This window comes from Vanellus vanellus (assembly GCF_965231255.1).
Source record: "Vanellus vanellus genome assembly, chromosome: 3".
Lineage (NCBI taxonomy): Eukaryota > Metazoa > Chordata > Aves > Charadriiformes > Charadriidae > Vanellus > Vanellus vanellus.
Genome location: NC_138907.1, coordinates 7915483 through 7987571, shown reverse-complemented (window position 1 = coordinate 7987571; position 72089 = coordinate 7915483). Strand labels below are relative to the sequence as shown.

Here is a 72089-nt window from a genome sequence, read left to right as displayed (position 1 = left end):
TTCCCACTCGTGTCCCAATTTTCTTCTCTGCTACCTGCAGAAGATGGAAATCAGAGCAATGCTCTCAGCCCTGCGTGCCCAGATGCCTCTGGAAGTCTGTCTGGACCAAGCCAGAACTAAAATTCTCCCGATAGCTAGCACAAAAAAGGTACTAAAAGGCATTAAGATTCAGGGAATGGGTTGTTTTCAAGATGTGGCAGCCTGATTCTTTTTTAGCATGAAGCAAAAGTAACTGTGATGCAGCAATTTTCACTGGATTACTCTATAATGCACGCAGCAGGTTTTTTCTCCCATACACCTTGATTTCTTGTTTGGGGATGCTGTTTGTTGCTTAGCTACGGGATGCTGCCACAGCTGAAAAGCGCTGCTTGTGGGGTTGACAAGAAGGAATTGCTTCTTCACGGGGAGGAGAAGGGAAAGGAATTATCTCCTGGAGACACTGCTGGTACAAAGCAGGAAATAATGTGGTAGGAAGAATGGGGTAACATCAAGGAAAGATATTACTGGTACTTCACTGTTCTAGATTTGGTTAGAAAAAATAATAAAAAGCCTTGGACTCTGCGAATGTCACCAGTCCCTAACACAAAAAAAAATCACAACAAAGGAAAAAAGAACAATAAACAGCAGCACAAAATCGCTGCCAGAATCTGAAGGTCCTTCTTCTGAAGTGGGTCCTGTTTGAGCAAGAGGAGTCCCCATCCCTGGTCATAACAGTCCATTACCATTAATGGTGCTGCACCAGCTTTGTACTTGTAAGCAAATTTGCCTCTGTGCAATTTGTACTTCTTTCCATATTAGCGAAGTAATTGGGTTTTGGAATTATTTTTATTGCTGATTACATTAGGAGTTTTATCCACTTCTGGGCTTGTTTCAATAAGCATTTAAGAAGAGAGACTTTTAATAGAACATTAAGTAATATTGAGAATCAAACAAACAGCTTAGAGTAATGGAAAAGGTTTTAGCTTCAGTTTTGAATCAAATTACACCGAGTTGCTGGATGAAATCTCCCTTCTGTGCAAATGAAAGGAGGTCTGTTATCACACATACAGTACCATCACCTGCCAGGAACGCTGACCCTGCAGAATGACATGCAGTCCCATCATAGACAGCCCTTGTGCTCCCCAAGGTATGGTATAAAGAGGGGCTGCAGGAAGCGATGACGGGCAGCCAGAGGCAGGGCTGATTTATGTGCTCACTCCTGTAGCTAGCAAGTGAGTATGCATTTGAAAACCTCTGCTAAAACATGAGCTTCAGCCCCTGTCGTCTTCTACTCTCGCCTGAAGACCAGGCTGCTCGTTCCTGCGTTTCACAGCGTAGACAGAGAGTGGGAAACTAAAGAGATTGAACTTCTTCAGGCTCTTGTTGTTTCTTGAAACCAAAGCCAGAAATGCCATTCCAGTTACTGTCTTGCAATTGCTCTGTATGTGGCAATCGTGCACGCGGGTCTCTCCCAAATAGTAGCTTGCTTTCCCGAGCTCACACAATGCCTTTATCTAACTGGTACAAGGATGTATAAAAATTCATTTGCATAAAACTTATGGTGTACAAAACTCACTGATTTCAAACAGCACCAAAAATTTGGGCTTTATTTCCTGTATTTATTTACTCGGCTGCATATTGGCCGAGTTACCTAATGAGAAACATCCAGTGTATTTTCAATTGTCAATATACATCTGCCCGGACAGAGAAGCACTATCGTTGTCCCCCAGCTCTTTCTGCACACACAGTTTTGCCTCCCTAAGCCGGTTCAAAAAAGGCCAGGGTCTATAACAGACAGAAACCTACCACAGAAACGGCCACACACCTCCACCTTTGGATGCGGACATGCGGTATGAATACTCTAATTCAGAAGTCTCCAGGTCTGTGGACATTTCGCTTTCATTTTTCCCTTCATCCGCCCGCTCCACCCTGAGCTTCAAGCCTGCATTTACTGTCCAGCGCCAGAATTGACATGACAGAAGCTTTCCTCTGGCTCTTGTGGGCATATGTTCACACTTAGTTTAACCCCTACCTAGTCTTATTTCCCCAAGGGAGGAGACCAATCTTCCCAAGGACAGGCAGGATGAACCAAGTACAAGGTCTATGTACATAGACAGAGGTGCAGTTATTTGGTTTCTGGGTACAGATGGCTCCTTGGTACGTGGGCAGCCAGATGCATGAAGACCTTTTGATCGATCTTAGCACATGGGGGGATTTACTGCTGGGTACGCTTCTGCCTCTGTAATCATAAAGCATTTTGCATACAAGACAGCACCAGAGAGCCCAACCAATGTCAATGAACTGAATCCCACTGCCTTCAGTGTGACTGGGACAGTCCTTCAGTGATCCTGAAGGGAAGATGATTGACTGAAATACTATATACCATTGACTGACTGATAACTGCAGGGGAGAGTCAATGACAGGTTTTATTAATGCTTAATTAAGACAGACAGAAGATGACTTCCCTTGGCTAATTTGCTCCCCTGAACTTGCTCACACTCCCTCTATTTCAAAGGGAGCAAAACTTAGAAAGGCAAAGCTAGTGTGCTGAGCGTTGCAACTAGCTCCGTTTGCCTGGCGAACTTAGCAGAAACCTAGCTGGGTCTGGAGACTGCCTCTCCAAGGGATTCTGTCCTTACAAGACGATAAGGCAGTTGGTGTGCTGCCAGAGCACATTTATTACAGCGAATAAAGTTGAGAACAGCAGCTCTGCCTGGCCGGCTGCCCAAACTGCTCCAGAGCAGGCGGGTCAAACTGGCAGGCTGCGTCTGAATAGCACCAAAACTTGAGCTGCTGTTCACGGCTGCTTTGCCCTCTTGCTCCCAGCGAGGTTTGGGGAAGGCAGCTGCTTTCTGAGCCTATGCTATGATGCAAAGCAAGACCGAGCATCTTTAAACGGTCAGGGAAAGCAAAAAGGTCTCCTGTCACCTCCAAAACTGTGCATCCTTCTTGCCACTGCCTACACCGTTCCCTGTGCAGCTGGTACTTTTGTGATGGGACGTTTACTTGATGTTATAGACTGTCTCGATCACTATGTCCATTATTAGCTCTGAGAATTGAAGAAGTGAAAAAATAAAAAAAAAGGAAAAAAGGGAGGTAGTTTAGTATCTCTTGGGCTGGCTGACATGCCAATGTTTGCTGAGTGATGTTAGGCATTGACCTTCAAAACTTGAAGATTTTCTTCTGCTCTGGCTCCTGTCTGGCACCAGCTTTGGCTTAATGTGGACTGGCGGAGTCTAAAACCTGGCAGAAACCTTTAGGCAACGCTGTAATGAATTTTATAGAACCAAGAGTGGAGATTTCTATATATTGTGTATGCACTCAATTTAAAAGAGAAAAGATAAACCAGAGATATTTCAGGGGAAAATCAAGCAGTGGCACGGAGCCTGTGTACACCCACACCGCAAGCAGCATCAGTCACGCCAACAAGCCCACCCTAGAACAAAGGCAGTCGCACTCAGGGAGGCGAGCCCTTCTTCCAGGAACATCAGGCAGTGCAGGATATCAAGTCCTAAGAAAACACTGTGTTCCCCCAAATCAGTTCCACGTGTAGGGAATGAAGCAGTGGGAAGATTATTTGCCACAGCTTCTTTCCAAAGGATTATGTAAGAGAGAAACAGTAATAAAGATGTCTAAGAGGGAACATTCGTTCCCACGCTGCAAACAAAAACAACAACATCCAAATTCAGAAGGCCAGGTGGGGCCACGCCACCTGATGAATCAGACACAAAAGTATAGAGAGAAAGCCACTAGCCACATTAAGGAATGCATTTCACCTTCCTTGCGAGTAATAGTAATGATTTTTTTTTTTTCTTAAAGGGAAAACATGCAAATGAAAACCAAACTGAAAAATATCATCGAAATTACTGCTGAATCTGAAGATACTGCTGTAGATCTTCCTAATCCCTCACCTAGTGCTTGATTTGCCTATGTAAGCAAAGCACCATGCAGATGTGTCAGGGAGAAGTGAGCTGTTAGGTGGGTGATTATAAACAGTCAGTGTATCTGCATCAACACAAACTCTGTTCTGATTACTACCTGGTCACTACCCTGTGTGTCAAGAGGTTCAACCAAGGTCAAGATACCAGATTAGTTCCGGCATCTGGTTAATTTGTCTATGTGCTATTGCTGACATGGTTGTATCAAGCGTGACCGGCAAGAAGTAGACTGCTGGGGAAGAGTAAGCAACAAAGCAAAAAGCTTAGTAGTCCACGTGGGCCAAGGGGAATTTCAGGGCACACCAGTCTGGCCAGCCAGGATCTCCAGGGAGAAGCTGAACTAATTCTGTCCCAGGAGAAATCCTTGCCAGGGAGAAACTAACTTCTTATCTTTCTTTGGCCCTGCTTTGAAACTTAGTCCAACACTTCTACATAAAGCAAAGTAAGTACCTACTAATTGCCCTCATGGAAGGCAAGACCCACCCTACCCTTGATCTGCTGCAACCAGCAAGAGATCAACTGAAACAGGGTCCAACGAAACCTATCATAACACCTGTGTGAACCACATAGGAGAAGAACGAACATGGAGGACATGGACCTGCTGGAGCGTGTCCAGAGGAGAGCCACGAGGAGGATCCGAGGTCTGGAGCACCTCTCCTATGAGGAGAGGCTGAAAGAGTTGGGGCTGTTCAGCCTGGAGAACAGAAGGCTCTGGGGACATCTTATTGCGGCCTTCCAGTACCTAAAGGGGGCCTACAGGAGAGCTGGGGAAGGACTTTTTACTAGGGCATGTACTGATAGGATGAGGGGGAATGGCTTTAAACTGGAAGAGGGCAGATTCAGATTAAACATTAGGAGGAAGTTTTTCACTTTGAGGGTGATAAGGCACTGGAACAGGTTGCCCAGAGAGGCTGTTGAGGTCCCATCCCCTGGAGGTGTTCAAGGCCAGGCTGGATGTGGCCTTGGGCAACCTGGTCTATTGGGAGGTGTCCCTGCCTATGGCAGGGGGGTTGGAACTCGATGATCTTCAAGGTTCTTTCCAACCTAAACCATTCTATGATTCTATGAACAGAGGTTATCGGCTGGTCTAGGGCAGGACGTACTTCTACTTGTATCTGTTCCTCCGATCCCAAGACAGACTTAGTCTCGGCAATAAGACCATCAGCTCATCAGCTGAGACACTTCTGATGGCATATTGCCAAGGCACAATCTTCTCAATATTCTTTCACTGACAATATCCCATGCTTTCAGCTTAAAACTGCACAGCATTTTATGAACACAAGTTAGATTTCAAAACACCCCTAAATACAATCAAGTATTATTAACTCAGTTTCCAAAGCCCTTATTCCTGTCAGTTGAGCACTTTTTCATATATTTGTTCACATCAGTTGTGCTTCATTAATGAGTCTCTAAACATCCACCACAAAACCAGTAGAGAAAATGCATTCGATTCCGTTACCGTCTTTGAAGAGTCTGTGTCATCCATTACTGTTATGGGTAAAAGGCTTTCTCTAACATGACTCCTGTGTAATTTGGAGCCAGCAGTTTTATTTTCATTCTGAATCATCAATCTCATGAGACTTTTTTCTGTTGGTTTGCAGCTAAGGATTATACTAAACTAGAGTTAAAGTGAAACATTTCTCCTGCCTGAAATAAGGTACATTATACTCACGCACACACGCAGAAGGGGTTGAAACAACTGTGAGTCATGGAGAGCTGGGAGCTCCCACCACCAAGAGCAGGGCAGAAAGCATCAGTCCATATGCCTCGTCTAGGCTCCAGAAGGTCTTCATAGCATAGCTGAAACAACAAATTGGGATATATGAAATTCACAATTCCAAAGACATTCACCTGGAGACCAAACTAGGTCTCCTGCATGAAGCAAAACTATATAAATTGTCTTGAAGCTTCCTGAATGAAGCAAATAACCTGAAATAAAATATTTCAAATCAGCTCCAAATAAAGGCAAGAAGAGTGGGGATGGAGGGCAAAGGAAGACAGGGGGGGTTAGCAAAACAAAAGTAGAAAAGATTGTTTGAACAAAATGGCTTGTTTGATCCCAAAGTAAGCAGCTTCACTGTAGCTTTTTAAAATAAATTCGATCTAGGCCCATCTCTAAAGAAAATACTGCTTCAACACGAAAAGTTTTAAACGCTCTACCTTAAAAACGTCAGAATAGTTTTTTTCAAATTTTCCAAGAGTTTTTTTCCTCCCTTTAAAATGCCTTAAAGACTTTGATGTGAATTTCTGACTGGTATCGGTCTACTCCAAAAGGCTTTTGTATAAAAAGGTAAAAACAATTAGTCCAGTTTGATCTTTTTTCCCCTGCTCTGCTCCAAAATGTCCTAATCAGCAGTAGAAGTTTTCCCACTACATCCTAACAAAAGGAATTGTATCATATCCATTTCCCACACTCACTGTCTGCCTTACACATCCGGGCAGGGTCTGTACAGCACCTACCAGCAGGACACCTTATTCTTCTTTTCCCTTAGGCATTATAATACTTAGCAAGATTTACATTTTTTAGAATTATTAGCATGCTAAAAAAGGAGGGCAGCAGTTACTGTAGCATTCATAAGGGTACAAACACATCCATCTATTGAGTAGATCCAAACACAGCCACCGGAAAACAAACCCTTTTCAGATAGTCTTCTTTCTTTTTCTGTACCTGTTTACTGAGAGGCGCTCAAACACAACAAAACACAAACACCGATCCTTTTGCTTCCCTCCTACACTTTCAGTTATCGTTCTCCTACAGGTGCCTAATTAACAGCTTCTAGTTATGCACAAAACCTCACGTCATCACTGTTAATGATGGACATTGTATTGCCAGGATAAAACAAGAATTGTGAAGAATTCAACAAAAAAAAGAAAAAGTTAAAGACCAGCCCTACTTACTTCAGTCATCTCAATGCTGTGCAAGTATGCTGGTTTATACCCAAAAGTACTAGATTTTGTCAACGCTCCTGAAAGGAATCAGACAGAAAGTAGTCTGCAAGCTGCAAGTTCACATAACGGCATTCACCCTTAGAGGTTGAAGCAGTGTTCAGCAATAAAAGGCGAATACAGTCACAGAGGACCAGCTCAGCTGTGTCGCTGCGCAAGCCAAGCCCTTCAGCCAGGGAGCTGCAGTCCAGGACTTAAACAAGGGCATAATTTTACAGACAGAGTCATTACATGACAGTTTTGAGGGATGCCCCAAGCCCAGACACTGGTTGTGGAGACAACAGACCTAGAAATACCTTCTAAGGCTGACCCCGGCGCAGGAGCTCATGCATGCGAGCACGCAGCAGCGGGCTCAGCTCCCCCCTACCACACGTGCCCGCAGTTTGGGCGCTGTGGACACTCTCTGGGGGTATTTTTGCAGCTCACAGAACGGGTCGGGCACTCGCCGCTCTGAGTATCGTTCATGAGGAACAGAGGCGAGTCAGCCAAAGCGGGCCACTTCGGGCAGTGCTTAGGACTCAGCCCTTAGACCAACGAGTCGACCCTTTCCCCCACCTCCATGCCACACTTTCCTCCGACCAATTTGCAAACCCAGTTGCTCCAAACTGTGTGAAACCCGGCAGCAAAGCACGCATCTGCTCTCTGCTTTCTCCCGATCTAATTCTCAAACCAGGAGGCGCTACTCCCATTTTTCTTCCCTGCTATCAGCAAATAGTGTTTTAGAAGAATAACAATCCACCCGCCACCCCTAAGTCAGAAGAATAATGTCTCCTTGAATCACTGTGATTAAAATGTAAACATCTGTACATTGCAGCTCCACTGTGTATCTCGCCCAAGTAGCCCTCACTGGTGAGTTCCACATAAACATGCCAGGATCTTTGGAAAACATTGTCAGTCATGCTTGAAGTTGCCAAATATTTCTTGACGCATTTCTCTCTTGATAATATTACCGCGCACATGACAGCCACAACCAGGTAATTATTATTTTGTGATGGTGTGAAGTTTACTGCTTACTGGGGTGGAATGAACAGCAGTTTGCTTGGTTCATTCTCAGTATAGAGCATATTTAAATCTGAGTTTTATACGTTCTGCACCATTATGTCCTCCCAGGGCCAGCAACATCTGGAATCCAATGAAATGCTGAACCAGCATTACATTGCCCAGGACTCCCAGCTGGCTGATAGTATCAGCACTCCTCAGAGGGTCTTTAAAATAGGACTATTTGCTGCTGCAGAATTTTCAAAGTAGCAACTCCCCTCCAAAACCACAGTCTGGGATGCCCAATTCTTCAGCTCACCTCTAAGCAATGTGTTAAAACACTTCTGCAATATTTTTTTTTTTTTAATTGGAGTTCAAACTGAACATTCTGGTTTGGAGAGAGGGGAGCTAAATTAAAGCAGAGGTAAATTTTAAAATATATTTCACTTCAATAGCAATGGGAAACTCCATTTTGAAAGTGTTAAAATGAAATGCTACTTTGGTTTTGTTATTTCCCCAAGCAAAGCAATACGCAGAAATCCACAGAAAAGCTTAGGTGTCTCCATTGCCCTGAAATTATGGTTGAGAGCCGAGACAAGAGAAAACAAATTCCAGGTATTCCTTGGCAATAATATAGCAAGAGACACCAGGGAGAGCAGTATGAGCCCAGGAATCACTCAGGGCACCATTTCAAAGTGAGCGGGACAAATGGTGACCATTGAATTTCACCTTTCTGGTCTTCTCTCAGGGCAGCAGCCAGGAGCGGGCAGTCAGAGAGGACAGCAGATTTCCAAGCCCAAACTCCAGGTCTACATCTTCCAGTAACCAGAGACTTCTGAACCTGTGATACCCATGTTCAGTCGACTGCATGGCTGCCCACTTCTGGGAGGTCATTTGCTGCTGGCTGGTATTATTGCAGCTAGTTAAGAGATTATCCTATCTGAACACGGGTGTTCACAGTTCCAGACATCAGTAGTTTGGGATTATTTTCTACAAATAGTTGTGGTTTGGAGTCCTATATGCTGTCGTCATTTGGGTTATGACTTTGGTTAGCACACAGTCATTACTCTGCTCTGATAAAACTATATAAGAAAAAGATCATCTCAGTAAAGCTGATAAGAAATTAGACCCAAAGACAGCTGACATCCTGTTCCAGGCATAGATGAATAGGGCTGACGGTGGAATAAAAAGTTATTTGCCTTAACCAAACTCTCTTTATAGGGAGATAGAATAATTCACAAAGAAGAATATGTAGCAGATTGCTCCAAGTCACCATAAAACTAGATGGCTGGCAAAGGCTTATCTGAACAGCTTATCCTCACACTGTTTCCATTACTCTCACTGGTTAGGCAAGAAATACCACAAGACAACATGTTCTCTGGGAAAACGTGAATATCCTAACCAGTATGTCAGTAGCAATCATATAGATGTAGGGCTGGCTGCCATTTTGTAAACATTGATGCTTTTTCAAAGTTGCTGATTTGGGTGCCGTTTTGCTTTTTGAAAAAAAAAAAAATAAATTAAGAAACCCTCACTCCAATAACGAGGCAATCACAGCAAAAGCTGAGACGCTTAAAGATGTTAAATTTTGGCAAAATTTGCATGAATTTTATTTGCTGAAGAAAACCATAAAGTATATTTTTTTTCCTGTAATTCATTGTCACTTCTTACTGCTGTTTCGGTCTGGCAGAAGGAGAAGCAGTGCAGGAATGCAGAGTCACACCCACACTGTTATTGTTCATTTTTGTGTTCTCGTATGTATAAGGTAGAATATAACCCAACTTACTTGAACCTCAGTAAAGAGGTTCACATCACATCCTTTTCTTTTCATATTGCATTTTGAAAAGCAAACAATGGATTATAAATTCAGACCAGGGTTACTGAGCTATTCCGTGGTGCGTAGGGAGGGTCTGTGAATTCATTTCACACCTCTTCCAACAGCACATTCTCTGTTGTCACTAACGAAACGAGCACTGGACTGCAGTTCACCTTCACTGTGGTCAGAACAAACTGCGATGCATCGCTGCCATACTGCTTGGGTGACAGTGGGGCCCAATGCCTTTAGGTACAGCGTATCCTTGTGCTACTTGTCAGTATGTGTGTCATATCAAGCACTGGCACCTAATTTTTTTATCAATTAAAGTAGGCTGAAAAGTTTAGAAAAGAAAGTATTCTTTTTAAAGGCTTTTTGAATTTGTGAAAAAACACTATTTAACTGCTTGTGGATTTCTCCCCCCGCTTTGTATTCGTCTGCACCTATGCTTACCTGGAAAAAGGTGGTTGAGACAGATGTGTGTGTGTGGGGGGGGGGAAGAGTAAAGAGGTTCAAAGTCTACTCTTTCAGTGATTTACAAGCAGATATTTTTCATAAGATTGAAAACCAATAAATATTCTGGAACAAATCCATTTCCAAAAGTTTGGCTGGCAAAACCCAGTAAGCCAATTTGCACCTAAAAATCTTTCACTCGCTCACTTTCATTCCACTTTGAAAACTGCAGTAGAAATTCAAGGTTGCCTGATGTATGAGTCTTTTTTTGACATCGCTTGTTGTTACAGAATATAAAGTGTAGAAGAGCCAGGACTGAGGCTTCCTTTTTTCCCTTAATAATTTGTATTATGTTGTCATTTAGTTTCACAGCAGGGATGCAAAACTCTCCTTTGAATTACTGGCACGTCAGTAACTCACTTACCACATGCTGCTTTCTGAAGGAAAAATACCCTCCAAAACCCATCAAAGTGTACCTTTCCTTTGATGTGGACAACGTTCTCAGACCCTTTTTTCAGTGAAAGATTAAGTCATTTGTGCAATGAACTCTGACACAAGTATTAATACCTTGGTCCCTGTTTTCTATATGCTTGTTCACTCACTTTGCCACTGATGTTGATGACAGTATCCAAATGTCTTGATGCATTAGAGAGCATCTGAGCCACGTAGGACTGCTTCTTCAACTGCTCCCTCCAACTTGTTCCTTTCAAAACATCTTTCCATATGCTACCAGTTAAGCCTGGCCAGGTTTTTCCTCCAACTGTGAAGCAGCTTGTATTGGGGACAGCTGGGAGATGGGGAGCCACAGTACAAAGGGCACTCGGAGTGTATTCGCCCATCGCAGGGTAGAAACCATGTCTGTAAGTCACAGTCACTTTTAATAAGCTTTTGAAAAATTAAATCCCAGGCATTCAGCCTCCTGGAGGGAGCTGCGCCTCCCACAGCAAAACAGCAATATGCCGTGTTTCCCTCTGCCAAGGTAGAAGGAAACAGGATGACTCTCCTGAACATACTACACAGCACAAGGAAAACTGTACATCTTTTCAGACAGAGCAACCACAGCGCAATTCACACAGACTGGAAGAACAGCTCCGCTGTTTCTTCTCTCATTTATTCTCCAGGGAGTTGTGAAAAATATTTTGCTTTTGATGTATCTGCATAGATTATACACAGACAAGCTGCTGACCACAAGGGTATACACACAGAGTTTGCCTGTTAACCACTCACCCTGCGTTTGTTCCAAATCCACAAAGACTTGCAGCTCCAGAGCTGAACTTGGGGTGAGAGGTTCAAACAAATCCCAAATCTCCAAGCTGAACTCAGTCAAACTGCTCGGTTTCACCTTCAATATCAAAAGCGTACATAATTATGGAGATAAAGGCATAGAGGAGCCCTGATGTACTCAGAAGGCTGGTGAACTCTAGCCTACACCTGGAGATGATTCTCCTTTGCTTAGATCTGCTTAGGAATTACATGTTTGACTTTTTATTTTTTTAAATGAACATTAAAAATGCAGTGACTGCATAGAGTTGGTTTTGCAAAGAGATTCACACATCAGCATTTCCTGAAGAACTATTTATTGCTTTTCTGCCATTCAGTACTATAGTTTGAAAAGTGAAAGGTGTGCCATTCAAAAAAATAAAATCTTCTTGGCCATGCGCCATGTAACACCACTCACCTACTAAAATTAGCAGTAGCTTCTTCCTAAGAAAATTTTTTAAAGGTAAACAAAAATACTTAGAAGCGTTTTCCTATGAAACCTGTTGTGCAGCCACAGACCTGAGCTAATTTGTTGCAGACCTCAAACCACATTGGGGTCCAAACTATTATCTCAAATGCTGCCACAAACGCTTCTTGCAACCTGATGTTGAACACAATTTCTCTGTCAAAAGACGTAGTACAGCCTTGTGTCCTTTAACTAGAAGATAGCCTTCCCTCCTACAAAAGGCACCTGAACAGAGCAGAAGCAGTCTCAGACCCCACTGAAGCCACAGGGACGGAGATGACCTTGGTGTGGCCATTGAGAGGGCTTTGGGGCAAGCTGCTTGGCCTCTCCACTTTTCCTGCTGTTAAAACAAGGTGAGCAAGCCTGAAGCCCTTCAGTCAAGCACTGCATTGCATCTGTAGCTTCAAAATTAAGGACAAAAGAAAGTAACTTCACTAGACTTGGTGTATACTTCAACTTATGAAATAAATATTTTGCTAATAAGGCTGAAGTAATTTTCCTTACATCAAATATATATTTCTTTTGAAGGAAGTAGTTTGTGAAACATTCTGGCTGCAGGGAAGGAGAAAGATACGCAGCTGCTTTACTGCTGCCCTGGTACCTCTGCAGCACTTGGCAGCCTTCGGTAGGGCAAGCACTCTTTGACTGGGTTTAGTCCAGTCTCCTGTTTGCAATAGGAATTCTGCTCAGAAGTGAAATGACACAAGAGGTTCAGTGTAATTAAGGGTTCCCTGGGTGAGTATTTGTTTAACATGTAAGGATATAGCCAATAAATATTTTCACTATAGTTGTCACGTCACTAAAAGCGGGGTGTCAGAGTGTTCCTCAGAATAAAAACACTCTCAATTCATCTGTGCGACTTGGAGAGAGCTACCCTAGCCCCTTGTTAGGAAAGACATGGAAGTCTCTGAACACAGCACCCGGCCCAGAGTCAAGCCCAATCCTGTACCAACGCAGCCTACGGAACACACACCTTCAGGCACCGGACTGCAACATATGGCAAACACTGAGCTGCGACAGCAGTGAGGTGTTTGGGAGAAGACACACCACAAACCTTACAGCCAGAAACTACGACGAAGCTGCGCAGGTATTGGTCAATGCAAATTCCGCATGCTTCAGCTGTTAAACAAGCAGAGCTGTGCTACCCCACGGTGCTGAGCACAGCCAGCACCCGGCTTGCAGCGCTCCCCAGCAAATCCACTGAGAAAAGCAGAGGAGCAGCCTTTGCTAACTGCCCACATGCATTAACGGAGGAAGTGGTATTATGTTAGTTTTTGTTCTTTTTTTAATAAGCATAAGAAATCAGATTTTCTCATCGAAAGGCTAAGGATCACACAGAACATCGTAAGCAGCAAAATAACAATTTTTGCCTTTCATTTACTGCCTGGAAAACAGCAGAGCCCCCCAAAAAAGACCTGTCAGCAAAATCTCGGCAGCCGCTGCTTGCTGGCACGCTGCAGCTCTGTGCAGGGGGCACTGACCTCAGCCAGCTACAAGCCCACCAAGCCAGGTGCCCGGCCAACTGGGACCAGAGCTGCTGCAGAGCTTTTCACACCAGGCCTTCTTATTAAAAGTAAAAGAAGACTAATTCAGCAAATGCAGAATATCACAGATGAAACGCTTATCACATACAAGAGATGCTAAGCACATACTTTTGCCGCTGGCTCCGCACATCTGAGCTTGCCATGCTGCTGGAGGCCTGTTTCAGCTTGCAGGGCTGACGTTGCGATAAAACCTCCTCTGATGATTTGGCTATTAGGTTAACCTCCGTGCCTCAGTTTCCCCACCTGTGAAAAAGAGGTAACATATCTCCCATAAGGTCTGTGAAGAACCAAGCAGGAAAGGAGAAAAGCTGCTCAGCTGCAATAACACAGTCCACCCAGAAAGGCTCAGGTAAAATTATTAGTATGGGATTATTAGTATGGGATTGACACAAAGAGTGAGTAAATATGAAGAGCGGGTGAAGGAGCTGGGACTGTTTAGTTTGAGGAGGAGGAGGCTGAGAGGAGACCTCATCACTCTCTACAACTATTTGAAAGGACACTGTAGAGAGGTTGGTGCTGGTCTCTTCTCACAGGTAATTAATGACAGAACAAGAAGGAATGGCTTCAAGCTCCAACTGGGTAGATTTAGACCGAACATTAGGAAAGAATTTTTCACAGAAAGAGTGGTCGGGCATTGGAATAGACTGCCCAGGGAGGTGGTTGAGTCACCATCCCTGGATGTGTTTAAGAGACGTTTAGATGTGGTGTTGGGGGATATGGTGTAGGGGAGAATTTTGTAGAGTAGGGTAGATGGTTGGACTCGATGATCCCAAGGGTCTCTTCCAACCTAGACAATTCTATGATTCTAAATCCCTGCTGCGCCTGTCCTGTAACCTGGACCAGGCTGGGCTCATTTGCTACTACAAACAATGGGAGCTTAATGAAGTCAGGCAGCTGCTGCTCCTGCAACCCCCTCTGAAAAGCCTGAGGTCCTGCCTGACTAGCAGGGACAGCCAAGCATCACTCAGATTAGTGACCCCGTTCCCACTGCGCTCCTTGCGGAGTCCTGAGCTGCTTGTGAATTGGCTGCTGAAGCGCCCCACTGGCAACGGCAGCTATTTAAAGGCCAAGGGTGTGCTGTAAAACGCTGCCTGATGGGTCTGCTATAGCTGTGCCACCTCCCGCACCGGGCTGCATGGGGCTCTCCCCATATTTATAAAATCCCGGTGTTCTCCACAGTCCTTTCCAAAGCTTGTTTGGCTGTATGGAGCGTGCATCTCTTCTGAAGGGCGCTCAGGGCGAATATGAAAGCATCGAGCGGGTCTGGGAGAAGAAAAGCAAACTGCCAGCACATAGGGATCATAAGTAATGTGGGGATTTCAACAGAGAGCAATTCAGCCTGCCCTTAATATACACGCTCGTCAAGGGACAGAAAGTATTGGCAATCGTACGTCAGCCATGACTGTAAACCGGGGCCCTGCTGACATCTCTGGGATGGCAGCAGATCTGCCCTGATCAGGCCGCCCAACATCCCTCCATCCATCCCTCCCTCCATGCCCGCCCCAGCTTCTGAAGCACAAACTCCAGCCCCATCCAGATGGGTTTTAACAGGGTGCTGCCACGATCTGCTGAAATGCTAAATTACAGCTGCATAAAGCCTGGGGTCTGCTGAGCCAGGCCCTGCAAACTCACATTTTTCTCTTTTAATGCATGAAAGAGAATGGCTTAGGCAATGCCTTTGCTAAATGGACTGGACACATTAATGCATTTGGTATATAGTGAACAAAAGTGGATAAAATTGAAGGTCTGTCAGTTTTTTTCATTACAGACTGTATAGTTAGAGCTTTATTTCTCGGCTGCAAATAGCTGTAGGCTGGAACGTGGCGACATGATCTCTGACAAAAAGTGCATTTTTATTTTCTGAACCTTTTTTTTGGGTGCCCATTTTTGTATTACACGTACATAAAGAAACAGCAGTCTGCTGTTAGAGATGCTTTTACTATCCGTATGTAATGGAGAGGAGCCGACAGCCTGTATTTAAAGGTGAACTGTCTTAGTAGTGCAGGCTTGTGGCTGACCCCTTCATGATTTTAACATAGCTTTAGGAGTGTGAAAATAGAGCTATGGGCTAAACCTATACTGTCAAAGGAAAAGAGCAATGAATTCCTCCTCGATGTGATATACACACACTGTGGCTAGATATGACATTTTTTCCTCTGATTTTACAGTGCTGTCTTTGTTAAACTGACAAGCTGTTATGTGGAAATAAACACACCCAGCACAGCCGTCTGTCTGTCCGGGGCGCTGAACTTCCCAGCAGGATTCTCAGCTGTGTTAGTACCTGCAAAAATCTAACATGTGAAATTGCGGGTGGGAGATAAGTGGGGGAAAAAAAGTTTATGGCAGAAAGCACCAAGGCAAATCACGTTACTGCTTTGTTGTTACTCTTACCCTAGACTATCTCTGTCCTCTAGTGGAAAATCTCTCCCTCAAAAATGGATTTTGGCCTGTGAATAGCTCCTCACTTTTCTGTACACACCCCCCCCACACACACTTACTGGCAGAGGGGATTCTTTGATGCTTTTTCTCCTATGGAGTCTGTTTTCCAGTTGCTATGGCCATGAACAACCAGAGAAGCAGGGTTCCCAGGAACCGGAGAACAACACAGGCAGTGATAGCTTAGCACGGTGTTTCAAAGGAAAAAAATCAATTGTTCTGACGAACAGATCACACAGGCTCTGACAAAGTTCAGATGTCAGACTTCAAGCCTGGCTGCAAATAGTTGGAATTTGGTAAAAGGACAGTTTTTCCTCCAGGATTACCTCAGTCTGTCCAGGCTAGTGAGAAATCTGCAGTCAATTTAAGAAGTTCATCATGCTCAAACCTAAAAAGCAAAACAAAACATCACAGAAGATAGAGATTTTAGCAGATCTTTGCTTTTTCCTGACAATTTATTTGATGTTCTTCCAGGAGGTGTGGTGGACCATTCTGCCCAAAAGTACATGTGCCAGGAACTTAATCACCTTCATGAGCCCTGTTTGAGATCTGGAGGCTGTTCCCTGGCAGCAGATTCAGGGCTGGGATGGATTTTCTCAGGGAAGTTCATTTGAATGTTAAGCACCTGAATTGAACCTGGGGATGATCTTGAGAGCTGTGACCAAAAGCTGTCAAAAGAAGAGATAAAATAGAGGGACCCAGGAGGTGCCTTGTTAACAGTTCTTGAGGGCTACAGCACAGCCTTAGGGGACATGGGAATTGGTGGTCAGGAATGGACATGAAGATATTTTACATCCAATTCCTTTTTACTGAAGGTAGCCAACTTCAGAGGATGATGACAGACATTTTCCTAAGGTAGAGCAAACACATCCCTGTAACAGTTTTAACTTAACTCCCAACTGTAAAGGCCTGGGGCAATCCAACTGCCCTTGCTATTTTGTATTTTTCCTTTTAATGTGATAAAGCCGTACTGAAGACAAATGGAACTTTTCAGTCCAATATTGCATTCACTGGAAAATGTTGATTTACAGTTGAACCAATACACAAGCTCACATCAAATTCCTTGGTTAGAAGAAAACCACACAACAATCAAATGGGAGACACCCTACATTCTAGAAATGAAACACTGACTTGCTGTTCTGAAGCCATTTCGCCTTGAAGTTCACCTAGGTTAAATTTTAAAAGATAAAGAGACCTTTACCGTCTCCTGCCTGAATTCCATAGGCTTTGAGTTTAAAACAAAGCCAGCAAATGAAAAGCAAACATTCATGCACTGTTGCGTTGGATGCACTACTCATCTGTAAGCTTCTCCACTTCTCTACGTCTCATTATATTTTTGGTCTTAATGCTGTCCTGCAGCGATGAGTTCCAAAGTTGAATTCCACACATGTTAAGAAAGGATTCCCCTCCCTCCCTCCCTCCCACCTAAGAGCTTGCCTTGAACTTCAAAGCTGGTTTCCTCAGTGTATTTAAATATACTGCAAGCTTACAAAGGAATATAAGCGCTGATCATTTAACTCAAGGTACTTAATAAGGATGTAACAGCTCAAACTTACTTAGTTCTGTGGGTCTGTGCTTTACATAGCTGGCAAAACTCCTGATTACTCTTCGTTTGCATAAATTGAAATTTAAATCTGAGCTCAAAGAGAAAACAAATCTCAGAGCCTCAGTATGATGCAGGGAATGCATTCATCTGACCCACAAAAACCCCTTCTTGGGACACTGCGTTGTGCTCAAAAAGTGAAATATTTTCCAGTGAACAGCTCAGACAAAATTTTATAATATTACCCGCTCTACTTGCGTGCATTTTCTGCTTTCCTTCTACTGTGTCAATGCCTCTGATTCGCCGTGGTCTGGTTACTACTTAGGGAGCAGCAAGCATCTTGCACAGCTATGTGTGCAGAGCTGAATTTGGATGTCAGCAATTTGTTATTGTTACCTCCTGCTGCGTGATAGGGATGTTTTCTGCAGAGTGACAGCTGAGTAATCTGTCGCTGCACGTACCTCAGTTTAAAAAAAAGAAAAAAAGAAAGAAAGTCTCCTGTCTCTAAAGGCTGCAACTGTCAGGCAAGCAAGCGTAAGGAGACAACGATCCATTTGAACTCTAGAGACAAACAAAATAATTACCTGATGGTTATTAGTAGCTTATTAACACAAATCTGATTTTATCATTGCAGGTAGAATTTTGTATGAAAGCGTTTGATGAGCAGGTTTCACTCCCTGCCATGGTAGCCTGCAGCACCCTTGAGAGAACATAGCAGTAAAATCACAAAAATTCCTGGCATGTGAAGTGGTAAAAGATAATCATGGGAAGCACATGAAAAGAAGGGAATTGGTCCTAAATTGGTCCTATACAGGCACAGACATTTTCTTCCAGAAGGCCAAAGCTAAGCATGCACTCTAGGAAGCCAGAGCTAACACAATATACCCAAGACATTCTTTTGCATTAAAGGAAATATATATGTACACACACACACACGTGTATACATATTTTTTTTTCTTTTTAAGTTAAAAAAATGATTTCCCATTTTCAGTCATTTAAGGAGAAATCGGCCCTGTGACTCAGGACAGAAGGGCTGCCTGCTTTTTAATCATGTCAGCTTTTGGGTTTCCCATGACAGCAGCCAGAGCTGAGCCTGACCCAGGCCAGCCCCTTCCTCGTGTCCCCATGGCTTTCAGGCAGACAAATGCAAAGCACTGTCTTTTTTTTTTTTTTTTTTAGTGCAAATAGGTAAAATATTTAAGCTTTGAAATAACTATTTCCCTCCCCTTTGAGCTATCCCAAGCACTGTTTCAAAGAAAGTGAGAGAGGATTGCTGATAACTCCATGTATTTTTAGAGAACAAGGAGGAAGGCTTTGAAGAGGGTGCCTGTGGCAGGCTGAGGAGCAGCCTGCCAGAAAGTGTCACGTCCCTGCCACCTTGTGACAAGGTGCTACAACTGCAAAACCCCAAAGCCTGCAAGCCCCGGAGCTTTTGCATGGACCTGGCTCTCCTCCAGGATGCCCGGAGGGAAACACAAGGGCGGGTGTTCACGCAGAGCCCAAGGCAGGGATGAAGTCCCTGCCATGATGTGTGGGGACTGGAGCCTCTCTGCAGGTGACTGTGGCTTGCTCTCTCCCTGCACCCGAAGTCTGTCGCAAGCCCTGTTTTGCCAACATCCAGGCGCTGTGCTAGAAGCTGGCAGGTGTTTTTTTGTGTTTTTTTTTTTTTTTTTTTTTTTTTTTTACAAGATCTCTGGGCTGCCTGGACAGGAGGAGAAATACTCCCACCACAGGGAAGGGGACCTCGGGACTTCCCACACCAAGGCAACAAGAGCAGTGGTCCTTACCAGATCACAGATATCATTTTTGGGTGGTTGGCTCTGCTTTTCCTCCTAGACAGAGCTCTGCAGAGTGCTCCAAACTTGGCTGTTTAAGACAGGGGAAAAATAGGTTAGCCAAGTTTTTTATCCAGACTTATCTGATGTTTTTGCCTGTTTTGCCTCTTCCTGACTTCCTTGTCCTAAGAAAACAGCTGCCTTTGGTCTTTTAAGGGGAACTTTTATGTAATGCTTGAAAAAATAACAAAAAAGCAAATGTCTTATTTTTAAAGCCTTAGCCAAGGAGACACGTTATCACAGCTTCTCCATCCCCACTGCATGCCGAGCTGTGGCACTGAGCCAGCACCGCTCCTCCTCCATTTCGTTCCCAAATCTGCTGGGAGAACTGAAGGTTACTTTGGTTTTCCATTGTTCTGGTTTTCCTGCAAAAGATCTTTCAGTGCCATTAGCCCTCGAGGGAAAGGGCCTTCCTGCGTCACACGCTATGTGACAGGTTACACAAAGCTGCAGCAGCCTTCGCTCCAGCTGGGGAGGGGTTTCTTCTTCCAGCAGTGCCCTGTTGCCCCAAAAGAAACTCAGCTGAACCCGACAGAGCTGAGCAGATTTTTGCCTCTGATGCTGTAAAGAATGAGAGGTCACCTCTGGGGGAAAGGTGCATCATCTTCTTTAATGCTTGCTTCACAGAGATGCAAATACCCAAAGGAAGAATATTTCATTCCAAGAATTTTCCAATAGTAATTACATGCTATGATATTTCAGTGCAGGGAAACAGAGTCATCAAAAGCATGCAGATAAAAATTATGATGACCATAGCCAACTGTTGACGCAATTTAGGTAAAGTGGGTGCCCACTACCTTGGCAAGATCACTGGTGACTCCACAGGACATCAAGAAAGCTACTGGGAATATAGCCAAAGAAGGGGCCCAGCAAATTTCAGCAACAAATGCTAAAATGCAGTTGAAAGAATTTGCTCTGCTCAACACTATGATGCTCAGCTTTCCACAGATGGTTTCACCATCAGCGGTTTCACCATCAATGAGAAGACAAAATATGCGATTATATAGTCCTGAAAGCAACCAGCTGAGTAAAGGAAGAAAGAGGAAAGCCAAGATGTTCACCATAATTGCTAATGTAAGAACAAGGGGCAGCAAGTCAGGGTATCAGAGTTCAAATGAACAAAAGGAGGCAGTTATTCATGAAATGGCTTGGAGGCCTATGGAAGTCATTGCTGGAGGATGGTGTGGACACAAACAGCTTATATACGGTCAAGGGGAGGCTCAAAAGCATGTGGAGAATCCTCTGAGGGCCGCTACACACATAAAACTGCATCCCCATGAGGAAATTCTTGATTGAAAAATAATTATACAAAGAGGGAGCAGTATCGTATATGCTTGCCCTTTTCATTCTTTCAGGCATGATTTTAGATACGTTTTAAAAATAGTCTTTTAAAATAATATTTAGTAGTATTAAAAGTAGTATTTTTAAACTATTGCAGAAGTAAGAATTGCCAACAATGGGGCCATGTCAGTCTTTATAGAGCAGAGCCACAGAAACCCACAACAGAAATTTGATAGGATAAGTCACTCCACAGTCAGTGCAAACTTCCGTATGAGTTGGCAATTCAACTCCTCTACATCAGAAGTCCAACTAGGACAAGCCAACCTCAGGCACCACGAATGGCAAGATAATAAGAGACACATTGAGGACATGCCTTGAAGAATATCACCAGTACAATTTCCACATCAAGTAATAGTATGGATGTCACCTTAAAAAGCACTACACAAAACAGCAGATGAGTTGTCCAGATCTTATATAACGGTAATCAAAAGCTTAAACAGAATAGGACACATCTAAACCAACTAGCAGACATTGCCGAATACCCTATATATTTGAGACTGAGAAAGGACAAAGGGGAAGAGAAGGTGACTGGTCCCCACACTTTTCAGCGGGGCAGGTTCCATAGAGAATTATAATCCTACAGTCCAGTGCATGTTTCTTACTCGACCTGCATTCAAGTACATGCTAGGATTCACCAGATGCTGGGTGGATTTTTTTGATACATAGTCCGGACAATTACAGATGCAAAGTCTGGAATAAAAGCATGTTAGATGTTTTATTTAGCTGTATTACTTATGTCACTTGAATCATGGTCCCCTTGAACAACTGCCTTGTTCCAGGTAGGTCAGTGGGGTTTGGATCAAATCTTAGTAACAAACGCTAAATTGCAACAGTTTACTGACCCATTGCAAATTATTTTACCTCTGCACACCTCAATCACCAAAACTTCTGGTTCAAGAATCTCTAGGAAACAAGAGCCTGAAGAAACATCACAACTGCAGCTCTTTCATCTAGCCGGGCCAGCACTGCCAGGCCGGAAGGTACGATTTGGTTGGGGTGGGGACATTGCATTTTTTGGAGGTACAAAACTCTGATTATTTACCCTTTTCCATCCTCATCTTTTAGATGTCTTCTGTAGAGAATCAAATTCTTACATCTAGGTAGAAAGACTGTATCTTTTCAAAGGCCATCTTGAGACAGCCAGAACAATTAGTCAGTGGCAGGAGCAGAAATAGGCAGATTTGGTGGAAATAGTGCATGCAGAGCTCTTGTCAATCATAACAGGAATTAAAGGATGTCAGGCAATGAGAACAGCATGCTTAAAGTGCAGACCAATGGATATATCTTATGAAATTTTTTATTTAGCTACGTGGTCTCTCTCTGAGCAGCAGGCTTGATGAAACAGCTAAATCTTTGAAAGTGGAAGTGATATTTGATTGTACACATAGACTCTCGCTTACGGATTTATTGCTTATCCACAAGAACATTTAGATTTGCTATAAGGAGATCGAGATGCCAGACATAACTTATATTTTTTTTTTTAATATATATTTTGTCATACATATTACAAAAATCTAGTTGGATAAATCAGTGCAGACAACAGTGCTGGGGAAAGAACCATTCTTTCTAAAGTCTATCCAGTGATAACATGCCCTTGTAGATTTGTACCAGCTGACATCTTTGCAGTAATAGTCTGGTGTATCAAAGCAGGCACACAATTAGCTGTAAGGTCATTTTTAGACTGTCTGTTCATATTCAGCAAATGTGGCAGCACCAAGATTTAAGCAGCAACCTCTTAACAGTGGTACAATGAACTCCTGAGGGACTTTCCACTCACAGAAGCTGGCAGGCCACTTTCAACCTAAACAGTTAAGTAACTCCACGCTAGGAGTACTTTCGAAAGCCTCCTTTAACCTTTAACCAGAAGAAACAGACCTGCTTGGAGAGATGATGTTTGAAAGCCTGTCAAAATCCATTTGAACACATTGTTATCCCAGCACAAAGTAGGAGCTTGAAAACAGCAGACAGGTTGATACTTCTAAGCCTTCCCTATGCACGTTAGCTACGTCAAGATAGGCATCTGAGAAATACTTATGCCCTGAAGATGTAGTTCAAGAGCTTTTGGATGGATAATTAACTAAAATAGTCCTCACATAGAGGGTAAAAGCGGGTCACAGGCACTTCTGAACTGAGCAGCAAGTATCCATTCATGAGCTTTCTTGGTAGGATCAACTGAAACTGTTGATGCAGTGTTTGGTATCTACAGGAAAAGCTGCAGTAAAAGAGAAAGAAGGAATGGGAATCGGGAGGGCATGACACAGAGAGGTTGCAGAGTCTTTGTTATTTCATATGAGGAGTCCTACAAGCCACAGCAGATGTTTGGGCTCTGTGTATGTTGGTTTGAAAGCAGTGGATCAGCATAATTGAAGATGCTTAGCTCTGCCAGTGAAGGTTAACAAAGGTTCTTTAAATAATAGGCTTGTAAAGGTACAAGTTGTCTCTGTCCCCAGGCTGAGCCAGCTAGAGGCCAGTGAACATAGCCGAGACCCAAGGTAGTATTGGCTAACTTGCCTTGCCTTTAAACCTTCTCTACCTGGTAAGTGGCTGTGACAATTCCCTGTGCTACCCGAAAAAGTCCATAGCACCTCTGGACAGGGTTTAAGCCTTAAATATCCCTTGCTCCAGAATTCAAAGGCACATTACAGGACAGTTTATGTGTAGCATAAGTGGAGCTTAGAGACAGAGCAGTCATGGTTCCTGTTATTCTCAGCTTTGGTGCGGATGGATTCACACCCCATTGACTTCTACTTTGAGTACAAGACTTTAAAACCCTGTCAACAGCAGAGATGCTTTCTAAAACCTTCCTGCTTTTGTTAGCACTGGCTCAGATTCATGAATCCTGCAACCAGCAACGGATTTAACGCCATGGCAATTACACCTTGTAGATTAGATTGGGGCCTGATGACATGGTCTTAAGAATGCCTGTGGCAATTAGCAACCTGTCTTAAGGCTGCCTGCAAGCAAGAAGAGATTTTGCCTGTCCCACAATATTATCGCTCTTACATTTTACAGAATGATTAGCCACAGAATCTTTAAGAAAAGGAAAGGATTTTTGCAGACTCCTATTGCAAGTAAAAGCTATCCAAGGGAGAAGAAAACTATATCCAGGGCCCCTGAAAGTCCCATAGGAGCGGACTGCAGAAATATTTCTCTGGGTACGTGTTAAGAAATAAATGAAAATATAGTGTAGAAAGAGAAATAAATTCTAGATTTAATGTGCTGGGATGGACAGAATCCTTAGGCCTCCTCCTTGTGTAAAAGTTTACGTGGTCCCTATGTGACCATGAGCAGAATGGGCATTGCAGAGCTCAGGTAACAGGCCTGTGGGCTTAGTACAGCAGTGAGGGGAATGGAAGAGTTGTAAGAGAGAAGGAAAGTTTCCTTTGGAAGGATAATTTTTTGGTTCTCTAGTAGCAGGCATTTCAGGAAGGAATGGTTTTGCTCTTACCTTGGTCTTGGTTGAAGGTGTTTCACTGTGCAGAGTGCAGTAAGAGTATGCAAGAAATCAAACTCGCCCCAGAGCTGTGCAGAGCTGCCCAGACACCATGTGTGCAGTGTGCATATGTACATATGTCTGGTGCATACATAGTTCTTTGGCACATCATACAGGACCTACAGGGAAAAAGCCGGTCTTAAAAAGCACAAAAGAACAAGTATTTCTGTAACGAGAACAGATAGGCTCCTCCTAACTGTATTTGACTACACGAGGATTTTTCCAGCAGATGGCAACAGCAGACCAGTTTGTAGCACGAGGCCAGCGTTTGCAGGCTGTAAAAAAGGCTCTGTGCTGTGCCCAACGCACCTTCCTCAGACCTGCTTCTTCCACTCATAACATGCCCGCTTAGTACCCCGGGGCATAGTTAACATAAAGCGCAGAAGAAGTCAGTGCTGCAGATAACTTCAGCACAAACTCTTGGTTTCTGACCTCTTTGTGTTTACAGACTTTAAAACATACCCTCCGCATTTTAAACAGCCTAAACATATGGCTCTCCCTGAATAAGCATAATTTATCTCCTACGTATACTTTTGCAAAATAATAGTGCAAGCGGCGATTAGGTTGGGAACAAAGAAAAACACAAATCAAAAAAAATACAAAGTGTCCGGCTGGTGTTTTGTCAAAAGGTGTCTATTCCCTGCCATGTGCAGCAGCCAGGTTCACAGACCAAACTTTTAACCACATTCTTGTCATTGCTTCCTGGCCATCTTAAACAGCTGCTTTTTGGAAGCGCTCGTTATTGCCTCAGAAAGGTGATTACCCTGCTTGAAACTGTAGACTCAGCTCCTGGCCTCTGGAGGAAAGAGTTCTGACATGGACCCCGGGTGCCGCAGAGGCCGATATCCATGGAATGATCAGGGACACTCTGCCGCCGAGCTCCACCTCGCTCTGCCCAGGCCCTGGGGAAGACGTGGGAGTTATATTTAGTAATCATCACCCCTGCGCCATTGTTTTTCCATCAAAATGAGAGCACTATTGTTTTTAATAAATAGCAACGTTGTTTTGTCATTTGCAAAGCATAATATCAATGAACCTCAAAGACATACAACACAAGAAAAATTCACAGCTAAACTCTCCAGTCTTTCTCCAAAACTCAAGTAATGTGTAGTTTTTCCCTTGAGCTGAAGTACAGGCCAGATTCAGGCAGTGCAAATGACCGCTGAGGTGTAATACAAAGCTTGGGGAGCAACGGAGAGACTGTGAATGGTTGTGAATGTCAATTGACAGTCCTTGGAAATAAAAAAGTAGAAAGAATTAATTTGTAATGAATCCCCTGCAGAAATTATACCAGGGATAGGCAGGGGAGAAATACCTGAGAGCCAAAGCCATGCTGTGGTGGGATCTAAGTTAGTGATTTTGCAGTGTGGCTGTAAACAATTTAGTTTTCACTGAAATCAGTGAGTGGTGGCCATCCCAGGGCAGGCATCACATCAGCTGTGGCTCAGGAGGAGACCTGGCTGTAAGACATTTCAAGCTGCTGCAGGTTATTGTCCCCAACCCTATCTCAGTTCTCAGGAAAAGGGTGACAGTGGTTGTCATTATTACCATGTTTGCTAAATGGAAGAACTGCTGCAATGCTCCATCTGTTTCACTTGACTGATGCTCTCAGTTGCATTACAGGTCAGCTATATTTCACTTTCCTGTGTATTTTCTGTGCAGGGGACTGCAATGCTATTTTTTAACTCTTTTCTGCTCTCACATACGTCTTCGAGAATATACCTTTCAAGAAAAAATAGTATATTGAAGAGCAAACTGCCTTCTAACTGCCTTAAGATCTTTTATCACTCATGGTAACTCATGACACACTCACTGCACGTGTTATCTTTATGTTAACACTGTTTACAAATGATGGGAATAAATCCAAGTCCAATGGAGAAGGTTTCCTTTTGTTCACATTTCGATACAGGGGCAGAATTATCACCATGGAAGGAACTTCCCTTTACCATTGGTAGATAAAAAAAAAAAAAAGAAATAAAATAAAATCCAACATATAAATGCCTGCCACACCACAGCATACAAAGCCACTGCTTTTAATTAGTTAGGCTGAGGGCTTTTCAGTTGCTCTCTTGCTCTTCTAATGAGGACTGTGCCATTGAACTAGATAGAGACTTGAAAGATTTGGTAAACAAGGATTCTTTATACCATTTCTGGTAAGAGCTTGTCCTGACAGATGTCTTCTTCCTTCTGAGGTTTAGACCACAGTTTGATTTTTTTTTTTTCTTTAACCTCTGAAGCATTTCATAACATGATGGGCAAAGGTCCAGCAGTAATTAGACTGATTGAGTGTTGGATGTATAGACAGAAGAAATAGTTGGAAATCATTGCTGTTCTCAAAGCTGACACTGACAGGTCCTTAGGTCTCAATCGTTACACTCACATTTTTGAGAGGCCCTGTCCTGCAGTCCTGGTGAACACGGACCACAACCCCCTGGGACAAATCAGCTCCTCCCTACTGCTGCTCCAGTGTTGTGCCTGCAGAAGTAGGGAGGGACGGAGAGGAGCACAGGTTAACACGATGGCAGTGTACAAATTGCCAGGTGTCACTCATGTGTACTGAAGAGGAAGTCTGTTTTTCAAAAGTTTCCATCGTGATACACAAAACACTGAATACTTCCAAATCTGGCTGTGGTAGCCTGGCATAGTGCCCTGGGTCATGTCTTACATAAAGAGTTATTTGTCTCCTGTACAATGCTCTTTATCCTACTTTCACAGTTAATCACCCAAGCTACCTTAAGGCATAACAGCCAGGCCTCTGTATGACTGTGCTTGCTCTTCCTTAGCTCAGGGACCCTTTCTATTCCTCAAGCTTTGGAAAGTGCCTGATGCCTACCTACTTGCAGCCCTATTCACATTGACTGGATTACCAGGTTTTCTAATCATAGAATGGTTTAGGTTGGAAGGAACCTTAAAGATCATAGAGTTCCAAGCCCCCTGCCATGGGCTAGACCAGATTGCTCAAAGCCCAATCCAACCTGGCCTTGAACATCTCCAGGGATGGGGCATCCACAACTTCTCTGGGCAGCCTGTGCCAGTGCCTCACCACGCTCAGAGCAAAAAATTTCTTCCTAATATCTAATCTAAACCTATCCTCTTCCAGTTTAAAGCTGTTCCCCATCACCCTATCACTACATGCCCTTGTAAAAAGTCCTTCCCCAGCTTTCCTGTAGGCCCCCTTTAGGTACTGGTAGGCTGCTATAAGGCCTCCCTAGAGCATTCTCTTCTCCAGGCTGAACAACCCCAATTCTCTCAGCCTGTCCTCATAGGAGAGGTGCTCCAGCCCTCTGATCATCTTTTTGGCCCTCCTCTGGACCTGCTCAAACAGGTCCATGTCTTTCCTATGTTGGGGTCCCAGAGCTGGATGCAGTACTCCAGGTGGTGTCTCACCAGAGCTTAGTAGAGGGGCAGAATCACCTCCCTTGACCTGCTAGCCACATTTCTAATGCACGTGGCATGGGGATCGGGGACCTCCAAGAGTATATCATCTGTTTAAGAGACTATTATATGCCTGAGAAAAATGTTGTGCAATGATGTAACTCTGAAGGTGCAACATCATTAGTTTTGGAAGCTTTCTGATTAGATCGAGCACACACTCATTAGACTCCAGACAATTTACCTGGCTGTTCAGTTGTAGAGGACTGTTTCCATATGTCAGGGTTGGTTCAGCCTCCACCCATGCTGTGAGGTGTTCATCTGGCCCTGGGTCCACTGTCCTGGTCAACAGAGGCTTACGCACATCCACCCCTCAGCACAGGCAGTCTTTGACACTGTATCAGCCTGCAAGAGATTTGAGTGAGCCATTTAGACTGCATTAGCATTGCCATTGAAGCCTACTCTTGAATCCCAAATTTTGAAAAAGCAGTTCTACCCAAATTTTCTGCTGACAGCTATACAGTCCAGCTTCTCTGCTGTTTCCCAAAGAAGGTGGCTGCAGATGTGTGTCCATCCATAGAGACCCAAGGTAGGGGATCTAGAGGAACCCTCTGTGCTGACCTGAAGGGCCTAAAGAGTCTGATCCTGAATTTAAGGGCTGCTGTACCCAGGAGACCAGTCAGGGCCAGGATTCAAGCCAGTTGTTGAATGTAACATCCCCTCAGAGGAAGGATGCTTTGAATCCCTTCAGTTACCTAGTTCCCCGAGGTTTATCATAAAGAAACTGAGTTATAGTTGTCCCTGCTCAAAGCTTGGAGTAGGTTCAGACGGCCAGTTGCTGCAAGCTTTCCCTGGTGCAGGCAAGCAGTTTGCCAGGAAGCTTTACAAGACAAAACGTATATCCCAAAAGTAATTTTAAGTCATTCTGAACTTTAGAGAAGTTAAATTGCAAGAGTTAAAGGAGAATTAAAATGTACAGACTGATGCACAACCGCAAGGGACAGGGAAGGTGGACACTAATATTGAAATACTGTTTCTCAGTAATGTTATATTTCTAATGGGAGAAGGAAATAAAGAAGCATACTTAGTCCAAATGAAAGCTATAGAGAGTAATTAAACTTGCATTTATCAACACAGATAGCCAGCACAAAAATATCAGCATCTCTTTTTTCTCATATCTATCTGATAAAGGCGTTTTGGCTGCAATATTGGCATTTTTGTGACTATTACCTCATTGAAGACTCGCTTACACTATAATAAAATATTACTGCTTTAAAACACCAAATCCTCTTTACTGCAGCCAGTGTTTTACTGCTATATATTGGGGCACACTGGGCAGCTTATTTTCATTCAGAAAAATCAAATAAGCTTTACCAGTGCAGGAGCCCTCCCCAGCAGCAGAACTGCAGCAGCCGTAACGCTAGCACTAGTGTAGTTAGAGAGGTCAGGAATCAGGTAACACCATCAACACACACAAAAAAAATATTAAGTGCTAGATAAAGCAAAGTACATGCCTTTAAAAAGTTAAATCTGCTGAGGCTAATGCATTGGGGTTTTGGGTGCTGTGCTCTTGCACCCTGTGCCAGGTACTGCATGAACACAGAAAACCATGATTTTCACCTGGAATTAATGAAGATTCAGTTATGGGCAGCTTTAAGCACTGAACTGAATTGGGACACAGTACACGGCAGTACAATTTGTTGGAATAAACTGGTCTACTGGAGGACAATATTTTGAAAGATGTTAAATGTTTGGGGAAAGAGTTGGCAAACTTTGCAATGCAATCCATTCCACTCTTTCCATCGTGAGGTAACCTATCAAACACTGGCTTCTCAATCAAAATTTGGCAGATTTGAAGTTTACCACATTATGTCTCCCAATCTGCTTTCTTAGTCTTTCTCTTCCTCAAATGTTGAAGCTGCATTGCATTTTCCCTACTATTCTGAGAAAAGAGAACACTTTGCCAATAGGCTCCTTACTTTTGGTTATTTTTAAATCCCTGCAAAAGCTCACACTTTCTTCTGTAGCCAATGCCTGTTGTTTATGGAAGCAGTTCCAACTTACTTTCTATAAGAAAAAGAAATCTAAAAATTAATCTACTGCCTCGAAAGCACTGCAAGTATTCACATTGTTCTCCCGCATTGTTTTCCTTACAAAAAGGAATTCTTTGGAACCAGAGGCATTGAGTCTCCTTCACTCACTCTTTTTTCACCACCACCCCCCCGCTCTCAAATAGTGGCTTTCAAGCCGTGACCTTTCTTCAGCAGAGGCCACCTTGTTATTTTGGGTTGGATTTCCCTGCCGATTGTTCTGCGTTTCCTCCCGCGCTGCCCTGCGGCGAGGCCGCTGCCGCCGTTCCCGGCGGGGTGACCACCCTGTGCTCACAACCCAACCAAGCACAAAGCCCCGGCACTCTCAGCTTGCTGTGTGTAACCATGGGAAGAGGCAGACCACTGGCAGCCTGTCCCATCTTCATACGGATGGCCAAAAAAAGGTCAGTTGCTCATAATAGCCAAAAACTATAAAAATCTGACAAAAGCAGTCATTAGCCACCTTGTACACGCAGTATATAACCATCATTCAGATGCTAAGAAATGCAAAAGCAGCTTTCTAGAACTGCTCTCAAAGAGCTTCATCCACATGTGCCATAGTAAGACCCACATAAAAGCCTGATCTTAACTTGCGTGCCTGAACAGCGGCTACATTTCTCTGCACATTACCCAATGGGAATAAATACTTTTCATCAGATGCATGCTCCCTTTATCTTAACAAAGTTTTTCCTTAATATTACAAACCTTTTGTAACAACTTGCAGAACCCATTCCTTTTCGGAAGACCTGAACTAAATTGTGTCACTACGAAACATGCAAAAAGCAAAAGCATAAGATGCACAGAGGCTCCAAGACTTGAAATTACTCAAAATTTCTAATACAATCTTTAAACAAATATCTTGACTACTCTAAACAGAGAGGAGCAAAGCCCTGCCACTGCAGTTTTTTGAGAAAGCAAAGTTAAGTTGTAAAAATCATAGAATGGTCTGGGTTGGAAAGGACCTCGAAGATCATTGAGTTCCAACCCCCCTGCCATAGGCAGGGACACCTCCCATTAGACCAGGTTGCCCGAGGCCACATCCAGCCTGGCCTTGAACACCTTCCAGGGATGGGGCCTGAACAACCTCTCTGGGCAAAAATGCAGATTTACTGTGCTGAAGGAGCTCATCTTGAATTCTATACGCTGCCACTAAGCTTGGCAACAAATCCTGTCAAAAAATGAACTGGTACATCTCAAATACACTTCACAGCAAAACACGTACATCTTGATTCCTTGAGGACTGCTGCAGGACTAGGAATGTGGAGCTCTGAGGAAACAGGCTTTATTTTAGAAGCAACATGTTCTGGTGTATTCATAAGAAAATATTCTCAAAAATTCCAGTTCACCGGGAATTTGAAAGTTACTCATTTCGGTCTGACTCAGGATGTAGCCCAACTGTGAAAAGACAAGGTTTCTTGTGAACTTGACACCCTGCTTTTCAGCCAAAGCCTGTCAAGACCCTACTCTCAACTTGCGTGTTACAAGGCGCAGAGATAATTAACAGTCTTCTGAAGACTCCCTTCATTTTGAAGTTGTTTGTATTTCAGAGTTCAAATTGGGACAAAGTGCATTCTTTCACCCAAAATATTTCTAAAATTTTTCACTTCTGTTTCTTTCCCAATAATAGTTTCCATCTGCCACTGACTGCAAGAAAAATCCCATCGTCCAAATATCAAAAAAATGCTTACCAATTTTTTTACATCCATTTTGTAATTTTGCAAGCTTCAGAAAACTGACAGAGCAGATAAAGGAGAAACAAACATGACTCTAATATAACCTTTTAATTGCCTTGTATTTACTTCATGGGGAGGTGTGGTAGGATGCTGAGAACCTGTGCTAGTCAAACTCTGAATGCACTTCACTAACAGTATAGGGAAAGCTTTAGATAATTACAAAGTGGGGGGTGGGGTGGGAAGACAACCTCCCCCCCAAATCCTCCAACCTTGGCAAACATCTACTGTGTTCAGAAACAGAGTGCGAGACAGAAGGAAGGTGACGAAAAGGAGAAAAAACAACATCTGAAATTTCAAAATGTTTTCTAAAAATTGAAACAAGATGAAAATTTAAATTTAAGGGAAATATTTTGCAGTACTAAATACTTTTTATACAAAAAGTCTATGCTTTGCAAGATAAATGTTTAAGACACAAATGTTGGCCATCTGTATCTGCAGCAGTGAGCTAGGCAGCAAGATGGAAAAGGTGTCATGGCAAATTGCCTTTCCTCCATCTCTTGCACGCCGCATTTAAATGAGCTGGCCCACATCCCAGAAGCAGCAATGCCATGTTTGTGTCGTGCAAAATGCAAGGTGCTCAGCCTGAGAAGAGTGGCTTCCCAGCAGCAGAGCCATGCCTTTTCCTGTGTCCACACTGGCTGTTCCAGAGCCACCTCAGTAATACACTTGTCATTGCATTTAGTGTGAAAAGTTTCCTCATCTCTTTCTGCTTACAGACAAATCACTTTTTGATCCTTGCAAGTAATTTGCTAGGAATATGCTACCTAGAAGTAAAAAGGGAAAGCGACATTTATAAGTGGCTCTCACGCAGTTGTATGTGTGCTATTTGTGCAAGCTTGTGTGTGTCTGAGCGCAGGCAAGTATAAATGCACACACGTACCTTGTACCTATAGAATGTTTGTGTATGTGTTTGAGTGTATGTTCAGTGGCTCAGTTTCAGTACACCTGTATACACTGATGATCATTATATGAAAAAATGTGTGGTTCTTATTTTAAGACTCCATGAAATCTCTGAAAACATAAAAGCATCTGCCTCACTTCAGAGACTCAGGTGAGACATCTTCCCCGAACTCATTTTATCTAGAAATTTGTATGCTCTGAACATATGTAACACTGTTCATGTGAGACACTTATCCAGAAGTACTCCAAAGTTTATTCTGAACTATCTGAAAAGTATTAACTTCCTTCTTCAATCCCTCTTTTAACCAATTCTCAACACATCTTCTCACCCTTCCATCGATCCCTCTCCCCAGCATACTTCTACTCATCTCACTAATGAGAGGCAGATTGATTTCTGCCATTTCACCTTCAGTTGCCTTATCGATGCAGTGACTGTCTACAGGGAGGACAATTACCATTCGGTGACAGTGGCAGAGAAGCTCAGTTAGAGGACAGATGTGTGCTGGAGTACTTGATGGTCAATAGCAGTCTGAGTAGCAAGGAAGTTGGGCGATACCGATTTACACAAGTTGAATATCTCTTACATTAATTATGAGGATTTTTTGAGCACTAAAGCTTCAGGGCAACAGTAAGTTCACTCTTTGTTTTAAAACGAATCGCTGTCTTTTCTGGAGACTATCTGCTAAATGATTACATACCTATACACACAACAGAAGTTTAGCACCTTCCATACATACCTTCCATCAGTGTTATTCTTATAAGCCCTGTCGCCCATGCTGGTCCGCTGAGATGTGAACCGTGAGAAATGCAGCTGTTGAACTGTAGGAAAAGTTAAGAAAGCGATTTGGAGGGCACATCTTTCCAGCAGTTCAAAGACTGTTCAAACAGTTTTAATACTGTTTCTTCTTTCTCCTCCCTCCCTCCATTTTTTTTTTTTGTTTTTAATTCAGTCTTTGGTGTCTTTTTCTTTTTTCCCAGGAGTACATGTTAAAGGAAGTTCAACCAATCATCAGGCTGTCTCCCATTTTCCATGTTAGTCCAGCCTGACTTGAAGAGATGATATATTTGAAAGATTTTAGCTTGGCTCTATCACTCTGTATTTCCGCCTTATTTTTCACTCTACAGTTACAATTTGTGATGGGTAAATCTCAAAAGATTAGAAGTTTGGCTTGGATAAGCAACTGTACGTTTGAAGTTTACTTTTCAATTTTAAGAGAACAGGGTCACTGCAACAAGCATATGAATTATATGCCTCAAATTCATGGGATTTGAATGACCAAAGACTTTGGCATACTTCAGGAAGAAGAACAGCTAATAACTGTATTTCCCAGGAGCAACCAGCATAGTTATAGTGCCCAAAAATTAAACAGGCCAAAGAGATTCATTGATTTTCAGTAGCATCAGGAGAAAAGAGCTGAAAGCATCAGTGGATTGTTCTACTTTAGAGCAGGACCCAAATGCTGTATCCCATGTAAAGCTTAAAGGGTTTTTTACCCTTTGGATGCTGTGGCCAGACATCAGGTAGGGCGTAGAGCTCAAGAGTGTGAATGCCATACAGATGGTGTCCTTACAGAAAAGGAAATGTACATGTTACCTGAATGGACCAGTAACTGGAAGGCTTGTACGTTGTCCTCTGGGCTGCAGAGTGCACTCTTAGCTCACCCTCCCTAAGAGACAGTGTTATTCTTAGTGTGGAAACCTTAACTGTGATTCTTCACTGACATTTGGCACCACTTTAAAATCAACTTTCCATAGAGATAGATCAACTCCAGAATTGGCCTTGACTGTATTTTCTCACTGAAAAAGCAGACAGGAGATGAAAATCAAAGTTTAATCCCATTACATGCTTTACCAAAGCAAACCAGAATGCCTATCTGGGACATAGCATCTCTCTACTTTTTTTTATTTACATGCTTGCATATAAATGTGACAAGTATGTTCTTGCTCCGTTTGCAAATATAATAGCATCACAGAAGATAGTTCTGATGAAAAAAAGAAATATATCTACTCTTCTTGTAATGTTTTACATTAGGTAAAAAATTGGCTGCAGACAACAGGAAGGCCTGACTAAAACTAGGTTGGTTTTGATGAAATTTTGCTTTGTCAGAAAACTTCTCATCAGGAGGTTCATGAGGGTCCCTGAAGGTTTTAAGCAGGAGACAAGCAGTTTACAAGTGTTTTAGCTTTATATGTGCACACCTGCAGAAACCCAGGACTTACGCATTTTGGGGCAGGAGTTGGGTAGACATTACTGATATTGGCCATGGGTATCTGAAGTGGCAACCCAGACACGGCAGTTCTTTTATGCAAAGAAAATAATTTATGTAGTGTAGACAAAATGGGTGCTGAGCTTTTTGGAAGATCTGGCCTGTTAAAGGGGTACAATAAAAAAAGAAATGTTTCCTCAAATGGGTGGTATGAGGCCTGGGGAACGAATGTTTGTGGAGCTCTCGGACCCTGGTATGAAAAGGTGCTGCAAAAGTTCAAAGTATTATTGTTACGGCATACTTACTCAGCAAGGCAGGGAAATATCAAAGGCTTTCTTCTCCCAGCTGGCTCGGTCTTATCTCAAGGAACTGTTGGTGGGTGGTGATTGCTCTCAGGGACTGGTGATGACAGAGGAGTGAAGGCACCAACCTCGCCTGCAGAGCTGCTGCGGGCACCCTCCTCGATCGGCCAAGGCCTCAGCTCCTCCTCGGTGCTTTTTGGTGCACACACACCCTGTTCCCAGAGAAAAACCTGAAATGAAAACAGAACTCTGACACCTGGCTAATGGAGGCACTCAGGCAAAGGCTTTCACTTGTGACTGGTACATTGGGAAATAATTGATACAAATTGCCTCAGACACTCAAGGCTGCTGGTCCTCCTTCCCACAGGCTATTTTTAGGCCCAATTAGGCAGATAAAATGACAACAGAATTAATTTTTGTACGCTCTAATGTTTGGGCTTGCTTTTTTTTCTTTAAATGCTTCTCTCTAGATACATGGTAAATGTCTGAATTACAAAAAGCAGATAAAGGGATCTCCCCCTCACCCCCCCGAGATGTTCAAGCACTGAAAGACTTACTCACTGCAAAACCACTTAGGGCTGATTGCACGGGAATTTGCTCTCACCACCTTAAACCCAAAGCAAATAACAGAATATGAAATAACACATATTCTTGGTATCAGGTGGCACAAGAGCTCCCCCGAGTCTGCTGCAATGCAAAGGCTAGCAATCCACCCATCAGAAGATGATAAAATACAATTAACTAATTCATTATATAAATATTTTGGGTGAGGAGATATGAATCGACTTATCTCCATTATTGTTATCATTATTATTAGCTGCTGTTTGCTAACACTGATTTTTTCAAAGCCTCCTTTCACATTAAGGAGTCCCAATCCCCAAGCTAAATCCCACCCTAAATTTGATGCTGATTGCTTTTGCAAGCTACTGGGGAACAAAAGCAGGGAGAGGAGTACAACTGGCAAGATAGTATTATTCACTGCTGTTATTACTAGAATTTATGGACAAGCCATTCCCATGCTATTTGAACATAATTCATACATTTGGACTACAGGGACATCCATAAATGCTCTCCAGTAAAGCCCCTACCTGTGTAATGCTTTCTAAGATAAATAGCTGTTGTGACTGCAATGGAAAACACACAAAACCTGACTGCTGGCCTCCGTGGTTATTGCACTGCCACAAACTCCTCCGAGATCTTAAAGCTCCCCAGTCCTTTGGAATAGGCAAGTCATGAACTGCTCCTTCTGCAGCCAGGCTTGCAAGCTCCAAGGCCGGCAATCAGAAGGGTGAAATGTTGGCTGTGTCAAAGCCAACAGGAGTTTTGCCACTAACTTCAATGGGGGCAGCATTTTGCCTTTGTAGTATAAGCCGATGAAAAGCTCTGCCTCATAATCACATTCCTGTGGCTTAACATGTAAGTGCATGTTGGCTGTGTGCTGGTGACTGCTCATGTGCATATTTCTCAGCCTGCAGGACATGCCAGCGATGCCACTTCCCTTACCCCACAAGGGAAGAGAGGTAAAGAAGAAGTTTTTTGGTTTTTTTTTTTTTTTTGCATTTGCCATGTGCAGGGCTTGTATGATCAGCTACTGCAGCATGTCCGAATCACAGCAGCTTGATTGTGACTGAGCCCTTGGTAACCCGAAGCTGATACTTGATGGTAGACACCAATGAAGTGGCATGTGTTTGAGATGGGGGACTGACGGTCCCAGGCATGGCTGAAATAGGGTCCTGGGCCACGGGGGGAGCCCAAGTGGGAACACTGCAGCCTGTTAGTACTCTCAGGGTGCTGACACAGGCATCCTAAACCCAGGGAAACAAGTGCTTCATTTTCTCAAGTGAAGACATCGCTAGTTCATAGCATTTCAAGGGGAAGTGAGCCACGAGCTCTCCTTTTCCGATATCTTATGTCACAGGCCCAACATGTCACTGAGTAACCTCATATTAAGTATAACAATTAGAGTACGACTACAGTGTACCTTCACATATACCAAGCTTTAAAAAGTATCTGATACTTGGAAAAAAGTATCGTGGGAATTAATTTTTTTCCTGCATTAGTACCACCCTTTGTGTTACCATACATACTGTTTCTCCCTTAATTTCTTTCAAAGGCAGCACATACATAACCTTTGGGTTTGAGTTTCCTCTCCCTTGTAGCTCCTAAATATGTCTCAGCACTAGGATGGCTGGTGACAGGGGAGTAATTAGGGCTTCCTAATAGTGAACTACAAGTCTGAGGCATAAAACCTTGAAATATCACCAGATGCTCAATATTAACTGCACCAAGGTGCATTTATTTTAGAGAAGCCATGATATAACCTTACCTCAAAATATTGAATAGCTACTTACATGAAAACAAGTGAGTCAGTCCCGATCCTTTGAAAGAGTCCTTTAAAAGTTTGCTTTTTACATCTAAAGACTTCATAAAGTGCTTGTCATATTTCCTCTTCCAAAAGGGTTTATAATTATTGTGAATGCCTGCCTCATCACCTTCTTCTTTGGCCAACATCTAAGCACCATATTGGCCTTTATATCTCTGCCTGTATTGAGCTCTGCTTTGCAGTAAAGCTTACCACATCATCTCTTTGTTCAATCCCAGCTGATGGTACAGAGACCCAGTTACACAAAGATCTTTTGTCTGGGGAAAAAAAAAAAAAAAAAAAAAAAAAGAAGAAAACACAGTATTTGTTAATATGTTTTCATAGACTTGCAAGAAGCATTGGCAACTGGTCTTCAGCAAGGACTCTACCGAGATGAAGAACCACCAGGGAAATACTGAACTTCCAAGGCAGCAGAAAGGATCCTCACAGGCACAACGTTGAGGCAGGTTTGTCTTCTGTCCTCCTCTTCTGTAACAGAGACAATGGATTCTTCATAAACCCCAGCTCGCAGCAGCTCCATACCAGGACATCACTGCAAGGTCATTGCTTGAACACTCAGGCCTCTGAGAAGGGAGCCGAGATTGAGAATAAGGGTTTGGTATCAGTCCAGATTCAGCACTAGAAGCTGAATCTCACAGAGAAAAGTCACTTCCTCTCCATAGCGTTTCAAGAAACCTTTGTAAGAAGGGACAATGGAAGGGAAAGGAAAAAGGAAAAACTGCTGTAAACATCTGAAGTGTTCAAAAACAAAATAAAGTAGAAATTTATCTGTAATAGTGTTGTCTTGCTACTATGTAGTTATGCATACAAGCTTTCTTGACTTTTCAAGTAGAAATTACTCCAAAGGACCAAACACTTCAGTCTCATTTTGTCATGCCCATAAACATACCAGAGATGAAAGGTACCTGGTTGAATTTGGGTAAAAATAGATGGGATTTTGAAAAGCAGTAAAAAATGCCTGGGAAAAGTGACATACATGTGGTCTTAATCATGCCAATGGATAACCCCCACATTACCCTTTAAAAGGTCATCTGATAAACATCAACATTGGGCTTTTCTCACAAACCCAACACCTAAAATTGCTTCAGGCTACTGTAATACAGCATGAGAAGTTAAATTAGAAGCATATATTTGGTCATAGCGCCTCTGCAAGGGAGTCTTCAAAAGCCTGTGCCCCCATTAAAGGATTAGAAGACCAGCATACATGTCAGCAACTATACTCCATCCAAAGAGAAACAGAACAAGAAACAGAAATCAGCATTTTGTTCTGATTAACTGCTTTGATTGATGTAAATTTCATAATTACCTTTTTTGCACATTGCTGCAAGCCTGCCATTGGGGAACACTATAAAGAACACCTCTATGAAGTAGCACTTTCAAGCTTTCCCCCCTCTCTCATGGGTCCAGTGGTGGTCTTTCCAGACTACATGTTGATGAAGTACACAAAATAAAGCAATCTCCAAGGAGCTGATAGTCTAGGGGTCAATTGTTTCCAGGAGCACCCAGAATAAAAGTTACAGACCTGGAGATAAAAGCCATTCAAGAACAAGAATAGGGTCATTAAATATTTCTGGAAAAGTGATAGTTCTGCATGAAACAATAGAAGAGATATTAAAAAAAGAACTAAGGGTAATTAGATTCAGTACATTCAAAAGCACTTCTTTATTTGAGCATCTTCCCTTCTGGAAGCAAATCCATCCAATTTTCCCAAGCGCTAACGTTTTGAGGTTATCTGCCCCAAAGGCAGGCAAGAATTAGGTCTGATTGTCCCAGAAATAAGGATGAAGGCAAAGGGCACATCCTAGGGATTGAAGACTGGCTGAGAAATTGGAGGGCTCAAGGTGAAAGAAATCGTCTGTATCAAGGTCACTGGTGAGGTTAGGGTATTTTTAAACTGGGAAGGAAACCACTAACCTCATGTTTTTCTATCTTTGGGGCTTGAATCAGGCACGAGAGAAAAAAAGCGAGACAAGTGCAGTGAGTCTCTCCATCAAATAAATAGAGGTCTGAATCATGAATCACTTGTAGGCTTTAAGAAAGGCTAGATGGAAATTTGCTCCCATTTTGATAGCCTCTTGCAGCTAGTCAGAAAATTCTCTGCATACGGGTTTTCACAGAATTTCCTATTTCTTTCATCCCCACCTCATCTTTTCAGCTCACACATCAGGAAACACTATTTCCTCAGTGCTGGCTCTACAGCTCTTGCCCAAGAACAGAAGATCAGGCTGTGCTCCTTGTCCTTCAGATTTCATTTCCACCATGGAGGATTTAGGGGGGGTACAGGCTTAATTTCAGAGTCTGTTCAAGGTGAGCAGGACACAACAAAAGTGGTCTTGCTCTTCCACAGGCACAGTGGCTCTGAACTCCTAAATTATCTGTCTCTGAAGTCCTAAATAATCCTCATGGGTTTTCTCTCCCAGACTCATAAGAAGGGTAGAGTAGTTCAATTAAATTTTATTTTCCAGCTCCTGCTGAAGAAGAAACATTTCTGAACGCCTTTCTCCAACGTGTCTCTGTATTTAAAAGGTCCCGCCCGCACAGACTCCTATCTTAAGAGCATACAAGAAGCAGCAGGCTGCTGCAGCAGGAATCCAGAAGCTGGAGCTGTCAAACCAAGTCCTATTAGATACCAAAGGGGCTAATAAAAGACTGGGTGTTTGTTGTTTTTCTGGCAGGGATGGTTGCTGAAAAGCCTAGAGAGAAGGATCCTGAGACACCTCAGCTCCTAAGTTCCGATGGATGTGTTTCAAGTTGATCAATCTCTCTGTCTTTGTGGCTGAACTAACTTGCCACTTCAGGCTTTTGACAGCTGGACAAAGCAGGGTTTGAGCCGTGCCTTGCTTTAAGTAAGTGTGGAGAGATGTTTTCAGTCTGACCTTGCCAAATCAGTCCCTGGCTTGGGGCATTTGCCGAGATCCAGGAAAGATTTTCCCACTGAACTGCAAGTGGGAAAAACTAATTCTATCCACAGCAATTTGATGGAGTATTGAAGTGACAAGCGTTTCGGGAGATATGATTCTATCTCATGATCTGCAGAGCCTCTAGCCTCATAAAGCAGAATATACTTACACATGTTGATTTGGTGGTGGTGGAGGTAGTTAAAACCCGATTATAAAGCATAATTTTCAGAGACAAAAGGAGTATTTTTAACCACACTGTGGCTGTGTTCATGATTAACCTTCTATGTTAAAGAAATAAGATTTGGCACGAGCAAATGTGGGCCTTGTTTGGCTTTTTGTTCTTAAGTTCGTGTATTTCATTAAAGTATATCAGATAATGAGATGTAAAAGCATGCATAGGGATATAACAGGGAGCAGCAGAATAGCATAGAAGCAGCGAACAGAATATAAATGCATAATCACAGATAGCAAAAGCAAGTCTTCCACATTTAAACACTGTCATGTATTTCCCCCCCCCCCCCCCATGGTTTACTCTTGTTCTTAAAATTAGAAAACAATACAAATCAATAGCAAAACTGTCATTTAAGATTTTACCCTGGATCTCCATGCCATATAGCAATAGCTCCCCTTGTTCACGTGCTGCCCTGCTCTCCGTTTCTTCCGAGGTGTTGCTGTGCTAAATGATTATAACATCAATGGGCTTTATAAGATCACTTTTGAGACCTAGGGCTCTTTTATTTCATGTATTTTTACTGTTATTATCAGTGTTGTCCTGAGAAATTATTTTGCAAGAGTATGTCACACGCTAATGGTAAATACACTGGCTGGTACTTCCTAGAGACAATACTGAGCTTTTTAACATATTGCAAAGAATTTCTCTTCTGCTTTTAAATATCAGATCTTTCATAATCTCTCCCTAATAATAATAATGAGATGCTCAGGCCTCTACGAAGTGTACCAACTTCTGCCAGAGCTGGAGAGATCCCATGTAGGGAGCTGACTCCATCATACTCATGTCGTCGTCCTCTTCCTCTCCGTTTTGGATAGCATTGCCCTGGGGAAGACACCCAGGTAACACTGCCTAATGGTGTCGATGGCTGCTGTTTTAGACAATGCATTAAGGATTGAAAAAGGGACTTAATGAGCTGAAAATTCAGAGTCCAGAGGAGGGCCGCAAAGATAATCAGAGGGCTGGAGCACCTCTCCAATGAAGACAGCCTGAGAGAGTTGGGGTTGTTCAGCCTGCAGAAGAGAAGGCTCCAGGGAGACATTATAGCAGCCTTCTGATATCTGAAGGGGGCCTACAAGAAAGCTGGAGAGGGACTTTTTACAAGGGCACGTAGTGATAGGATGAGGGGGAATGGCTTCAAACTGGAAGAGGGTAGATTTAGAAGAGATATTAGGAAGAAGTTTTTCACTCTGAGGGTAGCGAGACACTGGAACGGGTTGCCCAGAGAAGTTGTGGATGCTTCATCCCTGGAGGTGTTTAAGGCCAGGCTGGATGGGGCTTTGAACAACTTGCTGTAGTGTGAGGTGTCCCTGCCTATGGCGGGGAGGTTGGAACTATGTGATCTTCAAGGCCTCTTCCAACCTAAACCATTCTATGAAAAGCATAAGCTAGGAAAATAAGGGCATAGGTACCCTGTCAGCATCTCACAGGCCTGAACCCGTGGCCTTTCTCCACAGGAGTAGAAGAGGTGTAGCTGACAGCAAAACATGCTTAAGGGCTTGCTCTCAAGTCCTCTTTTCACCTGGCAATAGCTAACATTTGGGACTAAGATGGGGCAAATATCAGCCAGGAGCACGCAGTGGGCAAGCAGCCATGCATCTTACCTTATCCTGGTACTGCTCTGTACCAGTCTGGCTCCACGCTTCTGTATTTACTGGCAATGTTCAATCAGGCGCGATTGCAAAGACTAGCCTGGAACAAGTAAGGGAAAAAGGAGTTGTCAAATACTGCATTTAGAGAACTTTGCAAAGCACATAAATAAGTTACAGTATTGATATCCTGACAGACTGCTCAGCCAGGGGATTGGAAACGGAAAAAGAAAAGTCGATCAATCAAACTAATTTTTGAATCGAAAAGTGTTTTTAATAGATTAATAGTCCCTTACACCGAATCCAAGTTTGCTCCCCTAGGCAAATCCTCAACTTAGGCATATGCTGAAGTTTCTCCATCTAAGCCAGTCAAGCCTTTCTGCTTTACACGGGGTGAAGCTGTGACCCCCTGATTTCAACAGCTATGTGTCAAAGGCCGGGAATCCTGGATTATCTCACAGAAGTCAGTTCCCAAACTCCCTATGGCATATTAAACAACAACATGTTCAAACAAAACAGTGCGAGAAAAAAGCAAAACTGTCTCTTGTTGGTTGAGCACACCCTTAAATGCGTTTCTACCAGCTTCTGCGAGCAGCCTTTTCTAACACAAGCCTTCTTTGGCTTCCAGAGAACTGAATATTTCCTACTGATATAAGAAACCTGCTGCCACAAACAGCGTTTATTAGTCAGATTTCTGTTAAGCTAGCATGAAGCAGCAGCCATTACCGGGACTTCCCACTACAGCAGATAACCAAGAATAATATTCAGTAGCTAGAAATATGGGCTCAAAAGATGTGGGTTCTACACCGAAGTCTGCCATTGACCTCCCGCACAACACCGGGCAAGTCATTTCATGCCTCCCTGTTACATTTTCTACAGCTATATAATGGAGATGATGAGTTACAGAACTCCTTTGTAAAGTGCTTTGAGACCTATTGTGAGAAAAAGGCTGTAACCCCCCCAAATATTTAATGAATAACTAACTGCAGTGATGATAATACTTGAAATGTGTCACAAAAACCCATTCAAGAGCTCGATGCCTTTCAAGTTCACATCAGTGAAATGGAAGCTCAATTCTCACCATTTTCTCTCTCCTCTAATAAAGTTTCTAAGATGACTTTCTGAAGTCATCTTAGAAAAATGAAAAATGGGATTCCTAATGGCATCTCGCTCATTTCTAGCTGGAAAGATTAATCACAGGAGCTAGTTGTTTTTTCTGGCCCTTGACTGACTTATTCTCTCTAGCTGGTCAGAGGTTAATAGGATGTATTAGTGGGAGTAACTCAGCAACATCAGTTCTGACTGAATCAGACAAGAAAAAAAATTATTCCTTTGCCCTTTCTGAGCTCGATTCTTTTGTTCATTCACTGCATCTAAATACAGAGCAGGCTGATCCCAAATCCACTGTGCTGTGTTTATTCCTACTAGAGCCACTTTTCCTACCTGAGGACTTAAGACTTGGGAGTGGGTCTGTCCAGTGTATCGTTAGATGGAGTTGCTCAGGTGGGCGAGAGGGTGACTTGTGCAAGGGGATTCTCCGCATCCTCGAGTTATTCCAATAAACACGTAAACCTTGACTGTTCTCCATCACAGATTTATATACAATTTGGCTCTGCGGAGGGTGGTTTTCAGCATGCTTTTACATGTGGTTTGGCGATGTTGAGTTTGTTTCACAGCTTGCTTTTACATGTGGTTTGGCTGCAGCGAGGATGATTTACTGTGAGTTTTTACATGGAGCTTGGCTATGCTAATACCAGGGTCTGCATATTTGGGATTTTACTACCCCTGTAGTAAGACAATGCAGGTCATAATACCGAAGAACAATTTAGATAAAGTGAGAGGTCAAAAACAACCTGGCACTGTTCCCTGTAACACCATAATAAAATACTCAAGCACTATTATGCCCCAGCTTCCTCCATCACAACCAGAAAGCTGCTGCCCTGACTCCTGATTTGAAGTCGTATGCTTTCTGTTTCAAATGCTGGGGATTAGATATAAATCCTTACCTCAATTTCAGAGGTGGGATCCAAATGGCTTCCAGCCATGTCAGCTGTTCTACCTTTGTGTGGGTTTAATGCATAGTCAATAATATATTACAAAAAGAATGTGAATTATTAAGCCTTTTCTTAACCAGCCCAAATCACCAAATATAGCTATCTACAACCAGTAATTTCTCCAGGCAGCTTCAGTTGCATAAATTTTAAAGTGTCAAAACTCATATGAGAGGTACTACTTTTCCCAGCTAGAGCATAACAGTCTCCCAGAAATTGTTATTCTCAAGCCACACAAAACACACTGGCAAACTTTAATGACTAACTCTGAAGCATAAACATGGAAGTGTTATTTTGATGCAAAGATTCATGCATGTCTTTAGCTATTAGCTCCTTTTGAAGCTTATGTCTACAGATTGACCCATGCTAGTTGTAATAGCCTTTGTCTGTAGAATGTTAATCAAGTTAATTCCTTTCAGAGAAACAAAATTATTCACCAGTTTTTCAGTCTGGCTCTTCTCACCCCTAGAACAGAGCTGTACATCCCTGGTTTTCATTGCCTGTGTCAAGATCCCCATCACCTGCAAATTTCTTGTTACATGCTTCAAATCCAAGATGGAACAAAAACCTTCTGGATTTCCCATCACGTAGTTCCCATTACTGTTCTGGTCGTCCTCCCCCCCCCCCCCCCCCCCCTTCCTTTTATATGCAGTAATTTAGATTCACATGTACTCAGGTTTTATATCAATTGTCTCATAACTTGTCTTTGTTTTCCCCTGTCAGCTCTTGAAGGCGGGAAGATAAGGCTGGGAAGAAAAGTAAATGGGGAATTACAGTTAAAGTGAATTCTTTTCCAAGAATCCACCTAAAGAGACAGATATCATTTCCAGATGCTATTGTAGGACTTAACAACTTAACAGGGCATTAGGTGTCACTTAAAAGTTCTAATCACATACCAGGAGCTTAGCTGCAAAAAAAGACCAACAAGCAGAATATAGTAATAAAGTACAGTAAATGCTACTCAATGTGCAAGTTATCTAGAAATAAACAGGCTCAGCAGATGAATTAGAGAAGTCAGAACAAATCCTTTCACCTTTGTTCAGTTCTTGAAGCAGTAATCTGAGTGAGTCACCATAAGAAACAAATATTTTATCTGTGAAAATGCAAAGGAAACACTCCACCCATTGATGCTTTGATACAAAGAGCATGTCAAATTAGAAATTTTTAAATGCTCATCAGTATTAATTCTTAGTGATTTCTTTTCTTTGGTAAAACTGTTCTACATCTAGTTACACTGCTATGACCCGGATGAGAGCTACAGCTTTCAAAATTCTCTAACTGAAAGTGGAGGCTTCTGGATGAAGCTACATTTTTACCTTTTGTGTTTTCCTTCAGCACAGCAAGTTTGCTAGTACCTCCCTTTCCTGAGTTAAGAGTTGGTTTGAAGAATTTCCTCTTCCAGAACTGGAGGACAAATGATAAAAAAAAAGAACATTTAGAGGAAGGTCTTAGTTTTTCCTTTTTTTTTTTTAAAAAAAAAAAGGACAACCCACCTTTAATTCTGAATTCCATGAAATAAAGTTTTTGATGATCTGAAACCAAGAGACAGATATCTGAGCCATCTTGATTCAGTTAGCATTTACAGAATTATTCACAATTTCAGTACAATGTTCATAAACAGATGCGATACCATAAGAACTCATAACAGAAAGTATTCCTAGAAATTATGATATGCTTTTATTATAATAGGTGTACTTTAGATCACATTTCTTTCCAAATTTATTTTGTTCAGTAGAGTTCATGACTTACTGTGCAATGAGAGGCCAGCGGAATTTCACAGCTTTAACCATGTTTCACTTATCTTTGCAATCATGCTGTGAACAGCCCGTATGAAGACACACAGGTCATCACATGCACTCATAAAACAGAGCAAGCAGTGCTGGCAAGGGGACCTGCACAGTCGTCTTTGACTAAATTCCTGTTTAAGCCTCTGAAGATAAGAGTCAAATTAAGCTGTTTCTTATGTTAAAAGAAAATGGCACATGGCACCACTGGAAGTAGAAAGACTAATATTACTTGGGGGCTACAGGCTAATGCTTTTCAAACCCTTCTGCATGTTGGCTGAAACAAACTCAGGGTTTCTTTACCACTGTTAGTGTATCAGTTCATATCCAAGTCCAACATCTGAAGTGCAAGGATTTGTTTTCAAATTAACCACAGTTTGCATGTATTTGATCTGAAACTTTCACTGCCACTCACCACTCCATTTATTGGATCCGTCACGAGACGGGTTTGGAAGTTGTAAGATTTCAAAATCAATAGTTTTGGAGTTCTCTCCCAAAATTTAGAACTTCTCATTTTCAGGTTTCTCTCCCAAATAAGAAAATCTAGAAGCCTTTTCAATTTGTTTTGGGACAAAAGTTAAGATTTGACCCTCAAAAGCATGATTCCCAGCTACACTTGCAGGAAAATTGCTGGTTGTTACAAATTTGTGATAGTCAGAAGAGCTGCCAAAAACACAGGCACAGTTTCTTCAGCTTTGTGTGTTTTGTGGGTTCTGGTGTTTTCACTGTAGGTTTTCAGAGACAATGAATAAAAACATGGCCCCTTGTCCTCAAAGGTAATGTGACCTCAGATATACTTATCAACACCACCTATCTGTAGATTCCCATAGGGAAGAGGACATTTTTACCTTCAAAACTAGTAGGGTATGATCTCACCCGTGCCATGTCTCTGTCAGTATTTCTGTTACTAGTAGCACCAGAGAGCAGGGGGATGTACTGTGCACAGAGTAATGCTATATAAACGCCTTGCAGGTACACAGCACAAACAGCTTTTCCCTTGGGAAGTTAATGCTGAGTTTTGCTCTTCCAAGGCTGGGTCCCATCCTTCCAGATGACCAGTGCTGGAGTGGCAGACTTCATGACACAGCCAGCTGGGGCTGCCTGAATAAATAATTCTTTACATTATTCCTTCTGCCAGCCCACCCTCCCTCCCCATCATAATATAACCTGTATTGGCAGCCACTGGGAAAACGCTAGCACACATTGACCGCCAACATTTCTGCTGAGGGCAGCTATAGGCAGCTATATAAAGAAGGCATTGGCAGGTTGTGCTGTTTCTTCTATCTACTGTGAGCAGACACCTCTGCAGAATTGCTCAGGCAGTACTGAAACACAGAGATATTTCCAGACATCTCAATGGAAGGTAAGATGAAGAAAGGCAGAATGTTTTGAGAATATTTTAAAGAACAATATTGTTCTCCTTTTACTAGAAATTCTAATTTTTTCTTTCTTCTTTTTGTTTTTTTTAAAGAAAAAAAAAAAAGACAAACAGTAGTGTAATGACTACTGAAAAACTACCTCCTCCACTTTGTTGCATCATGAAGGACCTCTGGCTGGTATCATGGTTCTGCCATTCCAGATCTTTGCTAGCAAAGGACGTGGGAAATGGAGGTACCACAGGCAACGCTGAACATCTCAAGACAAGGAAAGGAAAAAGGAGAGGAAAACGAAGAGCAAGTTCCATGTAGATATAGTTTTAGAAGCATGTAGCAATCCCAGGAGAATGGATACGGCCAACCCCCCAACAGTAATATATGAAGCTAATGTATTTTCCACCCACTGCTGCAATTAATAAAGGCTGCTGCTAGACACACAGGGTAAGCTCACTGCTACAGCATGTCTCCAGGCAGCCACTGCTCTACAAATAACAAATCTTATCCAGTCGGGGCGAGCCAGTTATGGAAGTTTGCCAGAGGCATAAAAAGAGTATGCTTTCCTCTCTTTCTACCCAAACAACCCTTCTGCTGAACACAATGTCTCCACACATTCACTTACAAATATATATTGCTGCTAATATAACGTATCATTGAATTTCAGTAACCTAACAACCATGGCATCAGAAAAGCAGTGAAGCATTAAGTAGTATTTTACATCTACCACTCAGCATGCCGTGAAGATACTGAGTTCCATGAGCTCAAAATAAAAAAAAAAAAAAAAGAAACAAAACACAAACCAAAAACCCAGGAGAACGCCACATCAGTAGATGAACTCAAACTTTAAAAGTTTTTCCTATTATTCTTCTACTCACGGATGACTTCTGACTCAGTCTATATGGAAATTACTCCTTTCTTGAGTGCTAAAGTCTGCACTGGACCCTACTGGTTGATGACTTTGAAGAAATCTGTCCTCCCTCACTGTTCCTTTGCCTACAGATCTTGAATTTGGTCCCAAGACTAATCCTCACGTTGAAATGAAGTTCTCCATATTCCTCTGAGTTGTTTCAGAGTGAAGGCGGCATTGAAAGGAAATGCCTCTGTCTACAGGGCTGAGTAGTCTAGGTAGGTTCCTAAATTAAAACCAGGAGAAGAAAGAGTTTGTCCACCAAATAACACAGGGTATAAATATTTGAACAGAGGAAGGAATCAAGGCAGGAAGCCCAGTTTCTAGAGATTCTAGGATAACAACTCATTCGTTGCTGGGGATAAGACACACTGAAGGTGCTCATGTCTGTAAATTTTGACTAGTGTTTCTGAAACTCTCCAGAAAGGTTCTGGGCATCACCCTCATTTTATTGAAGAAATAGGGACCCAGGAACTGCAGAGTTGTAAGGACCGAGTAGGATCCAAGCTGCTACGTACATAAGTGCCAAAAGAAAGCTGCTGAGCTAGAGACAATCAGACTCTGCCCTTTCCCCTGCTACCTCCAGACTCATGAGCACTATAAATTAGCACTTAATGGAATTGTTACTCAAGAGTGCAACACCTGGAGAACAAGCAATGTGCCACTGGTCAGAATTTCCAAATGAAATCATATACCTTGGCTTTATAAACAAAGACATTTCACAGGCTCTCTTGCAATGTACAAGAAAATCCCACTTACCAAATTTGCTTGCGAACCATCCTGTTTCTGGAACTGGTGTGTTATTTACCTTAGCAATTACAGAGTAATTTTAGTGTTCCTGAGATAACAAATCAACTAGAACCAAATTCTTTGTTTCCTCCATTTTCCTTCTTCTCTAGGATTTCTTTTTTCCTTTGATATTTAACAGCAGCCATTACTCTATCATAAAGTTTTTCATCAACACTTCAGCCTCAGTGCTGCAATCTGAATAGGCAATAATCTACAGAGAGAAAAACCCATACATGCAGAATCACTGGAACCTGCCTAACCCCACTGGAAAACTCCTGAGGCAAAGGAAAGAGGGAAACTAGGTGAAAAGACTGTCTACAGCAATACAGCCCATTGGAAAGTTCAGGTCTCACATCTGCCTTGGTTCTCCTCTGACAGGGCCTAAAATAATAACAATTAAATAGTTTGCTATCGTCATGTCTTATCTAGTCTTTAAGTTAGAAATTTAGCAGCATTACTAGTTTGATTGCTAAAGAAAACATCTTTCTCAGGACTTGCACTGGTGTACATTCAAATGAGAATGCTGAACACAGTCCACGTTTGAGGTGAAGAGAAAAAATGTGAGTGCTTTAAATCAAAGCACAGAATGGGTGTGCTTTGATTTAGAATTCATATATAAATAGATTTTTAATTTGTGAAAGCCCTAGACAAGATGCAACATGATCTTCCACAAAATTGTTCCTAGGCTTCAGTGGTGAAGTCCTGATTATGATGGTTCTCATGCTGCATCCAATTTCAGTGGAATTTTGAGTGTGGTCTTCCAACAAAATCATCATCTCAGCATGTTGCCCTGGAAATATAACTTAATAAATTACAGTCAGTACTGAGATTATGGGGAGGAGGGAAGGGAGAACTTCTCACCAAGTTGTAACCAGTAGCCTCTGAAAATGAAATACTGTTTCTAAAATTCCACTAATTTTTCTCCTGTGAACAATACTATATTGAGTCTTGTAGATAACTGAGTCATGGTTTCAAATAGACCAAACAGTTGCATCAAATTTAATTTAAATTCTGAAGAGCTAAAGAAAATACTGGTTTGGTTTTTATTTTCTGATTAGCCATACAACAAGAGTAGATTTCTCAGTTGGATTACCTACCTTCCTCACTCCTCAGCAATATAGTCCTAATATATCATCCCCACCTAACGATTAATTTCAATCATTAATTAATTTAATCATTAATTAGTTAATCATGCACGTAATCTCTATATAGATAAAGACAACCATCTCCTGAAACAGTTTAGGCTTTACCATAGCCTTGGAGAAGTGTACTTTTCTTCCCCCCCCTCACAGGAAGCAAGATAGTCTACTGAATTTTTCTGTCATTGTCAAAGTAAAGTGGAATAAATGCACAAAGGTTTAAAAATGTGCTCTTTCAGCTACGTTTAAGTCAAAGAGAGCATGAAGCTTTCTGCACACTGTTTGCTGTCCTCAAACACCCTTCCTCATTTCTGACCCATAGATGGCTACCAACAATCAAGGGTTGAGTGTGAAATATATTCATCTATATTAGGAGTAATATTTTTTTAAATCATTACTAAGAGCTGATGCCAAATGCTCTTCAAAGCCCCAAATGCTCTTTCCCTTAGTTATGCCATGCTGGAAGAAGGTTGGCTGTATAGCCTTCAATGACGGGAGGTTTGGTGCGTCTGACCAAAGATAGTGAAGACAGACAAATGGTTTGGATGTAAATAGCCTGGGTGAGGGAGAACAGCAATAACATCCAAGCACAGGACAGGCAAACTCCTAGCCCTCACCACAGAAAAAAGTTACTTAAAGGAACATTGAGGATGGGAAGGGAGGATAAACACGGAAAAAAAAAGTCCTTATGATTAGCTGCTGAGTACAGACAAGAATCCAAGCAGTCACAACACACGTAAAGTCAGCCCAGATAAAGCTTAAGATAATCATATTGGAGAACTTGAACATGTAACAACCAACAAGGCCTTTACTCTGCAAGCTGCTGAGCTACCTCAGATCTTGCTAAACTCCTGGAAGATGCTGAAAGCTGAGGTCTTTTTCAGGACTTGTCCTTAAGTAATCATTTCATATAGTCAAGAAGTGACCTACATAGAAATCAATTGCCTTCACACAGCAAGCAGACACATATATGTATTCTCTGAATTCACATATATTGCTTGCAGTGCTTTTTGACTTGCACTCTAGTGGAAATCCCCAAATTTGGTCTTCAAAGTTGGCCTTTTTTATGAAGTAACTCCTAAGCCTCAATGGATTCTAGCTATCCCAGAGATGGCCTGTCCACTGAAAAGGCAGTAAACATGTGAAGAAGAATCTTTACTGAGCTTGTCCAAGGTTTGCTTATATATAGATTTTTTCAAGTGTAGCAGTCCACAGAGTAGCCAAACAACCAGTTTGGTTTTTAATAGCTATGACCTTGTTCCTCTGCAAGCCTTCTCCAGACTTGCAGAGGAGCCTGCAGCTGGGGCACTTTGTTCTCATTCCCATGTTAACTACACAGTCACACATCAAACACTACCAGCAACACTATTTACAGCTCTGGACGTGATCACATAGTGCATGACAAAGCTCACAAATGTTTCTCATCCTAAATACCTTCTGGATATTCCTAATGCCACGATAATGTTCATCACATCAAAGGAAAAAACAGGTCTCTGAAAATTGCGAACTGTCTTTCAGTATAAAGCCCACCACCACCACCTTTCTCCCACTTGAATAGCAAGTTGATGAGTATATTAGCATGTAGCAGATGCTCACTGTGACCCTCCTGCTTAACCTGTAGCTCTTTTGTTCCACTTAGTACCACGTGCATAGGGTCCATCACTGCTGTAAGCCCTATGAGACTCCCAGCAAAACAGATTGCCACTCTTATTTACACCAATCAAATATCACCACTGTTTGTCTATAATTTTAGAACAGGAATGGACTGTAAGGTTCCGCATGGTCTTCACCCAACAGCTTTAGGAGAGCACTGACACAGTCTAAAAATTTCTGTGTTTATAGAGAAATTTATAGTGACAGAATATAAAGCCGTATGTGCTGACAACTTCAAAACAAAGCAGGGCATAGTCACCTGTTTCAAACACCTAGCATAAAACGCCCCCAAAATTGCTCTACATGATGAGTAAGTTTTTCATAAGCTTTGGCCTGCAATAACTGGGAAGCCACGGTTATGGGGATCATCTTCTGCCCCAGCTGGAGACACGTTCAAGGCTCCCATCAGGTTTAGAAAAGCAGTTTGCTTTTCTGTCCCTAACAAGCCCTTGTCAACAAGATGCTTGTTATGATACAAGTCGCTTAGCTTTCCTAATTAACAGTCTCTGTTGTAACAGCTTTTCCTGTTTTGGTAACCTGTGAGGCAATGGCCTAGAGTTATGCCCTTGGATGCCATCCTCCATGCCTGCTACTCCTCTGTACCTGGTAATAATCACAGACTTCCAGCTCCACAACACCGCCATTGCTCTTGGTGCTCCCTTAGCTGTGGTGTCTAAGGGCACAGGCCATCTGGCTGCATCCCAAAGCCTGGGTCCTGCTGCTTTCACACTGATCTTGGTCTAACAGACCACTCTGCTGACAGCAGAGCTCACTCTTCTGACCTTTCTTTACAGCATTAAATGAAGGATAAGAAGAGAAAGTAGAGCAAAGAGAGAATTTTGTGATGGCCTTAGGTGCCATGTATGTATGTAACAGCTTGGATGCTACTCAGTCATTACAACTCTGCAGTTGCTGGCCTTTGGTTTGCCCAGGACAGTAGGCAAACCAAACTTGCCTCTTAAACCAACCTCCCCACGTGATGTATATCTTGAAGTAATACTTTCCAATTCTAGGGCCCCATCAGATGGTTCTTCTGATACACAGGCTCTTTTTTTTTTTTTTTTTTTAATAGCATCTAAGATTAGAGACAGTAGCAAGTGACCTACCTCTTCAAAACAGGCTTGAGGGTCTTTCAAGAACATAGGGCCAGTTTTAGCATTAGAGAGACACCCATCTCCAGTGCAGCTCCTGCAAGGACTGGTTACCCAAGCCTGAGATTAAATGCACCCCGAGACCAATGAGGAGAAGGTGTGTAGGTAGGGGCTCTCAGGTGGGGCTGGTGGCCCCAGGTGAGGTTGGGTCAGGTCAATCAAGGTCTATTCATGCACTCAGGGCCCTGACAATTTGACCTTATTTCTACAGATCCCTTTGGGGAGGAGGGTGTGTTTGTTGTTTGTGGGGTTAAGCCATCAGTTTGCCTCTTAGCAGCTGATCTACAGTCCATAAGAGTTCCATAAACAGAGTTTGGGATTGGGATCAGGAAACTAATACTTAAGTAAACAGGAGTTTGCTTCATATCTGTCTGACAACACATCGCATTCTACATACCAATGAGAGAAAGGGACTGTACAGAACATGTTCTTAGAAAAAGCCAAAGCCTGCATTCACAGGAAGGCGAAAGTAACACCTCTTTCTGTCTCCTGCTTTTCTTCACCGTATAACCTCCTCTAGATTTATATACATAAATAAGTGTACAAGATACATATTCTTCTATGTTGCCCAAATCTGTAAACAAAGGTCTACTGTGTAAATATCATATCTTTTAAGATCTTCTATTCATAATTTCCAGGAGGTAATAAATTAGGAAAAGAAAAAGGTTGCTTTTCACAAGCAAAGACAAAATTAATTGCCAGTGCTAAGTAGAGAGGCGAGCCCAGGTAACTCTGATGTCACAAGGCCCAACATTAGGAGTAGGTCCCAATTCTTACACTGTAGACTTAAAAAGTTGCATCGATAAACAACTCAAAATATATGCAGTTAGAATGTGAATGCCAAAAATAATCCCCAGAAGTTCCAGCCCCTGCACCACTATAGAGTCCAGGCTGTCAAAAAGATTCACGATACATCCCAGATTGTGTGTAACAGGCACAAACTGGGTCTATTAACTTGTATCCAGAGCCAACAGTAGAGGCCAGAATATGTAGGTGGCCTGTTTTGAGGGAAACATTTTCCCCACTGCTGCCACGTTAACAATCTGTTGTTGAGTCAGATAGAAAGAAACCTCCCTCCCTCCCTGCCCCATCCGGACTCCTGGGCTGCATAGTCCTTGCTGGCATGGTCCTTGCTGCCCGCCTGCCCCTGACTTCTGAAATGACCGGCCACGTTGTCCATGCTATAGTGTTGAATTCTCAAGAACCGTTTTAAATTAAGTCAAACACTCAAGGGAAGACAATTCTGCTGACTATAGGGAGTTTTTATAACATCAGCAACAACTCAGGTTAATGTTTTTTTTCTTTCTCCTTCCCTGGACACACGAGCCATTCCAGAACTTGTATCTGAATATTTGGTTCTCATGTACGTTTATTTAGTTAGCAGTGGCATTCCTACTTTTATAGCTTTGAGTTTTTAACTTTCTTGTTAGCAACATTAACAAGGTTTACGGCATATAAAGTGAGCTGTGGCATTTAAAAAATGTTGGCCTAATGTAACACCAGCTTTTTTTTATATACATGTTCAATGGCAAACTCCTACTGACAGGCAGAATGCATTTCTATGTCTGGGCAAGTTTATAGATGGTGTTCCCACCTCTGGGCCACAAGGTCACAAATTTGTTTCTGATTCTATTAAAGAAACACTCAACAATGGTAAGTTTGTGTGCTTTTTTTTCTTTTTTTTTTTTTTTATGAGAGGGGACTGTTTTATGTGATCCGAGATCTTAAAGATACTCCAAGGAATCCGTGTTGAATGCTGGGCTTTTCACCCTCATGCCCTGCCCAAATAACGCTGGCTGCAGATTTGAGAAGCTTTGTCTGGCAGTTAGATAAAACAGATTTCAGGGAAATCTGACATGACTGGAAAAAGAACAGGCAATGTCTCTCTCATCTGCCCATGTGTAGTTATGCTGTCTTCAGAGGTGTTTCATAGGAGCTGGATTTGACTCCCCATCAAAAGGATGTACAGGATTTAAAGACTCACGATACCTGTTCTCAGTCTCTATTTCCTCAGCAGATCCTCTGCGTGACTCTGAGGACCTCACCCAAAAGCTTTGCTGCCTGGCCTTCCATGCCTGTGGGATGCAGGGAACAATATTCCTTCTTCCATCTGTTTTGCAAGATTTTAGAAACAAGGCACTGGTAAATCAAGGTACCTACCTCAGTCAAGACATTTGCACTCCGTGCATTAATAAGAATATTTACTGAACTCACGGCAAGGACAAAAAGACGAATACGTCTCAGAGGGTTCCTATTGCCTTATGAAACAGCAACCTTATTCTTTCTTGGAATTAATTTGGCTAGGTATTTTCTCCTTTTATGCCGTGTGAGGGCTCTGGCTGCAGCTTCCTCACCATAACTGTGCACCATATGATGCCTAACCTCATTTAACAAGAGCATCCAGGCTGGCCTCAGCCATTGCCAACCTGAAATCACTTCATGCTGGAACACATCGCGCTCTGGGACTTCGTGGCTACAAATATATAGACTTTTGGCTTAAGAAATGAGTGGAAGCCAGCAGAAAGGCTGAGCTGAAGAGGTAAAACTAAGAGCACGGGAGAGAGAGAACCAGCGTTTGAAGGAGGGAGGATAAGCTCGTATCTTTGTTGAAAGAATTTCAGCATCATCTGTTACTGTCCGGGAAGCAATCATGAAAACACAGAAGGGCAAGAAACGCAGCCCTTTTGTGGAATGCTTACTGTGGTCAGGAGGATCAAGGCTAGGTATCACATGCCTCTACTGAAGGGAGATCGGCTGGAATCAAACAAGAAGCCAGAATTTCTAGGCTAGGAAAAAGGCTGATCATGTTGCAACAGAGCACAGGAAAGAGAAGTTGGCTGCAGTGTCTGACTGGAGGCGTTTCAGCTACATAAGAGTACTCCAAGTCTATTCTTTCTCTAATTTCCTCACACCCCCAAGGAAGCTTTTGGTGGAAATTTGCTTCCATTTATGGGAGGACTGGAAGAATGAGGGCCAGACTGTGACTGAGCATCTGGCAATAAGAAAGAGGGTTCAAAGGAGAGGAAACTGCTCAAGCAGTGCTATTCTGCACCGAAAACTGACCTGTGCAAGAAACGGACTGTCACTGCTGGTCATTAGAAGTAGATATTTTTGAAAAGTGCCAGTTCAAGAAACTCTCTGAGGCTTGGATCCAGTATGATGACTTTGCTTTCTGAAAATCGTCATCATCACGCAGATTCTTGTGGCCCAATGAAGTACTGAATGATCTTTTCTGCAACATTCCCTGCTTCAGATTCTCTCCTCCATGATAACTCTGGGTTTGGCTATTTAAAGGCAGTATGACAATAACGCACAAAACTATTACTAAACATCTTTGCTTAGATGAGATGTTTCTTCCTAACAGATATTTTTGTTTTTCTATGCTGTATTTGGTTGCCTCAAAGGTAATGGCTTATGATCATCACGCAATACCTTTTCTAAAACAGTTTGCAGCTTGCCTTGCTCCTCCTAAGAATGGCAAGTTTTCTTTTGGCTGTGGAAAAGTTTGCAATTTCCTCAGGTTTTTAAAAAATCCCTACAGAAATTCCCTTAAAATAAAAATCTATAGGTAGGTAGCAGGTACGTATCTCCCTATTACGCACAGGCAAACTACTTCAATTACTGTTGTCTCTATTCATTTGGCTACCGTTACAAACCACTTGAGCAGTTTACAGCATCAATTCTACGAGAAAAAAAATATGGTTTTAACGTGTTTGTACATTTATCAGAAAAGAATCCAAAAGGGTTGAGGTGGCTTGTCTGTGAGAGATGTGATTAATAAACATTAATAAACAAGGAATGATCATAGAATCATGGAATGGTTTAGATTGGATAGAACCTGGAAGATCATCGAGTTCCAACCCCCCTGCCATAGACAGGGACACCTCCCACTAGACCAGGTTGCCCAAGGCCACGTCCAGCCTGGCCTTGAACACCTCCAGGGATGGGGCCTCTCATTCGGGCTTTCTGCTGTTAAATACTACAGATACTTTGATTGCTCTGGGAATGTCGTTCAAATGCATTCAGGCAATGAGGAGCCCTTGACTTTTTCACTATTTGTTGGCATCGTGATGCCAAGAAAGAAGTTTATCACAATTTTCTATATAGAAAAATAGCAGATATTTACCTTTCATGTTTATACCCACCTACAAGACCTGCTTATGAGATAATTTTCCATAGCTCATTTGTCCCGCTAGGTATATTGAACAAAATACTTAAAGGCACTTTAACTTTCCTGTTCTCACTGAGGATTTTCCCCTCCTGTAATGTTATACATATGTGAAATCAGTACTAAAACGACAAAGTACAGTGACAAATACTGAAAATCATTTTGCTCAGCAGCATACCCTACAAAGCAATATCTGTGTGACAGTGCTAGAAGACTAAGAGCTTGCTCCTGGGAAAGAAGGATGAGCACCCAGGGCTGCTGTACGTGTCTAGTCTGGGTTGGATCCCTCAGGCTCTGCAACACACACTGCAAACACCACCAAAGTGGCTCTGTTCTTCTGAAGTACAGTAGCAGACCTTGAGCATGCATTGAACTAGATCCTCAGTGGGTATAAATCAAAGTAACACCACCAAAATCAATCCAGCTGCTGCTCTTTGCACACGTGTTACATCTGATGTGAGACTCCCAGGTCACCACTCCAATGTCTTCTTAGAACCAGCCACCATTGTGCCACAAGATACCCAGCTCTTTCAGTAGCTACCCCCTGCCCTGTGCTTTCAGTGAGTCTCTCCCTTCCCTCTGCCCTTCCTTCCCTTGCTCCTTCCCCCTACAACTGGCATTGCTCAGCATTTTGGCTAGGAGACCAATTCTCCAAACTGAAAACATCAAAGCATATCTCTGGTTAGATCTCATCCCAACCCTCCAAGTTTGTTGACTTGGAAAGTGAATAACTAATAAGGCAGCATGCCATTGTTTTCTGTTTATTATAATGGAAATAAATTGTTGGCTTTAAATCAGGCACTGATTGTTCCTTTGATATCACTGCCAGGAAGCAAAATAAAATGGCTTTTTAAAAATCACCTTTCACAGAGAGTGCCACAGGCGTTTGAAAGATGAGCCTTTTTCCATGTCAAAGGCTCTACCAGAAGCGCCAAACACACTAGAAGAAAAATTCAAGTACTTCCCTATTAAAGAAAAAAAAGTAAAAGCACAAGACAGAACACGAGAGCGGGATCGCCTGAGCAGCAGGATCGCCTGGGCGGGCTGGCATACCACAGATGTCCTGTGAGAGCTCAGGAGGCTGCAGCAGAGCTGGCTCCACAGTGAAGGAGCACTTCCTGAAGAATACGGAACACATCCTTTATATTTTTTTCCCCTCAAAAAAAAGCACAGGTGGGCTGAACGAATTACTCTGTCTGCTTGGCAGCTCTTAAACTAATAAGATACTTTAGGAGCCAAAAAGACAGAGGGGGTGCTTTGCCTCAGAACTTGAACCACCCATAAACCTTGCGTGTGTGTTTCTTTCCTGTTTTTTTCTTTAAGCTACATGGAGCAGCGATTTCATTGCACCCCCACTGCCTTCTCTGCATTTTAGCTTCTTTCCTATAGACTTTTAGGTGCAGTCTTTCAGGTGTTTGAATTTCTCTCAGACTGCTACCACCTCTAGCTAATGAGGGAATAAGTTGTGCGTCGGCACCACTGTAACATGTATAGAGAGGAGCTTCCTCATCGCAGTTTATAGCTGGATCCAGATCTTAAGCGATCCAGAGCACAGTGGTGTTTGGTTTTCATGACGTGCTGCAGTTTGATTTGGCTCGGAGCAGAGGATAAAGCGGAGTGCCAGATTCAGATCTCAGGCCAAACTTGGATTTTGTATTTCAGCTACCAAACTTCATCATGGTTTGGCAAAGTCGTGCTCTCACCTGCTCACGCCATGTGGAGAACACCTGTGATTTGCTGGAAAGGCGGTTGTTCATGCTGTGAGAAACTCCCCGTTCGAAAGCCAACCTATGAGAGGCTGTTTCTGGTGACTCTGGTTGCTGCAGATGATGTGCACTGGGAGCGCAGAGCCACTGAAACATGCTTAGACTCTTCAACTGCAAAGAAAAACAAATGCAGTGTAAAGAAAAGCTGTCGGGAGCAGACTGCAGCTTGATGCCTTTCTTTGTCGTCACGACTCTTGGAACCAGTGCAACCTTTTTATTTGTAAGACTGGGACTCAGATGCACAGCAGCAGCGTGACCTGAGAGTAAACTGAGGGAACTACAAAACACTTTCTACAAAAGCCTGCTTTTGAAAGAGTCTGTCTTAGTACCTCTAGCTAGTGTTCTTAGATATCATTTTTTGAAGAACGTGCTGGAAGACCCTTTTTCGAAAAATCAAGCCAATACCCATAGCTTAAATGGCAAAAGATCTGTGCGTGGCAAACAGCATGGTCTGCTAAATATTAAGGCCCTGTTTGACACAGAACTTATGCCTATACTTGGCTCTAAGCGCATCCTTATTCTACAAAGTATTTAAGCATATTATTAACTTCAAGGCTGTAGCTATGTCCCACAAAATGGGGCAATATAACTGGGACCTTATAAAGTGCTTATGACATAGGTGCTTTTCTGAATTGAAAGGTTTGAAGGGCTCCCACCAAAGCACCATGGGATTAAGTAGACTTTCCACTGGCTTCAGCAAGCATTCAGCCAGGTCCTAATTTTTATACTTATTACTAGCTTACAAAGGGATATTTGGAAAGGAAAAGGAACAACCTTTTCCTCCAGATAATACCATCTCTTCTAAATTATTTCTGAAAATTAAGGGTGTGATTACTGACCTGTAAGTACTCAATGATCACACTTTGGTTTGAACTTTTATGAGTGCATGGAGATTTACTAACTCTAGCACTGCCCAGTCATTTATTTCCCAGGTGGACTACGAAAGTCATCTGGAAGAAGGAAAGCAGTGTCTAAGGGCTTGCTGTGCAAACGGATGATTTTGCTAGCTGGATTAGTGTACATTTTTGGAAACAATTTTCAGAGGAGAGGTAGAGTATACTTTCCTAATAAAACCAAGTCTTTTTCTTTAACCCAGATGTAGTGCTTCAAATTCTGGCGTATTTTATTAAAAAGATTGGTGATCATTATCTCCTGCTCTTAGCTGTGGACAGAAACTGGATTCAAAGACAGCAACAAGCTATTCAGACCCCAAAAGCTGCTGTGACAGAGCTGTGAAGAATCTCTGAATGACTCAACAGGGTCTTTGCAACCATGTCACCCCTTCCCGGGGCATTATTCTTTCCCCAGAAAACACCAACTTCAGGGGCTTCGCGTAAACTTTCATGCACTGAACAGCGCGACCCAGAGCCATGGTACCCCCAAGGGCAGTACAAAATTCTCAGGTGCCAAGGGCAGCTTCTTTGTACTCAGTAAGTGCCCATTTGCTGGCGAGCAAGGCTGTACCGTGAAGCTCACCCGAGGCAGCTGGCGGATGCTGTGAAACTCAGCAGGTTGACTCTTTCATGCTGTTTGAATCCTAATGCACCGTAGTTTGGCTGACAGTTACTGGTACATCCAAAAATCGCTTGATGTACGTTTATCTGTCCTATATGAAGAGACAAAAGTAAACGTCAGACCTGAAAATCCAGTCGGCATTGATATTCTGGCACATGAACCCTTACATGATATTTACAGGTCCTCCTTGGAGCCTGCAGAAACATCGTACTGTGACATACAAAACTGATATTAAACGAAATTTCTGCTTCTACAGCTGATATAGCCTCTACTCGTTCCACCCAGCAAGTTACTGGGAATACGTCAACACATAGAAAGGTCTTAACTGCTAAGTCTACTTCTGTTCTTTTTTTAAAAACTCTCTTTGGCAATATTTATGAAACTTTAGGAATCCCCAAGGAATCACCTCCTGGACACAGCACAGTTAAGATTGGTGCGACACTCATGCTAAAGTTATCTTGGTTTAACTTTAAAGCAGCACCTCCCTGAGGACCTCTCAATTCTGGAAGGAGCAACGTGTTTCTGTGTTCTGCGAGAGCCTGGATTATTTTTAATCTTCTGGACATGTTACAAAGATCAATTTATAGTCTCACAGAGACGGTAAGGACAAGGGTTTGGGGGCAGGCAAAAAGGGAATTGGCTGTTGTTGATTAGTGAATATTGTTATTTCTGAAGAGAAGAAACTTTTTGGGACAACTTCTACTTTCTTGCACTGCTTGCTTCATTTCAGAGAAAATGTAGTGTGAACCGGCACAGATGCATGGACTGCAGTGGATCCATGTTCCCACAGGCCACCAGAAATTTTTGATCAATACATTACAAGTTATGTAAGCCCTCATAGCTGTGTACAGATGCTATGCACTAAAAAAATATAGATGATGAGAAGAAAGCTTTCTTTTACTCTCCCTGTTACAGTTTTATATATACTACAGTCAATTATGCCAATGGCTTTGCTCTCAAATTACCTTAACCTGGAACAGCATCTTGCTCGTAATTTTGAGAGATACAATTAGTTAGCACTTGCAATATTACGCAAGGCTGCCAGTGAAAATAGCAGGAAGGCTAGAGTTTGAGCAAAACTATGGTACGCGCTTCCCATAATATTCAGCAATACATGTTTTAAAATTCTCTATTCATTCAGGTCGCAGACCCATCAGTTCAAATATTCACCAGAAGTCACCACAAGAATATAGCAGAGACATGCATACTGAATCTGTATACATTTCAAAAGTCATAAAAAGCAGTGAGTAGAATTTTTTCTACTTCTACTTAAATCTCACTTGAGCCTTACCGAGTAAAGTGTAATTCCTAACACTTCGAAGGAACGCAGTACAATTGTTTCCTTAATTTTGGCAGATGAAAAGTAAGAACCACAGTGTTTTGTATTATTTCCAACCAAAAGATTCAAATGGCCTGAGTTTACCCAATGTTTCACAAACACTTTTACAAGAAACCACGTCAGGGAATTTTTACAAAATCCTGGTAATGTCCAGAATGTCATACTCCTGAATTTAGAGCTTTTCCAAGTGTTTTGTTTGTTTTACACAACCTCCACCATGATTGTTTTCTTACCCCTGTAAGCACCGCCAGGATTTTTTAGACTGGACCACTTTCCAGGAATTACAATGAAGAATTTTAACTCTTGGAGCAGAGAAAGGGCTTTGTCTTTGGAAAATGCCATTCCTGGAAAAGCCTTTCACCAAAGTGCTCCTTCCCGGCAAGTCCAAAGGGATCAGTCACAGGAAGGACTGCGATGAGGTGATACTCAGCAGGTGGCTCCCAGAGCAGGTCCCTCGGCTGCCATTTCAGACCACAGAGGTCCCTTTCGGTTCTTGAAAATGCTTCAGTGACACAAAAGACGTTTAAAAGTGTGGTGCGTCACCAGGCTACACTCGACTTTCTGTGGGCGTTTACTCAACTTCTCCAGCTCTGCCTTGGCCCCTCCCTGTCCCCACAGAGGTGCCCAGTTCCTGGGGCAGTGGGACAAGGCTGTGCCCTGCTCCGCCTGTGAACCCAGGCACTCTAAGCAGGGGTGATGGGAGGTTCACTTCCAAAGCGCGATCCTGATCTGAATTACCCATTCTGTCAGCCTAGGAAAATGCTCGTGGAGATGCACCCTGAGTGGGAAGATCCGCTACAAATGCAAACCAGATGCCAAAAGCTTGAGAAACACGTATACAAAGAAGAAAAGTGATGTTTTCAAAACCACGGGCGGAGGCAGGAGCAGAACCAGGATTTGCTAACTTCCTCTCCATTGTTTTATCTATATTGCTGCTTCTTGAATTTAATCTTAAATCTTGACAATTCATAGCCTTTCTTGGACATCTTTTATCCCATGGTTAGCACGCTGTCATGCTAAAGGTTTGAATATTAAAATAAACACCCCAGTTACAGACAGTTATCTGACATCAGTGAAATGGTGAAGTTCCTATTCCCTGAACACCTGTAAAGCTTTCATTTTCCCTCTCCAACAAAACCAAGATGACCTTCTCTTCCCCTTCCCCTGGTACTTCTCTTCCTGGGGCCCATGTGGCTTTCTTGGCCTGCCTCAGCCTGCTGCACTCAAATCTGCACACAGATGGATTTTCCATATCAGCTTTATGGTTACTAGTACCCCCTTCCCACTAAAATACTGCAGATTTCTGTGGTAATTCTACTTCCAGAGTTGTCAGAAGTATGCGAAAGCCAGGCTTCTTACATGTGGACACAACTGAAATGGATAACAATCCAGTAGGGAGTTATTTCTTATAAAGGCAGAGTTTTACTGAGATACGGTATAGTCCAGAATCGGAACCTCCTACAAATGTGTAGGTTTTCTCTTGTGGAAGTCAGGATGTTCTTAGGATACTGACAGCAATAGCCCTTAATCTCTCACTCTGCCTCTAATAGCTCAGTTATCACTAGTTGCATTTTAATTCCCTCGTTGACAACTCTGAGGAGACCACTCAGTGGCTTTGACTTCAGTCTGGTCCAGAAAACTTTCTTTGAATGATCCCTTACACATTTCACAGGCAGGACATTTCAAGGATCTGCGGCTGCAAGCAAACAGGTGCAGGCTCGATGTTACCAAATTCGAGTGAAAAACCCCATCTCCACAAGCTGACACATCCCCTCAGAAGCTTGTTACTCCCTGTTAGGTCAATCATTCTTCCCCCAGATCATCAGAAAAACGATCATCCCTTGCTAGTACAGATCCGTATAGACCCAAGTTTCCCTACCTGCCCTCCAAGTTATACAGCACATAAAAACTGCACACAGGTATTAGCTCAGTCCTACACCCGATGCCAAGGCATATATATTTTGGCACTGTAGGTCACACCACCTAGCTATGTGGCTCCCACTATAAAACCAGCATGCCACTGTGGGAGCTGGCTGGGAGGTATCTGCGCAAACAGCATCTCCCAGTTGAGAACTTTTGCATCAAAGGACCACGTCCAAGAGTCCAGAGATGATGGCTGGAGGCTACCTGAACTTAGACCCACGCTTGTCCCCAGGCCCACCTCCTGCCGCTCCTGGCTGGACCCCCAGGGTGGACCCTGGACCTACCTTATCCACTTGCCAGGTCTGCAATAGATGTGCTCATGTACTGCTTGCATGGGGGTCCCCTTGGGTCCCGGATTGGTCACCATCTGGGGGCAGCCCTGCTCCTGCTGCTCTGTGGCAGCAAGGCTCAAGCATATTCTTGAGAAAGGATGTTTCTGATTCTGGTTAAAAAAACAATCCTTTTGCCTTCAGTCCTGGCAACGATGTTGCTCTTCATTGCTCTACGTATATGAGCTACAAAGATGATAGCTCTGTAATTTTCTTATAAAGCAAACACGCTTCATTTTACCCCTGACAGCAGGCAACTCAGGGCCAGTAACTGACTGGCAAATGCCTTCTATATTCATCTCTTCAAGTATTTTGGCTTTTCTTTACTTTTAATTTGCCTGGAGGCAGACATTTGAGATAACAGCTGTTATGGTGATATTATCAGTCATCTGCATGTAAGAGAATGCCAGGAAAATGCCTGTGGAGTAGACCTCTTGGGCTTTTGGTTTTGTTTTAACTGCTCTGGGGCAATTTCACTCCTTTGTCAAAGCTTTGCTCAAAACATGAGAAGAGAATATAATGGAACTGGTTTCTACCTTCTGATTATGAAGAAATGTCTTTTCCTGCTGATAGAGCACAAGTTCCCTACTTGCTCTTTGACGTTCCTTTGACATTTTTACTTGCTGGTAAGCAGTGTCAGAGCACATCTACCACCAGGAAACATCCCTGTGATTCTCTGGAGAGAGATGCGATTTGCTTGCTCTTCAGTAATTGGAGAGGCCTTAATAAATCCTGCTAAAGGGGTGTTTACCCTCCCATAGAAGACACTGCTTAGCTTTCTTGGGTTCAGTTATAAAGCCTGCTGGGAAAGGAAGCTTCTTTGCTTACTGAGGTGGAGGGATCCCAACGTCAAGGATCATGAATGAGTAGGTCCAGAGCTTTACCTCACAAAGCTGAACCATCTGCAAGGGCCAAGTAGATTTATTGGTTCTTTGGAGAAGATGACACTAGAAAAACGTTGAATTGAGAATTATTACTCTGCATTCATTTGTTTTTCCAGGGAAAACCAAGATGAAAAAGCAAAATGTAGTTTTGGAAACAAACTGGGATGTGCTCCCATTTATTATACTGATGATGATAGACCAGTTTGTCCAGTTAGTTCAATGAAACCTAACATCCTTTGTACTAGAGAAGCTTATTCATTACACTTTGACCGAAAATAATTTGTACCTGAGGATCTTGAACTACTTTACTGACATTAGGCCTGTGGGAAGATAAATAATTATGCCTATGAAATAACTATTATTCCAAAGGAGTAATGTAGATATAGGCATTTTGTGTGTCTGCAGTCCTGATGGATGTGAGCACGGAAAATAAAGGCTTCTGCATGCATATTTACTGTTTTCCCATAATTTCCCAGCATCTCTTAATCATGCAGCAGCCGAGATTTCTCTCTTCCATTACCTTGACACCACAGAAGGCTATTTCACTAGAAATTAAGTTCAGTAAAATAGTTCACTTCTTGTTTGCACCACAGATCTCCTGACCAGCTGTGGGCAAGGTATCTAGACTACTGTGGTCTGTTGCTCCTCTTGGAAAATGAGCATACTTCCTAAAAATATAGTTAAGCATTCAGACACCACAGCAATAGACCTTATGCAGGTACCCGTGCAGTAGAAGAAATGCATGTGAAGGAGAAAGCTGACCTTGAAGGCAAGCCTTGAACAGAGATCACAAAGGTTAACCATCCAAGTAAACTGTTACCAAGTAAATCCTGTGGTTTGTTTCCCAAAGGCAGCCTTTTCAGCTTTGACACACCTGTTTCTAAGTATAGTCAATTTATAAAAACAAGCAAGCGTTTTTGAAAGCTTTGAAGATGCACAAATTACTTCTTCTACCAGTGCAAACGGCATTTCCTTATCCCTGTTTCCAGTAGGCGTGTGAAACATTTTCACCCATGGTATTCGGGCGCAGCCGTTTGGAACAATGCTAAATGACTACACAGGAGAACATCTTTCATAGTCCAAAAATTTTCAGTGAGCTCAAAGAAAGTGTTAATAGTGGAATAAAGAGGCTTTCTTTTTGGATCTTCCAAAGACAAGAATAATATGCTGCCCGCTTAAAGATGGTGGAACCAAAAAAGGTAAGCTGTATGACATAGTAATTTGCCAAGCACAGCTTTGCCTACATGCTTTCATCACCGCTGATGTGGTAACATAAAGCATTTGTTCAGCATAGGTGAACTCCCTCTTCCAAATGTCTCCAGGCTTTGGGGCAATTTTAGTTTCTGGAGTTGAAGTGTATCTGTCTCACAGTGAGTAAGCTTTGAGGGCTGGGAATGCAATTGTGTATTTTCCACATCTTTGTGACAGTATTGCTGGAGCTAAATAAACTGGCTGAAAAATGCTTTACTTTGTTCAATTTCTAGGGAGGGTGAACCAACAAGAAAAAATGAAATATGTACCTTGTTTAAACTGTGAAAGTTTGTATTTCTTGTGAAAACGTGGGTAGAGGTTTGGTCCATTTTTCATAGTGTCACAGTTCCGGTACCAAGATACAATTTCTAAATGAAATGAATTCTAATTGAAGATTTTATTTCCACTTTTTATATAAAACCAGAAAATCTGTTAAAGTGAGTTTTGATAAGCAATTTTTCATGTAGAAAAGTTTGTCTCAAAGTATTATCTAACTCTAGGGCTAGGCAAAAAGAGAAAAAGAAACAGCTTTCAGTTGTAAACCACTGCGGTGAGAAGGAAGTTGTCTTTTGCCACTGCTGAGATTTGCAGTATCAGCTGGATACATACTGCCAATAGGGCAGGGGATAAACTTTCCTGCTACGCATCAGATACTGACCATTGCTGAAAACAGAGGCTGGTCTTAAAGAACTGATCTGATAAAGACAACACATTCTTGGAGCTGAGATGCTAGAAACAAAGGTAAAAAGAAATTCAAGGTTCCATTACGCTAAAGCTACCGGTTATTACTTACGGTTTCCTTTGGACACTTTCTCTTTGATATTACAGTATCAAATACCCTCAAAGCAATTTTCCACTAAGATGTGGTTCATTAGATAATAAACAGTGCCTTTCTCTGGACTTATCACCTGAAATTTAGAAAAAGGGCTATGTAAAGCTGCAGCGAAGAAAAATAAGAGAGACAAACAAGGAAACGTCAATTAAGATTAATAAGATAATACCTGGAGCGACTGGCTTGGCAGTCATGCATTTCCTTTAACGTTTTCTGTGTAATTCATTTCTGTGAGATGAATACAGAGATGGAAGTTAAGGGGGGGAGGACTGATGAAACAGAAATTTTCATAGAAACAGCCTCTTTCATGCTTTTGGGGGATTTTTTTAATTAACAGTAACTTATTCTTTGTTAGTCACGATGACAGACAAGTATTCCACACCCAGTAAAAGAGGTTGGAGTGAAAATTCAAGCATCCGAGAGGGTGCTTGTTGGCTACACACAGGTAGTCTCTGTTGGTGGCACCTGGGATCTTCTTCCTGAGGTTTTGGGGCTGTACAGGAAGGAAGGGGGTCTCAGAGAGAGGGGAAGGGAATCCAGGAATGACTCTAACTGCCTGGAGAGGAAAGGTCCCCTCTCCAGAAAATGATTATGAATTTCAAACATAATCATCTGCAGACAAAATACGGAAACAGTCAGAGAGAAGAAACCAAAACAAAGTGTCTCCTGCACCTCCTTTCCCAGACGGCATCCCTCATCACCCATGATTACTTTCCCCTTTCGGCTCTATTCATCTGTTTCAGCACAATGGCACAGCTCATGATGGAGCTGGGGAAAACACCCATCCTAGCCTAGCCCACAGCCTGGTATGAGATTGTGGGTTTGAACACCTGAGCCAAGGAAGCTGTGGATCCGGGGCTCCCGGGGCTCTGAGTTGACTCACCACGGGGCTATTACATGCAAAAGGCAGCACTTGTTTTCCCCATTTTTTCCATTGAAAAAGCTGCTTGTGAGAAGGGCTAGCTGGGAGCCTTGCAGGATGCACTCAGGCAGATGGAGGCGAAGTCCTATGTCGTAAGACAAATGTGATGGGAATTCAGGTGTCTAAATTCCCCGTATGAAAAGAGGAACTTCCCTTTTCTCTCCTATCTGATCTATGATATGTGCACGTTGTTTTCAGGGAGAAAGTAGGGAAAACATTTTAAAGGCTAAGCAGCTAGATGCGACTCTTCTGCATGCTTAGAATTAAAATGAGGCACTGTCTGCTCCAAACTGTGCTAAGCGATGTGGCTGATAAGGTGAAAATAAGCTATTTCAGCTCCTTTTTTTCCTTTCATCAATTTATAGTTAAACTGTAACGTTTTTGCCTGATGCATGTAGCTGTATTCTTGTACACAGACACAACCGCATAGAGGAGTACAGCTACAAATGTTAAAGAAATAAACCTGTGAGGGTCTATGAGACTGGAAGAGAGATGTAGAAGGCCAATAGCATTAGATAAGAAATCTCACTGTTAGGATGGTAGCCAGAGTAGATGTTGGCCAAGTGAAATAAAGGGCTTACCGTTCAATTAAGTCATGGAGCCAAACATATTATAGCTTTGCTCTGGAAACCCGAGTCAGGGACTGGGAGACAAACGCAGACCATTGCTACCCTAGAGAGACTGCCAACCCTCCCCTGCTCAAGGAGTACTAGAGCACTTCAGAGAACTTTCACATGGGCTTACATGCCAAAGTTTGAGCCTTCCTGCAAGGCAGGCTGACACCTCAGGTCTTTTATCTCAGACACTGCTTCAAACTTTTCCTTTGCAGAGGTGCTGGGTCTTGTTCAGGTCCCTTTTCAAGCATGACTGCTTTGTATAGTGCTGGTGTGGTGGATCTACACCACACTACTCAGAAAGAGCTTCAAGAGCTTGTAGGATTACCAGTGCTTAAGCAGGAGTCTTGTCATTCTTAGGAACAGGGTCTGTGAGGGGAAGGGACAAGTAGCCCCTGGGTACGTTCTTTCCTTTTGAATTCAGTCTGAATTTCTTTTTCATTGCCCAGAGAAATAGTAAGGCTGAGGGGACAGCTCAGAGGGAAAAGCAGATGCGTGTTGGAGTGGCTATCAGCATGGGATGGGGCCCTGCTACTTGTACTGTGCTACAAGGAGGTTGTCTGGCTGGCACAATAAATGAGGGTATTTCTCTGCCACTCCTTTTGATGCAAGAAATTCACGTAACCTGTGACCACTTGTCTTTATTGCCAGAGACCATGTCTTTCTGTCTTGCTTCATCTAAAACAGCCCATTATTTTTCAGTTCCTCTCTCTGCAGGCATTGTCTACAGTAAGTGACCCACTGCTTGTTTTTGCAGAACACCGCAGGGACGAGGGCCAAGGATACCTCAATGTTTACATACCAGGATGTAATGGCCTTGTGTTGCCTGCAGATATATTCCTATCAGTGCAAGTCCAAGGTCAGATCTTGTCGATGAGTGGTATTTGTGAGCTCTTGTTATACACACATACACTTCCAAACTGTGCTAGACTTGCCACAAGCTGTTTACAAGATATTGAGTCCATGGTGAATCAGCCCTGGCATGAAAGTCCTGCTCTGCTCTCCCTGTTCTGGCTGACGCTTCTCAGCTGCCTATTCTGTGTGAGGCGGGAAGACCACTGGACATGGGCAGTGCTTTGCAGCAAACCCCGTTATCTAGAAAAACACTGGATGCACGGGACTTATGGACAGTGACCTGCAGAGATCCAGCCACACCAGTGGGCTGACCCAAGTACCTGAAGACAAATAAGTGCTCAAGTGATTTGTTGGAAGACGATCTGCAAGGCTGATCCTCTAAGTTACTACCAGTGACTGCACGTTGACCTTAGTAGAAGGAACATTCAAATACTTGAACATCGAGGGGTACAATGTGGCATTTTAAACAACTATATTTTTCTTAAAGTATTTGGTCTCTGAGTGGTAAAATCAGAGCCTCAGCCCTTGACTTGGAACATGTGCCTGAGGCACTCACTGAGAGGCATGATAAAGAAACTATGTAATGTATATATTTTAATTTAGAATAAATCAATGCGATAATCTGGGATCAGGTGGGATTCTGCGGCTGGAAGGAAAGGACAAAGGGAGGTCATTAGTTATATTTTTAATAAATCGATTTGTTAATTAGGGATCAGGTGGGATTTTCCAGCATGAGACAGAGGACAAAGAAAGCTCATTAGTTGTATTTTAAATAAATCAATGTTTTTGTTGGTGCGGAATTCTCCTGGAAATACAGGACAGGGCAAAATGGAACAGATACTTAAAAACTGTCACTTGAAAATATCCTTGATGTAAGAAATAAGAAATGTTTCATACTTACTTGGTGCATCTATATTTTCTAGGCACCTCTTAGCACAAAACCAGTGTGGTCAGGCTGGAACTCTTGGAAGGAAGGAAACAAAGAGAAATGACCTGCAATATATTCAAGTAAGCAAAGAGAAGAGGTTATTTCAGCTTTGTGTGGTTCGCTACATCTGGCAAATTGATTTCAAAACATTACAGCATTCAGAACCACTGGACATGTCTGAAGACTTGGGTCTTAGTCTTTTACCTGAGTCTGCCGCAGGAAAACATCATCTACAAGGTATGATAATTTCCACCAGGTTCTTCACTGTAGTAATGTTCACTACGAGCTGAGCTCTTCTCCCCTGCGGCATATCAGGACAGTATTTACTTGCTCTGCAGATCTCCCTGTACAGAGTCCACCTCTCACTTCTGCAAAGTCATGCAACCCTGGCGATCACCACTGGTGCAGAGCTGACACCATGCAGGTCCTGCTGAGGCTGATGTGACTCTGTAGCAAGCATCATTTGTTGGTGGACTTGTGTTGACGCAGCATCTGAAAGCAAAACATTATCTGAGTGAGAAAGGGAGACAGGCAGGTTAAAAAGGATGATGTTCAAATGACCACATTGAGGAACGTTCAGCCTATTTACTCTTTGATGGTACAATGGAAGACAGCATTTCAAAGCCGTCAATACATATTAAGGAATGCCAAGCACTACAGGACGCAAAAGACTTCATCGTAACCAGTACCCATTTGTTCCGTGGTGTGCTGTGTGTTAAAAGGAGCTCTTTGAGACAGCTTGAATAACTAACTGCTTTTCTTCTTGCCTTGTTTCAGTTTCACCCTACCTGCACTCTACAGAGGGAGCCTTGCTTACTGCTGATGAACAATGACCCATCTTGCAAGGTTAATATTTCCAGAGGGTACATCTTCTCCTGTCGCCTGCCGCCTGCACAACAGGATGCACATGGTAATTACCTCCTAGGAAGGCAACGGCTCATCTGTCTCACACTGTCTCATCTGCCCACGGCTAATAGGTGTGCAGTATTTGCTGTGAATTTAAAAACCATCTCCTTTCACAGGTCACAAGAGCAAAAGTTCAAATTTCATTGGGATTTGCCAAAAGAGTCCACACTGCCACTCACTGCCCCAGCAGGCTCCTTGTGTGCGATAGCGAGGAATCGGCAGCAGCTAACTTGCTAGTACTGTTGTTTCAATAGACATATAAAACCAGAGACCCAGTCAGCTGTAGCAAGAAATAATAATGATATTGAATTTGCATACAGTCTTCAAAAATTTCCTCAAAGGGTCTTCAGTTTATTTTCTCACCTCAGTGTGAGGCTCAGTTTTAACAATATGGCTGCCAAAAGGGTGATTTACCCTACGGCTTAGACGGGCTGTTGTTATGGATAGCGGATACTGTTTCAACAAAGAAACAGTGACTCGAGTTTTAATCAGCTATGTAAACTAATAGAACCTTGCTCAAAATATTTTTGGCCCTTCCTTTGCGAGCAGATTCTCAACAATGAATAGAAAAACACATCATATATGTGACTTACAATGCTACTCTTCTTGTAAGAGGAGAGTCACGCAGAGGCCAAGCACAGCAGCATCTTCAGAGGTTCCAAGGTCAGCAGTAAGATTGAGTCTGTGCTAAAACCTGACCCATAAGGTCTAAGACAAAGAGAAGTTTTATTTTCCAGATTTTTCAATAAAAACATTGAAGTCATTTTATGTTTCAAGAATGCAAATAAAGATGATAAGATTAGTATTTCAAGATAGTTTTTTTTTTCTTGCAGCAGGAACTTAAACAACACTTCAGTTTTTCATCTGAAGATCCACAATCTATTGCCCAATCACAAAAGGTTTTTTTAAGAAAAGCTCAGTGGCTTATTTAAAAATCATTTTCTGTACCTAACCTTATAAAAAGAAAAGAAAAGAAAAGGGAAAAGAAGGGTCCTTGGACCTCAAGAGAAGGCCGGTTTCTTGAAAATATCAAACAAGATTTAACAAATGTAAACAATCCTGTAGTTGCTACTCAGCCACGTTAGCTTGCTCTACTCCTCCAGGGGAAGTACAACATCCCTGGAAATGGGAGCCACTGAATTGCAGTTGCAATTCAGAAGAACATCAGTCAGCGAAACACTCAAGTACATACTTGAGTGCTATTAGCATAATTGGGACACAAGAGTATGAGTGAAGTTAAGTATGATTAAAGTTAAGTCTCTTTAAGATAAATGGATTAA

The 72089-nt window shown here is 42.5% G+C and overlaps 1 long non-coding RNA gene across 1 annotated transcript; it reads right to left on the bottom strand.

Moving 5' to 3' along the window:
- Positions 1-25719: 25719 nt before the first annotated feature.
- LOC309669464 lies at positions 25720-27736 on the bottom strand. Its single transcript, XR_014268912.1, has 3 exons — positions 27642-27736; positions 26406-26500; positions 25720-25747 (listed from the first exon to the last, which is right to left on the bottom strand). It is a non-coding gene; the product is annotated as an uncharacterized lncRNA (long non-coding RNA).
- Between the last annotated feature and the right edge of the window lie 44353 nt (positions 27737-72089).